The sequence below is a fragment of the Rhinolophus hipposideros genome (assembly GCF_964194185.1).
Source record: "Rhinolophus hipposideros genome assembly, chromosome: 24".
NCBI lineage: Eukaryota > Metazoa > Chordata > Mammalia > Chiroptera > Rhinolophidae > Rhinolophus > Rhinolophus hipposideros.
Genome location: NC_138070.1, coordinates 33852539 through 33924627, shown reverse-complemented (window position 1 = coordinate 33924627; position 72089 = coordinate 33852539). Strand labels below are relative to the sequence as shown.

At 38.3% G+C, this 72089-nt stretch overlaps 1 protein-coding gene across 1 annotated transcript; it reads right to left on the bottom strand.

Moving 5' to 3' along the window:
* Positions 1-15012: 15012 nt before the first annotated feature.
* GLB1L3 (galactosidase beta 1 like 3) lies at positions 15013-66698 on the bottom strand (the record flags this gene model as incomplete). Its single annotated transcript, XM_081037166.1, has 20 exons — positions 15013-15078; positions 15220-15336; positions 23057-23168; positions 23476-23563; positions 24016-24094; positions 24607-24678; positions 24986-25153; positions 25997-26103; positions 26807-26887; positions 27478-27615; positions 29696-29783; positions 44438-44502; positions 45416-45497; positions 47489-47581; positions 54131-54239; positions 55523-55618; positions 56292-56360; positions 65412-65627; positions 65926-66069; positions 66676-66698. The coding sequence occupies 20 exons, from the start codon at positions 66696-66698 to the stop codon at positions 15013-15015; spliced, it is 2013 nt and encodes a 670-aa protein (XP_080893292.1).
* Positions 66699-72089: the final 5391 nt, after the last annotated feature.

Sequence of the window (72089 nt, the reverse complement as noted above, 5' to 3'; positions counted from 1 at the left end):
GAAAAGATTTCTTAGGCCATTACTAGCAGGAAAAAGCCCAGGTCCTAGGCATGTGATCTGAACCACCAGCAGTAGGCTATGTGGATGAAAAAAGAGGCACTATGGAAAATAACCTCACACGGTGATTTGCTTATAAATTCCCAGCTGCAAAGGTCATGGTGGGTAGTCATGCCCCGGTATATAAGTTTTTAGTAAAACATTTATCTTTGACTTAAGAAAGCCCTGTCCATTATTTCTATGCATCTAGGTTAACATACCTTTGAAATAAATCATAACTGCCCTCAAGAGAGCACATCAATCTTAACCATCCTGCAATCTAATCCCCACCTTTCTTTCTTTTACCTCCATGTAAGCGTCCTTATGCCCCCTCTTTAATTTCAAATGCATAGAAGTGCTGTTATTCTCTGGAGCATTTGAGACCTTGCTCCCTGGCATATGTCATCAGTTTAACTCAAATAAACTCTTATAAAAATTCCCTACAGGTTTGGACTTTTTTATGGCAACAGCTAGTTAGAAAAGACAACCATGTCCACGGTCCTGGAGTTGATGGACTATTTTATGGAAACAGTTTTGGGAAAAAGACATAAGTTTTTTTGAAAGAATTTACATTGGCTATACTCGTAGATAAAGGGCATGGGAGAAGATAAAGCAGGGCTAGGTCAGGGATCGACACAGTCCCTAAGGAAGAAATGTCCACTCCTGTGGAATGGCAGAGGGCAATAGATCGGAAAGTTCATATGTAAGCAAGAAGTGTAAGCTTCTGGGGTGCAGTGGTGCCTGGTTATTCTCTTTAGATGATCATGGACACAGTCATCTGGAAATTAATTCAAAGTTCCAACATACACTCAGGAATTCAAACAGTCTTTTGTTGGTTTGGCCCTACAGTTGTTAATTAATTAACCTCTCTATCTCTTTTTTGCACACTTTGGCCTGCTGTAATTTAACTTAGGACACGTCAGAATTTTCTCCTTGTCAGTAGTCAGGCTTCTCACCCCAAACAATGCATCATTGGGACTGGAAGGGGCCTGTGTGCATTGGGAAGGAATGCACTGAATGTCATCGTTGGCCTCAGTTCAAAAATATCACTTTTCAGCCTCAGTCTTTGGAAGGCTGAAAAGTCAAAGATCTAATTCACAACAAATATTTAATGAGCACTGTTTTATACTAAACACTATTTTAAGTGTTTGGATACATCAGTGGACAAAACAAAGATCCCTTCCCTTTAAAACTTATATTCTAGCTGTGCAAGAAAGACAACAAAAATTTGAACAAATGAATGAGTAAATTGTAGAGTGTGTTCAAAGGTAATAAATTTCATAGCAAAAAGAAGGTAGAAAAAGGAAGGAAGTGTGGGCGGAGGGGCGTGCACAGAAGATGTCTTGCTGAGACGTTAATGGAACAAAGATCTGAAAGAGGTGGAAGTTAGCCAGGCATGTTAATACCTGCAGGAAGCTCTCTCCAGGCAGAGAGAACTTCTAGTGCAAAGGCCTTCAGGCAAGAACAAGACACCTTGTTCCAGGAACTGCAAGGAGGTCAGTGTGGGAAGAACTACAGGAGATAAGGTCAGAGAAAAACAGGAGCCTGATCATGTAAGGCCTTTCAGATCAGGGCTTTGACTCTGAATGAGACAGAGAGCTACAGCAGGCTTGTGACGTAACATCAGTTATGCTTTAAAAGACCACTCTGGCTGCTGTGTTGAGAATCACCAGGAGTGGGCAAGAGTAGAAGCAAGTTGACCAATTAGGAGGCTATTGCAGTAATCTATGTGAAACATGATGGCTCAGACAAGAGTGATAACAAGGGAGGTAGTGAGAAGTGTAGTGAGATTTCTGGAAATATTGTGAAATATTGTGAAAGCAGAGACTAGGGGATTGTTGTGATTCCTAGATTATTTGTGAGGTGAGAGAAATAAAGAGGATTGAAGAATGACTCCAACATGTTGGGCCTGAGAAACTGGAAGAACTGGAGTTGCCATCACCTGAGATGGAGAAGGCTGTGCAGGATGGGTTTGTAGGAGAATATCAGAAGCTCAGCATGGGCTTAATGAGTTTGCGGTACCTTTGAGACTTTCAAGTGGAAATATGATGCAATCTGTTAAATATACAAGCCTGAAGTTCAGGAGAGAAGTTTGGCATGGAGATATTAACGTAGGATTTGACAGAGCATTATTATCTAAAAGCATGAACCTGAATGAGGTCACCAATGAAGTATGTGTAGACAGAGAAAGAGGAGAAAGGGTGAGCCCTGAAGAACCTAACATTGAGAAAAGAGGGAGAACCAGCAAAATTGGACTAGAAGGAGCAGCCAGTGAGGCAGGAAGAAAACTTAGAAAGAATAGTGTCCTCGAAACCAAGAATGAAAAGTTACCAAGGAGCAAGGAGTGATTAACTGCATTATATGCTGGTGACAGGTCAAGTTAAAGAATAGACCCATGGATTTAGTCCATGGAAGTTTTTGATATGATGCAGGCAGTTTTGGTGGAGTTGAGAGGTGGGGTTGAGGAAGCTGATTGGAATGGGCTTAGAAAGGGTGAAGTGGAATCCTAGAGTGAATATAGATAACTCATTCAACGATATTTGCTAGAAAGGGGAATAAATAAATTAACTGGTGGCTCATGACTCTGAGTCAAGAGTAGTGTTCTGTTTTTATTCTATTTTAGATGGAAGAACCTACAGCATGCTTGTATGACAACAGTGATCATGATGAAAAGAGTGAAAATCAATAAAATAGGAAGAGAACTTGGAGAATTTCTGGAGCAATGATATCTTGAGTAGGTAAAGTAGATGGGGTCTGGTGAACAAGTGAAGGACAAGCTTTAGGTGTGAGCATCTAGGATCATTTAAAGCATCATTGCTTTCTCGGTGATAGAGCAATCGCTTAGGTTAATTTCAAATACAAACAGCATAACACTATCAGAAATGAGAAGTAGGTTTGTCATTTGAATTTGTTGTTGATATCTAAATATTCAAATGCAGGCATACATTTGAGATGTGACATGAAGTGAAATATTAAGATTTTATTGATAAGTTAAAATAAAGCAATTATTAATGATTATTATGAAAACTATTAATATAATGTACAAAGACAATTTTTGAGAACTTTCAAATATCTAAGCACATAGGGCAATAGATTGACAGCTAACATGAATATTAAGAGAGTGCATTAGCTTTATAACTTCTAAGGAAAAATATGATATAATCTTTGAGCAAACAAATGTATACAAAATAAACAATTTTAAAAAATAAAATGCGGCCGGCCCGGTGGCTAAGGCGGTTAGAGCTCCATGCTCCTAACTCTGAAGGCTGCTGGTTCAATTCCCACATGGGCCAGTGGGCTCTCAACCACAAGGTTGCCGGTTCAGCTCCTTGAGTCCCGCAAGGGATGGTGGGCAGCACCCCCTGCAACTAAGATTGAACACGACACCTTGAGCTGAGCTGCCACTGAGCTGCCACTGAGCTCCCGATGGCTCAGTTGGTTGGAGCGCGTCCTCTCAACCACAAGGTTTCTGGTTCGACTCCAGCACCCTTCACAACTAAGACTGAAAGGACAACACCTTGACTTGGGAAAAAAAAGGCCTGGAAGTACACCCTGTTCCCCAATAAAGTCCTGTTCCCTTTCTCCAATAAAATCTTAAAAACAAAAAACAAAAACAAACAAACAAAAAAATAAATAAAAATAATAAAATGCATTGACATTATATATTTATATAATATATACACTTTTAAATATAAATAATAATTAATGTATGTTGATAAAGATCACAATTTTTATCATTTTAGAATTTTTTGATATATAACATTCATAACATTAAACAACATACCTTTTATAAACCAAATTTAATTTTAATACTTAATTTCATTCCAGCCATGAGTCTTAAAAAAAAGTCCTTCTTCGGGAATTCTTGCCACCTCAAAATTTCATGAGGAGGAAAAGTACCAAAATGATGTGCAGCTACGTCTATGATAAATCATGTTCAGTCCAGATAGAATAAAGAATAAACCACATGTGAAGAATAGATGAAAGTGTTAAAAATTAGGCACATTTTGTTCTCACTGACCTAACTTCAAAAGGACAGACTTATAATAATACTTTAAGAAAACAATTTTGGGGGCAGCCAGATGGCTCAGTTGTTTACAGCACGAGCTCTTAACAACAGGGTTGCCGGTTCAATTCTCACATGGGCCAGTGAGCTGTGCCCTCCACAACTAGATTGAAAACTGGACTTGGAGCTGTATTTAGAAAGTAATTTCAGCACGGTATAAGGTAAGTATTTTCCTCCACAACTAGATTGAAGGACAACGACTTGATCTGGAGCTAATGGGTCCTGGAAAAAACAGACTGTTCCCCAATATTCCCCAATAACAAAAAAAATTTAAAAAAAAGAAAAACAATTTCTCATAGCTTTGAGTTTATGAAGGCTAAATAAAAAGTTTCTCAAAACAATTGCTCTATCTTGCTATTTTCAGTCATTTTTTAAATGTTGAAGGGTTTAAAAAATCTGCGCAAGTTATGACTTGCAAAGTTCCTTCTACAAAACATGTTGCTGGAAACTTTCTCCTGAATTATATTTTGCTGTGTACCAGTTAGTGATATTATGAAATATCCATATTTTGTGTATTAAATATTTGGACATACAAAAACAGATAGAAGTTTCTTAAAGTTCAACAGTCTAATAGATGAATGATGAATTTAACTATGCTTCTTCTTTATTTTGTTGCCATGATTTCTGAGTCTAGTACAGCAAACTAAGACATATTAGGAAAATGAAAAGTTAGGAAATAAAATGCCATATAATTGTCATAGGCAAAGGACAAACATGGCTAAAGATACAAATGATTTAGGAATTACATATATAAACGTTTCGTTCACAACCGTCAGCTCTGTATTTAGAAAGTAATTTCAGCACAGTATAAGGTAAGTATTTTCCAACCAAAAGCAAATTCCATGACATGCAAGGTATTTTGAAACCCTCTTATCCCTTCACTTTATGCACGATGTTCAGAAAGATGGAATAGTAGCTAATACATATTAAAAGAAACTTTTTTTAAGCTTCAGCATAGACAGCCTTAAAGCTACACTTCGCAGAGAATAATAATGACATAGCAGGACATGCAAGCAAAAAATGATGTATAGTAGTACCTCAGTTTTTGAACATCTCTGCTGACAAACACTTTGGTATATGAATGTTGTAAACTGGAAGTAAATGCTTTGGTTTTCAAACATGACTCAGAAGTCGAATATGTCACAGGGCTTCCCCTGAGTGCAAGATCCTGAGGCTGGGTGTCCGCTATTTTTCAATGTTTCAGAGCACGTGGATTACGTTTGAAAACCAAGGTAACACTGTATTTGCTTAAACCTGAGGAGAAAGGAACACGCTGCTGTCCCTTGAGAGGAAAAGTCATCATGATATACTTACTAAGAATACTAGCATCCTGTGAAAATGAAAGCTGAAATGCAGATAAGATTTCAGAGATGATTTTTGTCATTTTAAAGTCCAGTTTTATTAATTACATTAAGAGGACAAATTTTTAGGGGAACGCAAATCAAAACCACAATGTGATAGCATTTCACACCCACTAGGATAGCTAGAATTAAAAACAAAAAAGATTAGAAACAAGTATTGGTGAGGATATGCAGAAATTGCAGCCCTCATACATTGTTGATGGGAATGTAAAGTGGTATAGCCACTTAGGTAAACAGTTTGGTGGTTCCTCAAAAAATTAAACATAGAATTACCATGTCCCAACAATTCCACTCCTGAATATATACCCAAAAGAACTGAAAAGATATGTCCACACAAAAATTTGTGCATGAATGTTCCTAGCAGCAATTATTCACAATAGCCAAAAAATGAAAATAACTCAAACATCCATCAATTGCTGAATGGATAAACAAAATGTGTATTATTCAGGCATAAAAAGGAATGAAGTACTAAAATGTGCTACAGCACTGATGAGTCTTATGTTACACTAAGTGAAAGAAACCAGTCACAAAGGGGAACCTATTGTATGATTCCATTTACATGAAGTATTCAGAATAGGTGAATCCATAGAGATGGGAAGTTGAGTAGTGGTTGCCAGGGGCTGGGGGGAGGGAGGGCATGGGGAGTGACTGTAAATGGGTATAGGGTTTCTTTTTAGAGGACAAAAACATTCTGGATTTCGATGGCGGTGATGGTTACATAACTTTGTGAATATACTATACTAAAAACTACTGAATTGTAAATTTTAAAGTATGTTTTATAGTATATGAATCATATCTCAATTTCATAAACATTTCTCAAATGTAAAGCACTCCTATTTGTCTTTCTAAGTATAGAACAAAACACATTTTGCTTTATATACTTTGAGGCTAAATTTTTAGGAACATACAATTCTAGAATTATTATACCTTTTTCATGAATTGAATCTTTTATCACTATTAGTAATCCTCTATATTTAGTAACACTTTTTCTCATTCAGTATACTTGCCTGATATGGTTACTCCAGGTTTCTTCAGTAAGAATTTGCAATTTGTTAACTTTCAATCATTTTGTGTCCTTATGCGAAAAGTGTGTCTATTATAAAACGTATATTTAGGTATTTTTATTAGGACTTTTTAATTCTTTCTGACAACTTTTGCATTTTAATAAGAGGGTTTAGTCAATTTACAAAATTTGCTGTGGTTGCTGATATCTTTGTGTGTGTTTTCTACTATTTTAATACGTGCTTTCTACTTGTACTTATTTTTCTAATTCTTTATCTTCTACTCTCTTTTACACTTTATTGGTTACAGTTTTTAGTGTTTTTAGTTTTTGTTTTTTTCTTATTTTATGTATACCCCTTTTTTGTAAGTTGCAGCATGATGTACATTCTTCTAACTGTTAACCTAAGTTTATTAACACACATATTCAACAGGCTAAACTTAACATCTGAGCATTACAAAAACCTTGATCACTTTTTTTGCTATCACTTCCCTCTTACCCATATGACATTGGCCCATCTTAAAATTTTATACTGGTTTTACCCTCAAATTAGACATTAGTCTACTTGCATTGAATTAATGTTTACTCATATGTACTCACATATTTGTAAACATCCTTTCTTGGCTCCACATTCTTTTTCTTAAAACTTTTTTATATTTTTTATTTTTATTTTTTATAATTTATTGGGGTGACATTTGTTAGTAAAATTACATAGATTTCAGGTGTACAATTCTGTATTACATCATCTATAAATCCCATTCTGTGTTCACCACCCAAAATGAGTTCTCTTTCCATCACCATATATTTGATTCCCCTTACCCTCATCTCCCACCCCCCACCCCCTTATCCTCTGGTAACCACAAAACTATTGTCTGTGGCTATGAGTTTTTGTTTCTCATTTGTTTGTCTTGTTCTTTTGTTGTTTTTGGTTTATATACCACATATCAGTGAAATCATATGGTTCTCTGCTTTTTCTGTCTGACTTATTTCACTTAGCATTATACTCTCAAGATCCATCCATGTTATCACAAATGTTCCAATATCATCTTTTCTTACCGCCGACTAGTATTCCATTGTGTATATATACCACAACTTCTTTATCCATTCATCTATCAAAGGACATTTTGTTTGTTTCCATGTCTTGACCACCGTAAAAAAAGCTGGAATGAACATTGGAGCACACGTGTCTTTAGGGATAAATGTTTTCAGATTCTTTGGGTAGATACCCAGGAGAGGGATTGCTGGGTCATATGGCAATTCTATTTGTAATTTTTTGAGGAACCTCCACACTGCCTTCCATAGCGGCTCCACCAGTCTGCATTCCCACCAACAGTGTATGAGGGTTCCTTTTTCTCCACAGCCTCTCCAACACTTGTTGCTATTTGTCTTGTTGATGATAGCCATTCTGACTGGGGTGAGGTGATATCTCATTGTGGTTTTTATTTGCATTTCTCTGATGATTAGTGATGTTGAGCATTTTTTCATATGTCTATTTGCCATTAGTATGTCCTCTTTGGAGAAATGTCTCTTCAGGTCCTCTGCCCATTTTTCAATTGGGTTGTTTGTTTTTTTGTTGTTGAGCTTCATGAGTTCCCTGTATATTTTGAATATTAGCCCGTTATAGGAGGCACTGTTTGCAAAAATCTTCTCCCATTCAATCTGTTGCCTCTTTGTTTTGTTGATGGTTTCTTTTGCTGTGCACAAGCTTTAAAGTTCCATATAGTCCCATATGTTTATTTTAGTTTTTACATCCATTGCCTTTGGAGTCAAATTCATAAAATGTTCTTTGAACCTGAAGTCCATAAGTTTAGTACCTATGTTTTCTTCTATGCAGTTTATTGTGTCAGGTCTTCTGCTTAAGTCTTTGATCCATTTGAAATTAATTTTGGTACATGGTGACAGATAGCAGTCCAGTTTCATTGCTTTGCACGTGACTTTCCAATTTTCCCAGCATCATTTATTGAAAAGGCTGTCTTTCCTCCATTGTATGTTTTTAGCTTCTTTGTCAAAAATTACCTCTCCATATTTATGTGGTTTTATTTCTAAGTTCTCAATTCTATTCCATTGGTCTATGTGTCTGTTTTTCTGCGAATACCATGCTGTTTTGATTATTGTGGCCCTGTAGTACAAGCTAAAGTCAGGGAGTGCGATACCTCCAGTATTGTCCTTTTTTCTTAAGATTGCTTTGGCTAATCGGGGTCTTTTGTGGTTCCAAAAAATTCTGATGATTTTTTGTTCTATTTCTTTAAAATTGCCATTGGGATTTTGATGGGGATTGCATTAAATCTGTATATTGCTTTGGGTAATATGGCCATTTTAACTATGTTGATTCTTCCAATCCATGAGCACGGAATGTCTTTTCATTTCTTTGTGTCTTCTTCAATTTCTTTTAAAAATGTCTTATAGATTTCAGCATATAAATTTTTCACATCCTTGGTTAAGTTTATTCCTAGGTATTTTATTCTTTTTGCTGCCATTGCTAAGGGAATTGTTTTTTGTATTTCTTTTTCTGAGATTTCATTGTTAGTATGTAAAAATGCAATGGACTTTTGTTCGTTGATTTTGTAGCCGACAACTTTACTGTACTCGTTGATTGTTTCTAATAGCTTTTTGGTGGAGTCTTTAGGGTTTTCTCTATATAGCATCATGTCATCTGCAAAGAGTGATAGCTTAACTTCTTCATTCTCAGTTTGGATGCCTTTTATTTTTTTCTCTTGTCGAATAGCTCTGGCAAGGACTTCCAACACTATATTGAAAAGCAGAGGTGATAGGGGACAGCCCTGTCGTGTTCCTGAATGTAGAGCAAAGGCTTCAGTTTTTCACCATTAATTATGAGATTAGCTGAGGGCTTATCATATATGGCCTTTATTATGTTAAGGTATTTTCCTTCTATACCTATTTTATTAAGTGTTTTAATCATAAATGGATGTTGTATCTTGTCAAATGCTTTTTCTGCATCAATTGATATAATCATATGATTTTTGTCTTTTATTTTGCTTATGTGATGTATCACATTGATGGATTTGCAGATGTTGAACGATCCTTGTGCCCCGGGGATGAACCCCACTTGGTGGTGATGAATAATCTTTTTAATGCATTGTTGTATTCGATTTGCTAGAATTTTGTTTAGGATTTTTGCATCAGTAATTATCAGAGATATTGGTCTGTAGTTTTCTTTCATTTGTGTTGTCCTTACCAGGTTTTGGTATCAGGGTAATGTTGGCTTCATAAAATGAGTTAGGGAATACTGTCTCCTCATCAATTTTTTGTAAGAGTTTGAGCAGGATGGGTATTAGATCCTCTTTGAAGGTTTGGTAGAATTCACTAGTGAAGCCATCTGGTCCAGGATGTTTGCTTTTCAGAAGGTTTTGGATGACTGATTCAATTTCGTTACTGGTGATTTGTCTTTTTAGATTTTCCAGTTCTTCATGGTTCAGCCTTGGAAGGCTACATGTTTCTAAGAACTTGTCCACTTCTTCTAGGTTAATGAATTTTGTGGCATATAGTCCTTCATAGTATTCTTGCATGATCCTTTGTATATTTGTGGCGTGATAACTTCCCCTTTTTCATTTCTGATTTTGTTAATTAGTGTCTTCTCTCTTTTTATCTTAGTGAGTCTAGCCAAGGGTGTGTCGATTTTGTTAATCTTTTCAAAGAACCAGCTCTTTGTCACATTAATTTTTTCTATTGTCTTTTTGTTCTCTATTTCATTTAGTTCTCCTTTGATTTTTGTTATTTCCTTTCTTCTGCTGACCTTGGGTTTCATTTGTTCTTCTTTTTCTAGTTCTTTAAGGTGTAATGTGAGGTTATTTATATGGGATTTTTTTTGTTTCTTCAGATAGGCCTGTAATGATATAAATTTCCCTCTTAAACCTGCTTTTGCTGCATCCCAAAAATTTTGGTAGGATGTATTTTCATCGTCATTTGTTTCTATGTATCTTTTGATCTCTCCTCTAATTTCTTCTTTGACCCGGTCGTTCTGTAAAAGTATGTTGTTTAATCTCCATGTGTGTGTGTTTTTTCCTGTTTTCTTTTCTCAGTTGATATCCAATTTCAAAGCGTTGTGATCAGAGAATATGCTTGGTATGATTTCAATCCTCTTAAATTTGCTGAGGCTGATTTTACGTCCCAATATGTAGTCTATCCTTGAGAATAATCCGTGTACACTCGAAAAGAATGTATAGTCTTATGTTTTAGGATGAAGTGCTCTATATATGTCAATATGTCCATTTTATTTAATAATTTAATATGTCACTTAGGGCTGCTATTTCGTGATTTATTTTCTGTTTGGATGATCTATCCATAGCTGTCAATGATGTATTTAAGTCCCCTAGTATAATTGTGTTTTGGTCAATTGCTTGGTATATTTTGGTGCTCCCTGATTGGGGACATAAATATTGATGACTGTTATGTCTTCCTGTTGAATAGACCCCTTTACCATTATGAAATGTCCATCTTTGTCTCTTGTTCCCTTTTTCACCCTGAAGTCTGTTTCATCTGATATCATTATGGCTATCATAATTTTCTCTGGCTACCATTTCCTGATGTGTCGATTTCCACCCTTTCATTTTGAGTCTATTCTTGTCCTTGTAGCTGAGATGTGTCTCTTGGAGACAACATGTGGTTGGGTTTAGTTTTTTGATCCAATCTGCTACTCTGTGCCTTTTTATTGGTGAGTTCAGTCCATTTACATTTAGGGTGATTATTGATATGTGAGGATTTCCTGTCATTCTATCTTTAGTTTACTGGTAAGGCTGTGTCTCCACTGTTTCTTTGCCTTTTTGTTGTTGTCTATTATTTCTGTGTGGTAGTATTCTATGATATTTTCCTCTGTTTCTTCTTTTATTACAATATATATTTCAGTTCTGGATTATTTCTGAGTGGTTACCCTTAAGTTTATGTAAAAGAAAGTTTGATATTTAGAGTATTCTATTTTCTTCAGCACGCTTACTTTCTCCATTCCCATATTCTGGTTCAGGCCTTTATTCTCCCCCTTTTTATGTTGCCACAAATTGTCGCTGTTGATGGTGGTCCAATAGCCTCCTTTAGTATTTCTTGTAGTGTAGGTCATGTATTAGAAAATTCCCTCAGCTTCTGTATGTCTGGAAAGGTCTTTATTCCTCCTTCATATCTAAAGGAGATCTTTGCTGGATATATTATTCTTGACTCATAATTTCTCTCTTTCAATAGTTTGAATATTTGGTTCCACTCCCTCCTGGCTTGTAGAGTTTCTGCTGAAAAATCTGATAATAATCTAATGGGCTTTCTTTTGTAAGTTACCGTCTTCTTTTCCCTGGCTGCCCTGAGGATTCTTCTTTGTCATTGATTTTGGACAGCTTCAATAGAATGTGCCTTGGAGAAGACCTGTTGGGATTGCGGTAATTAGGTGTTCTATTTGCTTCTTGGATTCGAGGATCCAGTTCTGTCCACAAGTTTGGTATGTTCTCATCAACAATTTGGTTGAATATATTCTCTGTTCCCTTCTCTCTTTCTTCTCCCCCTGGTATGCCCATTTTTCTTATATTGCTCTTTCTGATAGAGTCAGAAAGTTCTTGTAGAGTTCTTTCATTTCTTTTAAGTCTCAACTCTCTTTCTTCTTCTATCTGTGTAATTTCCAGGTGTCTATCTTTGATGTCACTGATTCTTTCCTCCATCTGGTCAACTCTACCACCTAAGCTGGTTATTTCATTCTTAATTTCTTCTTGAGTTCTTAATCTCCAGAAATTCTCTTTGGTTCTTTTATAAAATTTCAATCTCCTTTGTAAAATGCTCATGTTGTTCTTTGATTGCGTTTCTGAGTTCATTAAATTGACTTTCTGTGTTTACTTGCATCTTGTTAAGTTTTTTTCAGAACTGCAATCTTGAATTCTCTGTCATTTAAGTCACATATTTCCATGTCTTTAAGTTCCTTTTCTGGAGACTTTTCACTTTTTTTGTGAGCTGTCTTGTTGCCTTGGTTATTCATGGCAATTACTGATTTATTATTTCTCTTCCTAGACATCTACAGGAGTAGATGTCATCTAGACATCTAGACATCTGCAGGAGTGGCTTCTGCAAAAGGTGTATAGGAAGAGGTCTTTCTTTTGTTTGCCATAACATATTGGTAGAATGTTTTCTTTTCTCTCCGACTGCAGCCTTTTTTTTCCTCTCACACAGTATTGCTGTTTTCTCTGCACTATTCCAGATTCTCACACAATGGGGTGATTCCCTGGGAAACGGGCTTCTCCTCTGTTAACAGTTCGCCTGGGTCATAGGGCGCCATGTCCCTGTAGGGATGCGAAGAGCTTTTGAAGTTCCAAATCTCTTTCTGCACCAGATTCAGAGCCCGTATGTTTGAGCAGTTCTGTTTACTCCTGCAGGGATCCACCCAGATAGGTGTGGCCAGGGGCGGGGTGAGTTGTGAGAGGTGGCCCAGAGCAATGGCAGTGACCACCACCACAGCCGGTCCCGCTTCCATAGCTCCCTCCCCTTTGCTGGAAGTAGTTGAGCTTCAAATCTGTGACTTCTGTCCACAATTCTCAGAGCAGCAAATATTCTGTTCTTTTGATGTGACACTGCTACTGTTCTACTTCTAGGACCGTGCAGGTGGGGACGTGGCGAGCTCTGGGAGGGTAAGGAGGGGCGGCTAGTCTCAGCGCCTAAGGCTTCCGTTCTCTGCTCAGCAGTGAGGGCTTAAACCACCGTTTTCAGCCTTCTTCCCTCAGTCTTTTCTCCGAGGTCTCTGCTGTGAGCATTGTGTTCAGCCGTGTTATTATGCTGCCCCCTCAGCCCTGTGGGCCATAAGCGGAGCCCTAGCAGTCCAAGTTCTTCCCTCTCCCGCAGCTGCAGTAGTTCCGGGATGCAGCGAGCTCGGAGCACTGAGCTAGGTCTGCGTCGTATGCCCGCGGCTCCTTCTCTGCACTTCTCCTTTCCCTCCTCCCCCGCTCGTGTGATTCTCCCACCTTTAGGTGAATTCAGTAGTGGGCCTCTTCGTCTTGCCTGTCTGCTGTGCAGGGAGTCCTTTGTGAAATTATTGTTGTTCGATTAGTTGTAAATTCCAGGGTAGCTTTTACAGAGGCTCACCTCATGCCGCCATTTTGATGACGTCTAGTATGTGGATCTTTTTGTGATAAAAATCTCTTGGGCTTCTGTTTAAAAGGTCTATATTTTGTTGTGCTTTGTTTTTCTTGAAAGGCAATTTTGCTGGGTAAAGAATTCTAAACTGTGAGCATTTTTCTCTAAGCACGCTGAAAGTATATCTTCTGGATAAAAGGGTTGCATTCATATTTGGGAAAGACTGACATAGGTATGGAGCTGAGGTTTAATAACAAAAGAAGAGGTTTGAATCAGAAAGACATATGTTCAAACACCTCTTTGAACTTTGATTTTCCACCTACAAAATGGGTGTGTATTTGTTGCATGGTTGTTGTTTAATTTAGAAATGATGTATATATTGCATCTGAACTATAATACATTCTCATCCTTATTGCTTCTGTTTTGCTCTCTTAGTCTATAGTTTAGCCATAGAACTCATGAGTTTGAGTCTAGAGTGCCCTAGAATGAAGTTTTATGTAGAAATTGTGTAGGTACATGATAGAATTCTCCTTCATTAAACCACCCATTCAGATTAGTGGGAGAGAAGATAATCTGACTCTTTTGTCCTCATTAGAAACTGGACAGCAGATTATTTGCTAATTTTCTCAAACCTCATTGGTACTATTTCTAGCAAGGTGGTAATATTTTTGTTATAGTGCATTGGTTTGAATTTAGGCTAAGTGCTATATTTTGATTATAAGAATGTAATTAGTTTCCAATGGTGTCATTTGACAAAATTGGTTGGGTTATCCATGCATATATGGCTTATCTCACTCATGTCTGTCTTCTATCAGTAAGAGCTTCAACTATACCCAGGAGCTGAGGAGACACAGAGTGCTCAATGCCAGGCTTTGCTGTCACACACATCAGAACCAGAGAACCAAATTGCTTTTCCTTCTTTCAGTGGACATGATGCACCAGGTAATGCAGGAGACATGCAGGATGTAGAGAAATGCCTGAAGACATTATTTACACTTCCCTGCACTGCCCCCTCCTACACACACACACACACACACAAACACACACACACACACACACATTCACACACACGGGGTGTGTCAGTCAGTATATACAACACTCTGGCAAGGAGAGAGCAGTAATTCTTACTGTGTCACAGACCAGAAACCCTGCACTTCTTCTCAATTGAGGATGGAGAAGCACAAATAAAATTTGTTTCTATTTTATTCATATCTCCGTAAAGGCATATTTAATTAGAGAATAAGAACCTGCTAAGGATTAAGCATTTAGCTAGGTAAATCAATCATTGCAGATTTGAAGACTTTTTAAAGCCTAAAAATAGGCATCATATGGATATACTATAACATACATAACAATTTCTCTATTGGTTTTTTAGGTTTTTGCACATTTTTCTATTGTAAACAACACTGTGTCTGAAGTTCTAGGTGTAGATCTTCCTCCTGAAAGACTGCTTGTAGATGAATTCCAACAATCCACAAAATATGTTATAAGACAGTCTAAAGCACGGGTCCATCTATAGTTTGAATGTATGAACCACTCTTGCTTTTCTCAAACAGGATGATCTAGGGAAAAAAGAAAGGCTGACAGTAAGAAAGGGTAACCTCTTTAATACAGGATGAAAAAGACACTGCAATTTGCATTCTGTGGATGAAGGCAGATCTGAAAGTTTATGAGACAAAAAGGCAGGGGTAGGGGTGACTCACCTCATTGTCTTCTGGATGAAGCCAGGCCCCAGGAAGGTAAAGTGTTTCCTGTGGTCCAATGTACCAATATCGCCCAAGGTTATGTCCATTGATGAACACAAATCCACAATTCCAGTTCTGGAAGAGATGGAGGCTTGAGACATGGGAACAGATTCACACTGGCAAGGTAAAATCAGAGGCACTTGGCGAGTGAGAGCATAACTGAGATGCGGTATGGTACTGAAAATGAAAGTGAGTTTACAATGGGATATGTTCTAGAAGTTTTACCCTGCTGTACCTGGTGTAAGGCATGACAGAGCAGGTCTTCTGCTTCCAGAAATAAGTATTAGGTAACAGAGATGAACACTACTGCTGACAACAATTATAAAAGCTAGACAATTTAAAAAAAAATCTTTTTGCAATACAATGAAGAATTATAGGACCAAGATTTAGGAGAATAAAACTGAGAACACATTGAGGCAAATATTTCACTAGAGGAAACTGCTTACTCAGGAAGAGGTGGCTGAGAAGCTGAGCAGAACTTTTCATAGCTTCACAAGTTTAGGGGAACAAAAGTTCAATACCAGGGAACCTTATTATATAATCTATACTCTAGGTTGGGAACCTGAACGTATACACCTTAGGACAAGAGTGAACTAGAAATAGTCTAGTCATTGGATGGAAGCCTTGATTCAAACCAATTCATTCACTGTAAATTATAGCAAGGTCTAGCGTCCTTAGTCACCTCCAGAGTTGGATATAAATCCCCTGAATCATTTTAGGCCTTGAATTATTTCTAGAATTTTTAACTTTTTTTTTGTTTGGTGATAAAAGTTTACTTTTTAAATACATCATTGACAGCTATGGATAGATCATCCAAACAGAAAATAAATAATGAAACAGCAGCCCTAAATGACACATTAGATGAAACGGACATAACTGACACTTATAGAGTACTTCATCAGACTAAAAAACATCAGACTACGCATTTTTTACTAGTGTACGTGGTGCATTCTCAAGGATAGATCACATATTCAGACATACAACAAGCCTCAGCAAATTTAAGAAGATTGAAATCATACCAAGCATATTCTCTGATCACAACGCTTTGAAATTGGATATCAACTGCGAAAAGAAACCAGGAAAAAACACACACATGGAGATTAAACAACATACTTTTACAGAACGACCGGGTCAAAGAAGAAATTAGAGGAGAGATCAAAAGATACATAGAAGCAAATGACAATGAAAATACATCATACCAAAATTTGGGGGATGCAGCAAAAGCAGTTTTAAGAGGGAAATTTATATCATTACACGCCTATCTCAAGAAACAAGAAAAATCCCAAATAAATAACCTCACGTTACACCTTAAAGAACTAGAAAAAGAAGAACAAATGAAACCCAATGTCAGCAGAAGAAAGGAAATAACAAAAATCAGAGCAGAACTAAGTGAAATAGAGAACAAAAAGACCACAGAAAAAATTTATGTGACAAAGGGCTGGTTCTTTGAAAAGATTAACAGAATTGACGAAACCTTGGCTAGATTCATTAAGATAAAAAGAGAAAGGACACTAATAAACAAAATCAGAAATGAAAGAGGGGAAGTTGTCACGGACACCACAGAAATACAAAGGATCATGCAAGAATACTATGAAGGACTACATGCCACAAAATTCAATAACTTAGAAGAAATGGACAAGTTCTTAGAAACATAGATCCTTCTTAGGCTGAACCATGAAAAACTGGAAAATCTAAATAGACTGATCACCAGTAACGAAATTGAATCAGTCATCCAAAACCTTCCGAAAAGCAAAAGTCTGGGACCAGATGGCTTCACTAGTGAATTCTACCAAACTTTCAAAGAGGATCTAATACCAATCCTGCTCAAACTCTTACAAAAAATTGAAGAAGAGACAGTACTCCCTAAATGATTTTATGAGGCCAACATTACCCTGATACCAAAACCTGACAGGAACAACACAAAAAAAGAAAACTGCCAAACAATATCTCTGATGAATACAGATGGAAAAATTTTAAACAAAATTCTTGCAAATCGAATGCAACAATGCATTAAAAAGATTATTCATCACGACCAAGTGGGGTTCATCCCAGTGGCACAAGGATGGTTCAACATACAAAAATCCATCTATGTTATACATCACATAAACAAAATAAAGGACAAAAATCATATAATTATATCAATTGAGGCAGAAAAAGCATTTGACAAGATATAATATCCATTATGGTAAAACACTTAATAAAATAGGTATAGAAGGAAAATTCCTTAACATGATAAAGGCCATATATGACAAACCCTCAGCTAATCTCATAATTAGCGGTGAAAAACTGAAGCCTTTTGCTCTACATTCAGGAACAAAACAGGGCTGTCCCCTATCACCTCTGCTTTTCAACATAGTGTTGGAAGTCCTTGCCAGAGCCATCAGGCAAGAGAAAGAAATAAAAGGCATCCAAATTGGGAATGAAGAAGTTAAATTGTCACTCTTTGCAGATGACATGATGCTATATATAGAAAACCCTAAAAACTCCACCAAAAAGCTATTAGAAACAATCAACGAATAGAGTAGTTGCCAGGTACAAAACCAATGTACAAAAGCCCATTGCATTCCTATACACTAACAATTTAATATCAGAAAAAGAAGTAAAAAAAAACCAATTCCTTTTGCAATTGCAGCAAAAAGAATAAACTACCTAAGAATAAACTTAACCAAGGATGTGAGAGACCTACATGCTGAAAACTATAAAACATTTTTAAAAGAAATTGAAGAAAACACAAAGAAATGGAAAGACATTCCATGCTCATGGATTGGAAGAATCAATATAGTTAAAACGGCCATATTACCCAAAGCAAAATACAGATTTAATGCAATCCCCATCAAAATCCCAATAACATTTTTTAAAGAAACAGAACAAAAAATCATCAGATTTGTTTGGAACCACAAAAGACCCTGATTAGCCAAAGCAATCCTCAGAAAAAAGAACAATACTGGAGGTACTGACTTTAGCTTGTACTACAGGGCAACAATAATCAAAACAGCACGGTATTGGCAGAAAAACAGACACATAGACCAATGGAATAGAATTGAGAACCCAGAAATAAAACCACATAAATATGGACAGATAATTTTTGACAAAGCAGAAAACATACAATGGAGAAAAGACATCCTCTGCAATAGATGGTGCTGGCAGAATTGGAAAGCCACGTGCAAAACAATGAAACTGGACTGATATCTGTCACCATGTACCAAAATTAATTCAAAATGGATCAAAGACTTAAGCTTAAGAACTGAAACAATAAACTGCATAGAAGAAAACATAGGTGCTAAACTTATGGAGTGGGTTCAAAGAGTGTTTTATGAATCTGACTCCTAAAGCAAGAAGTAAAAGCTAAAACAAATGAATGGGACTATATCAAACTTAAAAGCTTCTGTACAACAAACAAAACCATCAACAAAATAAAGAGACAACCAACTGAATGGGAGACGATTTTTGCAAACAGTGCCTCCAATAAGGTGCTAATATCCAAAATATACAAGGAATTCATGCAACTCAACAACAACAAAACAAACAACCCAAATGAAAAATGGGCAGAGGACATGAAGAGGCATTTTTCTAAAAAGGACATACAGAAGGCAAGCAGACATATGAAAAAATGCTCAACCTCACTAACCATCAGAGAAATGCAAATAAAAAACACAATGAGATACCGCCTCATCCCAGTCAAAATGGCTATCATCAATAAATCAACAAACAATAAGTGCTGACAAGGATGTAGAGAAAAGGGAACCCTTGCACTGTTGGTGGGATTGCAGATTGGTGCAGCAATTGTGGAAAACAGTATGTAGGCATCTCAAAAATCTGAAAATGGAACTACCTTATGATCCAGCAATTCCACTCCTAGGTATCTATCCGGAGAAATCCAAAACTCTAATTCAATAAAATTTATGCATCCCTATGTTTATTGCAGCACTATATACAATAGCCAAGAGATGGAAACAACCTAAATGTCCATCGGTAGACAACTGGATTAAGAAACTGTGGTACATTTATACAATGGAGTATCATGCAGCCATAAAGAAGAAAGAAATCTTACTATTTGCAACAACATGGATGGACCTAGAGAACATTATGTTCAGTGAAATAATTCAGAGAGAGAAAGACAAATGCCATATGATCTCACTTATATGTGGAACCTAAAGAAAAGAATAAATGAACTAATCAGAAACAGTTTCAGAGACATAGAGGAAAAACTGAGGGTTGCTAGATGGGAGGGAGGTGAGGATAAGGGGGAAGGTGAGGAGATTAGAAAGCACAGTCAGTAACCACAAGTTTGCCAAGGGATCATGAAAATTAACTTGGGTAATGTAATCGATAATGTTGTAAAGATATTGTAGGGTATGTGATGGATACTTGTCTCGTTAGGGAGACCACCTCAGGATGATGTAGATGCCTGATCACTGCACTGTACACCTGAAGCTGAAGCTGAACAATAATGAATGTCAACTACAAGTTTATATGTATATATCTATATCTATATCTATCTATCTACATATGTATGTATATACTTACAAGAAGCGGAGTACAGCATTAGGAATAGAGACAGTGGAAATGTAATGGCTGTGTGCGATGTCCGTGGGATAGTGGATGGGGGGAGGGGTGCTGATACAGTGCAAGAGATATAAATGATAAATGTGTAACTATTACATTGTTTTGTGCACTGGAAACTAATAATAAAAAAAGCAACATAAAAGATAAAGCCACAACTACAGAAAAAGAAAAAAAAGAAAAAAACAAAGTTTATAACAAGAGACAAAGAAAGACCCAGGGATCCCACTTCTGGGTATTTATCCGAAGAAACCCAAAACACTTTAAAGGGACATGTGCGTCCATATATTCATTGCAGCATTATTTACAATATCCAAGATATGGAGGTGGCCTGGGTGTCCATCAATGGATGAATGGATAAAGAAGAGGTGGTGCATATATGTAATGGAATGTTACTCAGCCATAAAAAAGAATAAAATCTTGCCATCTGCAGCAACATGGATGGACCTAGGAGGTATAGTCCTGAGTGGAGTAAGTCAGGCAGAGAAAGATAAATGCCATATAATTTCACTTATGTGTGGACTCTAAAGAACAAAACAAATGAACAAACAAAACAGACTCAGTTACAGAGAACATTTTGATGGCTGCCAAATGGGAGGAGGGTTAAGGGGGTGACAAAGGGGAAGGGATTAAGAAGTTTAAATTCATTCTTACACAGTACTTATGGAGATGTAGGGGATAGCATAAGGAATATAGTTAATAATATTGTAATAACCAAGTATGGTTTAAGATGGGTACTAGATTTATCAGGGTGATAGATGGGAGGGGAGTTGGGGGACAGGGTGAAAAAGGTGAAGGGATTAAGAAGTACAAATTAGTAGTAACAAAATATCATGAGGCTGTAAAGTGTAGCACAAGGATTATAGTCAATAATATTGTAATAACTACGTGTATATATGGTGTCAGAAGGGTACTATATTTATCAGGTGAGCACCTCTTAAGTTATATAACTGTCTAATCACTATGTTGTATACCTGAAACTAATATAATATTGTATGTCAACTGTAATTGAAAAATTGAAAAATTATTCAAAATAACAATAATAAATAAAACCACTTTTTAAAAGAAAAACATTTGCTGGACTGGATTTAAATACTTACATGCTACATATAATAAAATAATCTAAAATATAAAGGCATTAAAAAAGAAAAGAATGCAAAAGATATAACAGGTAAACCTTAAGCAAAAAAAAAACCACAGTTGTTATAGATCTATTAATATCAGAAAAATTTGATATTAAGGCAAGAAGCATTACTAAAGATAAATAGGAACATCTCCTGTTGGTAAAATGGAACATCTCTTGTTGACATAGATAAAAAATCTATATTTGATATATGAATGTATATATCAAATATAGACAAGCTAAACGTATAGATTCAAAATATATAAGCAACATTGATGGAATAACAGGAAAAATAAAATTCACAACCACAGTGGAAAATTTTCATACAATACCTCAATAGCTAATAGACAAAGCAAACAGGAATCAAGACATAAGAACATTTGAAACAAGATGATTAGCAAAATTGAACTAATTGGCATGTATAGAATATTGATCTAACACATGCAGCATACACATATTCTTTCAGGCATATTTCAGAATCTTTACAAATTTGACCCTATGATGGACTAACCAAGTGTTGTTAACATATTTTAAAGTTCTCAAGGTCAGTGCAATTAAACAAGAAATTGATTACAAAAAGGTTACCATAAAATATCCTTAATAATTTTTTAAAAACTTATTCATGCAACCAAATCATGCTTAAGTGAAAAGTAATAGCCTAAATTCATACATTAAAAAAATAATGTTCAAAAATCAGTTATCTAAGTATGTATCTAAAGAAATTATAAAAAGAAAGCAGATAACTCCCACTATAAAATGTGGAATAAACAAAATAATAAATATAATGACAAAAATTAAACAGAAAAGAAATACATAATACAGTACGAGTCATAGCCAAACCTTCATTCTTTGAAAGATTAATAAATTAGTAATGTTCTGGTGAGACTTATCAAAAACTAACAATTTAAACACAATGCATTTGTAAATTTAGATGAAATATTTAAAAATCTTAGTAAAATATATTTGATCTAAATTAATTTTTAAAGAAACAGAAACTCTGGAGAGTACTTTAATCTTGAAAGAATTTAATCCACACTTATAAACTTTCCCACGAAGAAAACAGTGGCCCTAGATGGATCCACTAATGAAATCTACCAAACATTTAAAAAATAATACCAATCTTACACAAACTTGATCTCCCAAATCATGTATGAGGTTATTAAACTTTGGTAACAAAACCTGAAAAAGACATCTCAGTCATGAACATAAACAGAAAAGAAGTCTTAATTATTTATAATAGCCAAATGCTGGAAAGAATACAAATGGCTATCAACAGTAGGATGGTTAAATAAAGTATGGTATATTTGTAAAATAGAATCCTATACAACAGTGAAAATTAACTAATCACTGCAATATCATGAAATGGTAGAATCCACAATGTTAAAAAAAAAGAAGATATATATATATACTTCTGAAGGAAACACTGAATTAGAAGAGTATTAGAAGTTTATTGGGGTGACTTTAATTAGAAAAAAAGAGTATTAGAAGTCAAGACAATGGTTATCTTTTAGAAAAAAGGGGAGGCAGTGATTGGGAGGGCTGTTGACAATTTTTGTTGTCTCAAGAGTAATTATTTAGCATTCCACTTTGTGATAATTTATTGAACTGTATATTCATATTATGTGCATCTATGTTATCTATGTGTGTTTATACATAAAAAGATAAAAAAACAATTTACAGAATATAATTTCTGGAATGATCCCATTAGTGCAAAAAATAACTATGTATGTGTTTAAGCAAAATTATGTATGAAATCACACAAACTGTGTGTGTTTAGTTCTGAGAAGTAGAGAAGAATTGGCATGCAGGTGAATTTGAAGGAGAACTTCCACCATTTGCTCTCTACATCTTGTTATTTGAATTTTTCAACAGTGTTTTGATGTATTATTTTTTGAACAATGATAAATTAGGAAGATTGAAAGATGTTGGATGGCTTGGTTGGAAAGATGTTGGATGGCGAGAGAGAGAGAGAGAGAGAGAGAGAGAGAGAGAGAGAGAGAGAGAGAGAGAGAAGTATTCTTGCCAGGAACACTATATCTTTGCTTCAAGATTTTTGAAGAAATAATAGGTGTTTGGGACACCAGAGTAAAAGAGGGCGCGCTCACTTACCAGTAGTCTCAGGAAAGTGTCCTTGGGAGAAGAGCCAGCCTTCAAGGTACCAAGGTAGAAGGCAGGGCCCAAATAGCTATTTGGGACAGACCTCCAAGTGGCAGAGCGGAGTCTGGAAGAAGGGCCAAAGCTTGAGGGAGAGGAATTCCCCTTCACAATTCTAGTCCCAATATTGATTCTAGATTTCCATACGGGAACTAGGATTCAGTTTCAGTGGAACATGTCAGACTAGAAGCATTAAAATTATAACCAGTAGACTTGTTCTAGGGTTCTAGTCCTGATTCCAAAGCACTCTGTAATCCTGAGCAAATCACTTCAGTTCTCTGGATCTTAGGCTCTTCATCTGCACAGTGAAGAGTTTGAAATCTCTGAGTCCCCTGATCCCTCAAAGTGTCCAATGGGAGTAAGTAGAAACATACCTCTCAAAGAAGTTCATTTTCATTTCCAGAGAATAGATAGTGTAACCCTCCAAGGGAATATTATTTATGGTAATAGATCCAATTAATCCTGCAGATGGGAAGTAGAAAAGAAAATATGGTCAGGGATGGATATTCTCAGTGTTTGGAACAAAGAAATGCAGACTGTGTATACCTTGGGCTTAGCTATGAGGGAAAAAACACGTCTGACTTGCTATGATTGAAGGTTTCTTGTATGTTTCCATACTATTGAGGAAGTTCCCCACTTAGTATCAGAGCTTTTCCTGAAATTCCCAAAAGGAGATTGAGCCTGCTCCAGGACAAGACAGCACGTAGCAAAACTACTTCACTTTCCTACACTGGAGAACTGGAGAAGGCAGGACAAGGAAGAGGAAAAGAGTTTGCATCTTTGGTCTTGGGACCTAAGTCTCTCACTGCCTGAGCAGCACATTTATTTCCTCCTAACTCCAAAATAGCACCAGTGTTAGGATCCAAGTAACCATGAAGAGAGATTACAGCCTGATTCTCAGGCCTGGAGCCCACCTTTCCGCTGCTCTTGAATTTTCCATGAAAAATTGACTCGTCCTTGATTCTCCACCAGGACCCTTAGAAGTTGACATTCCTATTTGAGACAGACCAATTCATGGAAACTACATGGTCACTCAGCATTTTGACTCTAGAACCCATTCTTTTCTTTGAGTCCCAGACGAAAAGACAAGCAAGTGGGAGACAAGGAATTTCCAGAGCCCAGCAGTCCTCTCTCTTAAGGACCCTGTGTGTTCTTGTTTCACACTGTCTCCCCTTTCTTCTGCTGTCTTAGGAAAGGCAGAGAGACTCAGCTGGGCTTATGATCAGAGACCTGAACAGTGGCTGATGGTTGGCTCAGGGATTAAGAGGAAATTCCGTTCACACTGAAAGCTTATATAATGCAGCTCTTGATGTATCTGAGCCTGGGAGATGCAATTATGCCTATAGCTAACTTATAGCTAAACAAACACTTCCTGCTGCAACCCTAAGTGAGGAGCAATACCAAAGGGCAGCGGTAGAGAAAGGAGGTGGTCTCTATCAGGAACAGGCTGTGTTTGCATCTGAGTCACAGGTCTGCAGCAGTATCTAGACTTTTGAAATACATACCCTGACTTCAGGAATGTTCAAGTTCTGGTTACCATCACTCAGCATTCCTATACTTGTCTCATTCAAAAAAACCTGCAAAAGAAGAACTGGTGTCTGACTGGTAGGCCTACCTGAAGAAAGGGAGATGGGAGGCTCTGGTTTAGGGAGGAGGTCATTATGAAGGAAGGGACCAGCCTTGGTGCTCACAGATTGCTAGAAGCTAACAGGGAGGCCCCAATAGACCTAGGTTGTAATAAAGCAGAAAGCAAGTCTCTGGTTTGATTTTGTATTCCCATTACCTCACACATAGTAGGTCCTTAAAAACACTATCAAACAGTAAAGTTGACCAGCGACTGACTACCCTCCCCAATAACGGAGTTAGGCTAAATGTTCTGCTTACCTCCATGGAGAAGCTGCTGACCCCTACCTGTGCTGTATCTTGAACATCAGCATGGAGCTCACCTCCAGAGCATATGGGAGTCTCATACAGTATAAATCCATAGGACTGACCATTCCCATTGTTTATGGGAAGATTCTCCATGTTGACTGGTTTATTAGATATGACTGGCTATAAGAGAGACATGGTCAGAAACAGGAGCCAGAGTGATGAGAAGTCAGGATCCTTCTTCCTAAGACACTTGTCATTTTTTTGTTGTTACCTCCTAATGGTCCCCAGGGGTTCTTTGGATAAGAAATACTAAATCAGATGCTATGTGATGATGCTCTTGTGCAGGAAACTCAAGGGACAGTGAGGTCATGGTAGAGGGGACAACTGCTGTAATCAGGAGAATTAACAGAGTGAATAAGTTCTGTTCTAACATAACTAAAGTAAAAAAATATGCATTAAGAGAAACTTTATTTAGCATGCACAATGTGTCAAGCACTAATTTTTATCTAAAACAGTGATAGCACAGGTAAAACAATACGAATTCAAGAGTTGACATTTTTCAAACACTGCCGACCTTTTCTTCAAAATAGGACAGGTATTCTAATTGTAAAGGGAGAGCAGGGACCTGTAGAAGTTCAGTCATTTGGCCTAATTGGTGGTGAAGAAGAGTCAGAAACTCAGTTTCATGGGTTCCTAGCTCAGCAGACTTTCCCGTATGGATCATGCAGTCCCCCACAGCAGCATCTGCCAGATGGGCTCATCTGAGCTGGGAAAAAGAATCCTCTAATATTCTGCTTCTTCCGCAACCCCCATTCATTCTTCAAGTTCAAATCCCTTCACAGTCCACCCAGAAGGAGCTTGTGGGTTTTACCCCATAATTTTAAATTGGGGCAAAATGCAGAAGATTAACTTTCACACTTCCAATAAAAATCCCTTGAAATAACCTCTACTCTGTGACCTAAGGCCTTCTCCCCCATGTCTTAAATGGCCACACCCCCATTCCAGTGCCCAGGCAGTACTCACCTCATTTAAGTACTTTAATACATCCCATAGTGGCAAGTAAAGGGATGGTCTCACAGCAGGATACACAGCCTTGAGAGTGATCTCAGGTAAGGGGGGTAGAGGAAATGCTGCAATAAAAATGGGCCATGGGGCCAGAAGCACCTGCATTAACTACTGCCTTCTCCAAGCCTCCTCATCCCTATCCATGAACTCTCGTACCCCAGAGCCAACAAGAGAAATGGGTCCTACCCTGCCACATGGCTATACTTCTCCAATCATGATGGAAACCTGCCAAGAACTAAGTTGGAGCTGTTTGTATGCACAGACAGCTCATACTAGATACAGACGCAGAAAAGGTAATGTTAGTCATCCAGACTAACATTACAAATGGTGACTTGGGGAGCGAGAATTCTGCCTTATGCCTTTGGCAATGATAGTGCTTACTGACTTTCTATCACACAGTGGATGGTTAATTAACTTTATTTAAATAAACAAAATTAAATAGGATGATTTGAGTTATTGTATATGAGGGTATAAGGTCATACATCATACTAAGAGCTTTATAAATCGTAACTTAATTTTCACAATCATTATAGGAGATGAGTATCATTGTCTTCATGTTTTGGGGAAGAAACTGAGGCTTAAAGGACTTCAAAACACTCATGCAAAACCACACAGCTTTTAAGTGGGGAAAATGAGGATTTGATCTTAAGTTGTACTTGTTTTTAAGCATTTTATTAAGCTTCTGCCCATAGGGGAAATCCTTCCCTTTCCTCACCCTTCCACTTCATGGGTACAGCCAGCCCTCAAGTTAAAATGGTTGCTGAGTACCTAAAATGGATCCAAAGAGTTTTCGGAGCTTGAAATATTTGTCTGTGTAATCGCCGGCCTCTGTCAGCACCGCGTCATAGTCTGCAAGACACCATGGCATAGTCACTGGCCAGGCAATCCTCCACAACAGGGCCTGTTTTAGCACTTCTAGTATGAGATGGACCAGAGCTACCAGAGGGAAACAGAAGACACACCTTCCCCACCCCCTGGCTGGGTCCAACCCAGGCCAGGGTGTGAGGAACTAATGCCAATCAACCCACAACCTTTCCTGGGGACCTGAGGCTGCCATGACATTGGGCTCATCCTGTTTCACTTTCTAATGAACATGCTCTTCTTTCGTCATTCTGGATTGCCCAGCTGTGCCTATCGGTGCCCATATAGCAATCACCATTTGTAATCTGTCTCTCTTGGAAGGTTCAAGTCAAGGGGTCAGTGTACATGATGAGTGAAGCAGAGCTTTAGGTCATAGGCAGCACCATCTACTGCAATGACAGCCGATTGGGAGCATTATGAACTTCACAGAAGAAAGGAAAATAAATAGGAAAATCCTCAATGCTCAGCTTAGAGTATAGGTCAAGAACCTAATGATACCAGAATATGCTTTTGGAGCCTCCTCTGTTAAACTCCAGCACCACCTCTGCTGGGAGGTGACCATATCAGCAAACACTTGCCATAGCTAGTGACAACACTTGTGTGCTTCCCAAAATTCATGGCCCCGTTTATGAAACCAAAGTTGGTTCCACCATGGAACATATATATGTTGAAGGAGATCTCAAATTTGATAAATTCAGACACAGTTTTTTCAACATCTGTAGAGGAGGAAGATCAGAACATAGAGAAAATTAAAAATTAATAGAAGATAGAAGAAGAAGGTAAAATCTTATCATTTCTAACCCCAACCCACAATCAACTTAAATGCTTTGTCCTTCAACCCCTACTAAGATTCTAACCAGAAAATAGGTGGAATTGGCCAGAACTACTCTAAGAAACCACGTCTTGTTTCCCAGACTTTTTAAAAAATTATTTTTCCAGAGTATGGACTGGACATAACTGGATTCTAAACTACATATGTTAAATAATAGCCTAAGAACCCTTATGTCACTTAAATATCTAATGTTTGTCACATTTTTTGAAATGGTTCAAGTAAGTATACCACCATTACTAATATCTCTGGGGACACTGGTTTAGAATTTCTGCAATAGTCTACAAGTGGCTGTCTCAGTCTTTAGCCACAGAAACTCTCATTTGTCACCATGATTTAATAGGTATGATGATAATCTTTCCACTGGCCATAATGAGAAGCAGGATGGTTAAAAGTTGGATGTGGGATTCAGTTCTAGCTGTGCTCTTCACTGTTTGTATGACCTTGGATGGCCTATTTTCTTTCTCAGAGCCTCTTCTTTCTTATCTGTTAAATGAAGGTACTAATTCCTACTACATCATAGGATTGATGAGAGAATATATTAAGAAACATGGCATAGTGCTTGACATACAAGTGATCAGAAAACCGTTTGGTGGTGGTGGTGGTAGCTTGTTTTTTTGTTTTTGTTTTTTCTATTTTTCAAGCCAAAGCAGACTTTTCTCAGTTACTCAGTACTTTTCAATGGTTTTCTTCAGATACAAGTCAGCATGTTTTCATAACAGCAGCAGCAAAACATCTTTAGTAGTAAAATACTTTTATTAACAATATCTACCAGGCACTGTTCAGAATATTGTATTTTGCCATATATAATGCACATATTTTTGCTCAAATTTGTGAGGGAAAAATAAGGAAGCGCATTATACGTGGATAGTACTAATTCCATATCTACATAAACGTTTTTAATTCTTTCATTTATGCTTATGAGTTAAAAGTGTAACTCTAGAAATCAATAATGATATCCGTACATAAAATAATACCCTGGAATATGATAATTGGTTGTGTTGAACTTACGATGAACTTGCAACTGACGAAGAGTTCTTGGTCTTCTATGATAAGTAAATGTTATATATTTGTTACCAGTACATAATTCTTGTATCTTGTATCTGTTCTTGTGTTTCATATTCATTTGTTACATAGAATTTCTTGTACCATGATATGTTAAAAAAATGCTAAAATCCCTTTATAATACAAAAACAAGTACCTAAATGTAAATAAATAAAGAAATGAATTAAAAAATTAAAACGAAAGATTTATTTCCCTCAAAGTTTGAGCCAAAAACGTGGGTGCTCATTATGCACGGCAAAATATAGTGGTTTGCATGAACTGCCACATTTACTCCTCACAACAACCCTATGAGGTAGGTTACATGATAACCCGCATTTTTGGATGAAGACACTCAGAAGTGAAGGAAAGCTGCCCTGAGTAACGCAGCTAGTCCTGCAAAGCTGGGATTGAAATCCTGATCTCTGGCTATGGAATCTACTCTCTCAACTGTCATGGCATGTTGTCTTCTGATAATTACTACCACGCAGTTGACATGTCTGCAGCAATGTCCTATGAATTTTCCAGAGATAAGATTAAGACTTTCGGCAAAGTCTTAAAAGACCCTTCCATGACCACCTTCCATGACCCTTCCATGACCACCATGCCTCCCCTCTGCAGTCTGTCCCTGTCTTTTCTATCGCTGCACCTTTTTTGTTTGCTTCAATGCCTCTGTCAAATGCCGAGCTCTATATTGACTGTTTTATTTCTTAATTATCAGCTCCACTAAAGTACAAACTCCCAGCAGGTAAGAACCAGGTAATTTTTATTAACTAGTGTACTTTCAGGCCTAGCAAGTCCTTATACATAATATGAGTTGAATTAATAGTTGTAATTGAATTATCTGATTAACTAGCAGAGAAATGTGTGAATAACTCACGATTCAGGGCCATCTCTACTTGGGTCAAACACTGCAAAATACTTACTGTTCGCATTTGTAACCTTGTGTTCACTACTCCCCCATGTGTCAAACCAGCCGACCCAGTATTCCATAACCATAATGGGCTTATTTCTCTAGAAAGAAACCAAATAAAATACTAAGTCTGACAAAAAGAAAAATATCAGAAAAACTGAATACAATAGATGAGACTTTGAAGAACCTATGCTTTTCACTTTTTCCCGTTAGTGCTTACCCCACCCCCAACTCTCCCTCACCCACTGCAACTTTGGTTCCTCCTAAACTGCCGTGATCTCCAGACTCCTTCCAGATTTACGTGCCTCCCTGATATAGCTGGATAGCACCGTCTATAATTCCAATCTCGTCATACCGAAAGGTGGTGTTGAAAAAACTGGCTTTGGATACACAAGGACCTGACTGCAATTCCTCACGTAGAAACTGAGGCTCAAAGGTCACATTGCTGGTAAGGTCAGAGCCATAATCCAAATCCAGGTCTGAACCAAACTATCAGCCACTAAGTTACACAGTCTATTAAGTAGATCATTCATTTTCTCTATATCTTTATTTGATTTTATTCTACCTCATCTTTGTTGAAGTGTCCATTGTAATTGTGTTTCTATTCATCTATTTTCTATTTCTAACAGTTCTTCTTCCTTTGTATGTTTTTGTTACTAAACAATTTGGTATATAACAATTCATAAATGTTACCAGGTGTTTATGGATTATATTTTTATTTACATAAAGTAATTATTACCATATTAAAATGAATAATGATTATTGAACTCTTAATATGTGCTGAGCACTGTTTGAAGTACTTTATTTAATTTGTTATTCTGTATAACAACCTAGTAAGGTAGATACTATCAGTCCCTATTTTACGAAGGAAGAAATTGAAATTAGAAATCTTGTCCAAGTTCACTCAGGTAGGAACTGTTAGACCTGGGATTTGAACTCAGCCAGCCTACCTCCAGAATTCACATTCTTAACCATTATATTATATTGCCTCTGGATTGTAAGTGACTTATTTCTTCTAGAACTAGAAGAAAACATACCAAAGCAATTACATTTTCCAACCTTCTGAATTAACTCTTGCCTGAAAATATAGGCATCTCTTTTAAAATTCAAATTATTGGTGGTCTCAACTGTTGGAAGCCATAATCTCTCAGCCTGATGCCTGCATTCACTCTTAGCCTCACTTTTCAAAGCTGCTAAATAATGTAGGTTCTTTTTTTTTAAGTTGACATATTCTCCACAGCAGGACTAGCTGTTGTGCCATTTTATTACAATGGAACATTATGGCTGGGTTTCCATTGGGGAATATGACAGACATTCACACTATGCATTCTCAATTGCAGTCTTGGAATCTTCCAGCATGCTGCTGTAATCAAAAACAGTCACACTGTAAGCCGGAAAACCCATCATCCAAGGAATTTTCCTAGCTGATCCCTGGGGTTGGGTATGATATGTTCTGGATCCCATGTGTTGTTCTATCTTGATTTAATCCCTCATTTACTGCATCCTCCAAACACTTTCATTAAAAAGGTGAATGGAATATAAGTATTCTGAGTCCTTAAATATCTGTAAATATCTTATTTTACCAATACAGTTGTTTAATATTTAGACCAGGTATAAAATTCTAAGTTGAAATTCATTTATCCTCAGAATTTTAAAGGCATGTTGCATTGCTTTCTATCATGCAGTGTCAATATTTTAAAATCCTATACATCTGATTCTTGTTGCTTTATATGTAAGCCTATGGTTTTTCTCTCTATAGGATGTTAATTTTACAATGTGCATCTCTTTTATCATTTATTAAGCTGACAATTTGAGGGGCATTTTCAATCTAGACATACATATCTTTCAGTTGAAGCAAATTTTCTTATGCTAGTTATTTAGTTATTTGTAATTTCTATCCCTCTGTGTTCTTTGCCCTTTCTTTTTGTAACTATTAGTCAGATGTCAGGCCTCCTAAAATGGTCTTATAAGACATTTATGTTGTCTCTTATACTTTATATCTTGTTGACTTGAATTATTTTTAGGAAATTTTCTCGACTTTACCTTCCAATTTTTATATTTAATTTCAAATGTTAGATTTTAATTTTGGTCCTTTGATGATCCCTTTTTCTTCATATATCACACTTGTCTCACACATTAATAATCTTATCCATATCTCTATGCATATTGATGAACATTTTTGATATCATATTCTGTTTCCTGAATTATGTCTATATTCCCTGGTTTCCATTTTCTTTTTTATTTGTAGTTTTTAATTATTTTTTCATTGGCAACTTTAACTAAATGAATACAGATCCTTGATTTTCCACTTGTATTTAAGAGGGAAGACTGACTTCTGGTGTTAAAGTGGTACTGTGTTATTGGTGGATTTAACATTCTTCTCTTAGAAATCCTCAATATCAAAATGAAGAATGAGAAATTAAAACACAAACAACATCTTTCATAAATTTAAGAGACATCTGAAAATTCAAAATACAAATTAGGAGGAAACAGTGCCAAAGAATTTAAAGTCTACCAGGGGTTCAATAAATGCAGTGAAAAGATTCTCTTTGTTGAAGATTTTAGGAAACGGTAGCAAGTAAGAATACCCTATAGTGTAACACCAACAATTTCTGATTTGCCATTACAGAATGGGGTGCACAATCTGGTAAAAGGATTGCACTTTGCATCATGCAGTGTATCAGAAGCTTAGAAGGAAGTAATTATTGAAGAATCACAAATTAAAAATATTTAATATAAGCAAGAAGAAGTCTGCTTGTGAGGCATCTGAGGAAAATCCTGTAATTTCAGATGGCTCCCGGTGACAGCCAGGAAGGGGAAAAAGAGAGGAAGGAAAAGAATTCATCCTTGTATACACCAGTGTGCTATTAAGATATATTATTAGCCTGGAATGCAGTCATGTATTCTTTCTCACAAGAACTTCTCTTAAGCACTTGAGCCAACAAAAACTCAGTTATCTCAATCAAAGATGAGTATACTAATAAAAAAGAACAAGAACAGAATTTTTTTTTTTAATTTACAACAAAAAAGAGGAAAAAAAAACAGGAAAAAAATTACAGGTAAGGGAGGAGGGGGATGGTAGAAAAGGGTAAAGTGAATCAAATATATGATCATGGAAAGAGAACTGACTCTGGGTGGAGAGCACACAATGTGATATATAGGTGAAGTATTATAGAATTGTACAGTTGAAAACTATGTAATTTTACTAACCATTGTCACCCTAATAAATTTAATTTTTAAAAAATGAGAAAAGGGGCCGCCAGTTAGCTAAGCTGGTTAGAGCGAGAGCTCTTAACAACAAGGTTGCTGGTTCAATTCCCACATGGGCCAGTGAGCTGCACCCTCCACAACTAGTAGATGAAAGACAACCACTTGAGCTGAGCTGCCACTGAGCTGCCGATGGACAGCCGAATGGCTCAGTTGGTTAGAGTGTGTGCTCTTAACAACAAAGTTGCAGCATGGGATGGTGGGTTGCGCAACTGAACTTGGAGCTGAGCTGTGCCTTCCACAACTAGATTGAAGGACGACAACTTGACTTGGAACTAATGGGTCCTGGAAGAAACACACTGTTACCAATAAAAAAAAATTTAAAAATAAATTAAAAGGAAGAACACCAAAAAATTGCCATGGCACAGGTCAAAATTGTGGCCCAAAAATTTGGCATAAATTTAAAATGTCAATGTAACAATCACTTCTATAATTTGAGAGCACAAAATAAAACTAAATAGACTCAAGGCAGACATGATAAGAGAACATAAGGAGCTAAAGGATGACCTGTCAGGGTTTTATTTCTGTTTTTATTTTTCCTAAGGTGGCGATAAAATAGAAAACATTACATCAAAATGGCAACGTGATTTCTGGAAATCTCCCCTGGAATTTACAACAAATTGAAAAACTATAACTCCACAAAGGACTCCCTGCACAGCAGAAAGGCAAGATGAAGAGGCTCAGTACTGAATTCACCTAAAGGTGGACAAATTGCCCGAGCAGGGGAGAGGGAAGCTAGAAGTGCGGAGACGGAGACACGCTGGTGCAGGACGCAGACGTAGCTAAGTGCTCAGAGCTCCTTGCATCCGGGAACTACCGCAGCTGCAGGAGAGGGAAGAACTCAGACTGCTAGGGCTCCATTTATGGCCCACATGGCTGAGGGGACCGCATATAACATGGCTGAACCCAATGCTCACGGCAGAGACCTCGGAGTAAAGACTGAGGGAAGAAGACGGAAAATGGTGGTTTAAGCCCTCACTGCCCAACAGAGAACAGAAGCCTTAGACACTGAGACTAGCCGCCCCCTTCCTACCCTCCCAGAGCTCACCCCGCCCCCACCTGCACCGTGCTAGGAGTAGAACAGTAGCAGTGTCACATCAAAAGAACACAATATTTGCAGTTCTGAGAACTGTGGTCCACAAACACAGATTCACAGCCCAACTACTTCTGGTAAAGGGGAGGGAGCTGTGCAAGCAGGACCGGCTGTGGTGGTGGTCGCCGCCATTGCTCTAGACCAATTCTCACAATTCACCCGCCCCTGTCCCCACCTATCTGGCCAGATCCCTGCAGGAGTAAAGAGAACTGCTGAAACCCATGGCCTCTGAATCTGGTGCAAGAAGAGCTTTGGAACTTCAAAAGCTCTCTGCAATGCCACAGGAACACTGCTCCCTATTATCCAGGCGAACTATTAACAGAGGAGAAACCCGCCTTCCAGGGAATTCTCCCATTGTATGAGAAGCTGGAATAGTGCAGAAAAATCATAACAATACAGTGTGAAAGAGAAAAAAAGGCTGCAGTCCGAAGAAAATAAAAAATTCTACAAACACGTACTGGAAAACAAAACAAAGACCTCTTCCTATCAACCTGTTGCAGAACCCACACCTGCAGATATCTAGGAAGAGAAATAATAAATCATTAATTTCCATGAATAACCAAAGCAACAAACCAGCTCAGAAAAAAAGTGAAAAGTCTCCAGAAAATAAACTTAAAGACATAGAAATATGTGACTTAAATGACAGAGAATTCAAGATTGCAGTTCTGAAAAAACTCAACGAGATGCAAGAAAACACAGAAAGGCAGTTTAATGAACTCAGAAACACAATCAAAGAACAATATGAACATTTTACCAAAGAAATTGAAATTTTGAAAAAGAACCAAATGGAATTTCTGGAGATTAAGAACCCAACAGAAGAAATGAAGAATGAAATAGCCAGCTTAGGTAGTAGAGTTCACCAGATGGAGGAAAGAATCAGTGACATCGAAGATAGAAATCTGGAAATGACACGGATGGAAGAAGAAAGAGACTTGAGACTTAAAAGAAATGAAGGAACTCTACAAGAACTTTCTCACTCAATCAGAAAGAGCAATATAAGAATAATGGGCATACCGGAAGGAGAAGAAAGAGAGAAGGGAACAGAGTGTATTCAAACAGTCAATGAGAACTTCCCAAACTTGTGGACAGAACTGGATCCTCGAATCCACAAAGCAAATAGAACACCTAATTACCTCAACCCTAACAGGCCTTCTCCAAGGCATATTGTATTGAAGCTGTCAAAAATCAATGACAAAGAAAGAATCTTCAAGGCAGCCAGGGAAAAGAAGATGGTAACCTATGATCAAATTTCTCATCAGGAACCCTACAAGTCAGGAGGGAGTGGAACCTAATATACAAACTATTGAAAGAGAGAAATAATGAGCCAAGAATAATATACCCAGCAATGTATCCTTCAGATATGAAGGAGAATTAAAGACCTCCAGACATACAGACGCTGAGGGAATTTTCTAATACACAACCTGCACTACAAGAAATACTAAAGAAGGCATTCGACTACCATCACTGGAACAATTTGTGGCAACCAAAACATAAAAAGGGGGAAAGTAAAGGACTCAACCAGAATATGGAAATATAGGTGTGCTGAAGAAAATGGAATACTTTAAATATCAAACTTTCTTTTACATAAACTTAAGGGCAACCACTCAAAAAAAATCCAGAACTGAAATATGTATTGTAATAATAGAAGAAACAGAGAGAAACGTCATAGAATACCACCACACAGAAATAATAGACAACAACAGAAAGGCAATGAAACAATGGAGACACAGTCTTACCAGAAAACTAAAGATAGAATGATAGAAAATCCTCACGTATCAACCGTACCACCATAAAAGTAAATGGACTGAGATCAAATATATGGTGATGGAAGGAGAACTGACTCTGGGTGGTGAACACACAATGGGATTTATAGACGATGTAATACAGAATTGTACACCTGAAATCTATGTAAATTTACTAACAATTGTCACCCCAATAAATTTAATAAAAATAAATAAAAAATGAAGTAAATGGACTGAACTCACCAATGAAATGGCACAGAGTAGCAGATTAAATAAGACAACTAAACCCATCCATATGCTGTCTCCAAGAGACACATCTCAGCTACAAGGACAAGCATAGACTCAAAGTGAAAGGGTGGAAATTGACACTCGAAGCAAATGGTACCCAGAAGAATCAGGTGTAGCCATAATGATATCAGATGAAACAGACTTCAGGTTGAAAAAGATAACAAAAGACAAAGATGGACATTTCATAATGGTAAAGGGGACTATACAACAAGAAGACATAACAGTCGTCAATATTTGTGCCCCCAATCAGGGAGCACCAAAATATACTAAGCAACTACTAACAGAACTAAAGGGAGAAATTGACCAAAACACAATTATACTAGGGGACTTATATACATCATTGACAGCTATGGATAGATCATCAAAACAGAAAATAAATCACGAAATAGCAGCCCTAAATGACATATTAAATGAAATGGACATAATTGACATATATAGAGCACTTCATCCTAAAACATCAGACTATACATTCTTTTCGAGTGTACATGAAACATTCTCAAGGATAGACCATATATTGGGTCATAAAATCAGCCTCAGCAAATTTAAGAAGATTGAAATCATACCAAGCATATTCTTTGATCACAAGGCTTTGAAATTGGATATCAACAGCGAAAAGAAACCAGGAAAAAACACACACACATGGAGATTAAACAACGTACTTTTAAAAAATGACTGTGTCAAAAAGAAATTAGAGGAGAGATCAAAAGATACATAGAAACAAATGACAATGAAAATACATCCTACCAAAATTTTTGGGATGCGGCGAAAACAGTTTTAAGAGGGAAATTTATATCATTACAGGCCTATCTCAAGAAACAAGAAAAATCCCAAATAAATAACCTCATGTTACACCTTAAAGAACTAGAAAAAGAAAACAAGTGAAACCCAAGGTCAGCAGAAGAAAGGTAATAACAAAAATCAGAGCAGAACTAAATGAAATAGAGAACAAACAGACAATAGAAAAAAATTAATGTGACAAAGAGCTGGTTCTTTGAAAAGATTAACAAAATCGACAAACCCTTGGCTAGACTCACTAAGATAAAAAGAGAGAAGACACTAATTAACAAAATCAGAAATGAAAAAGGGGAAGCTATCACAGACACCACAGAAATACAAAGGATCATGCAAGAATACTATGAAGGATTATATGCCACCAAATTCAATAACCTAGAGGAAATGGACAACTTCGTAGAAACATATAGCCTTCCAAGGCTGAACCATGAAGAACTGGAAAATCTAAACAGACCGTTCACCAGTAACGAAATTGAATCAGTGATCCAAAACCTTCCCAAAAGCAAAAGTCCGGGACCAGACGGCTTCACTAATGAATTCTACCAAACCTTCAAAGAGGATCTAATACCAATCCTGCTCAAACTCTTCCAAATAAATTGAAGAAGAGACAGTACTCCCTAACTCATTTCATGAGGCCAACATTACCCCGATACCAAAACCTGGTAAGGACAACAACAAAAAAGAGAATTACACACCAATATCTCTGATGAATACTGATGCGAAAACACTAAACAAAATTCTAGCAAGTCGAATACAATAATGCATTAAAAAGATTATTCATCACGACCAAGTGGGGTTCATCCCCAGGACACAAGGATGGTTCAACATATACAAATCCATCAATGTGATACATCACATAAACAAAATAAAGGACAAAAATCATATGATTATATCAATTCATACAGAAAAAGCATTTGACAAGATACAACATCCATTTATGATTAAAACACTTAATAAATAGGTATAGAAGGAAAATACCTTAACATAATGAAGGTCATATATGACAAGCCCTCAGCTAATCTCATAATTAATGGTGTAAAACTGAAGCCCTTTGCTTTACGTTCAGGAACACGACAGGGCTGTCCCTGGCCCTGATAGCAGGGCTATCACCTCTGCTTTTCAACATAGTATTGGAAGTCCTTGCCAGAGCCATCAGGCAAGAGAAAGAAATAAAAGGCATCCAAATTGGGAATGAAGAAGTTAAATTATCACTCTTTGCAGATGACATGATGCTATATAGAGAAAACCCTAAAGACTCCACCAAAAAGCTATTAGAAACAATCAACGAAACAGTAAAGTTGCTGGCTACAAAATCAACATACAAAAGTCCATTGTATTTCTATATACTAACAATGAAATCTCAGAAAAAGAAATACAAAAAACAATTCCCTTAGCAATGGCAGCAAAAAGAATAAAATACCTAGGAATAAACTTAACCAAGGATGTGAAGGACCTATATGCTGAAAACTATAAGACATTTTTGAAAGAAATTGAAGAAGACACGAAGAAATGGAAAGACATTCCGTGCTCATGGATTGGAAGAATCAACATAGTTAAAATCGCCATATTACCCAAAGCAATATACAGATTTAATGCCATTCCATCAGAATCCCAATATTATTTTTTAAAGAAATAGAACAAAAAATCATCAGATTTGTTTGGAACCACAAAAGACTCCAAATAGCCAAAGCAATCTTAAGAAAAAAGAACAATATGAGAGGTATCGCACTCCCTGACTTTAGCTTGTACTACAGTGCTACAATAATCAAAACAGCATGGTATTGGCAGAAAAAACAGACACATAGACCAATGGAATAGAATTGGGAACCCAGAAATAAAATCACATAAATATGGACAAATAACTTTTGACAAAGAAGCTAAAAACATGCAATGGAGGAAAGACAGCCTCTTCAATAAATGGTGCTGGGAGAATTGGATAGCCATGTGCAAAAGAATGAAACTGGACTGCTATCTGTCACCATGTACCAAAATTAATTCAAAATGGATCAAAGACGTAAGCATAAGACCTGACACAATAAACTGCATAGAAGAAAACGTAGGTACTAAACTTATGGACCTCAGGTTCAAAGAGCATTTTATAAATTTGACTCCAAAGGCAATGGAAGCAAAAGCTAAAATAAACGAATGGGACTATATGAAACTTAAAAGCTTCTGCACAGCAAAAGAAACCATCGACAAAATAAAGAGGCAACCGACTGAATGGGAGAAGATTTTTGCAAACAGTGCCTCCGATAAGGGGCTAATATCCAAAATATACAAGGAACTCATGAAACTCAACAACAAAAAAAAACAAACAACCCAATTGAAAAATGGGCAGAGGACCTGAAGAGACATTTCTCCAAAGAGGATATACAAATGGCAAATAGACATATGAAAAAATGCTCAACATCACTAATCATCAGAGAAATGCAAATAAAAACCACAATGAGATATCACCTCACCCCAGTCAGAATGGCTATCATCAACAAGACAAATAGCAACAAGTGTTGGAGAGGCTGTGGAGAAAAAGGAACCCTCATACACTGTTGGTGGGAATGCAGACTGGTGTAGCCGCTATGGAAGGCAGTGTGGAGGTTCCTCAAAAAATTATGAATAGAATCACAATATGACCCAGCAATCTCTCTCCTGGGTATCTACCAAAAAATGTGAAAACATTTATACATAAAGACCCGTGTGCTCCAATGTTCATTGCAGCTTTTTTTACGGTGGCCAAGACATAGAAACAACCAAAATGTCCTTCGATAGATGAATGGATAAAGAAGTTGTGGTATATATACACAATGGAATACTATTCAGCGGTAAGAAAAGATGAAATAGGACCATTTGTGACAACATGGATGGATCTTGAGAGTATAATGCTAAGTGAAATAAGTAAGACAGAAAAAGCAGAGAGCCATATGATTTCACTGATATGTGGTATATAAACCAAAGACAACAAAAGAACAAGACAAACAAATGAGAAACAAAAACTTATAGACACAGACAATAGTTTAGTGGTTACCAGAAGGTAAAGGGGGTGGGGGGAGGGAGATGAGGGTAAGTGGATCAAATATATGGTGATGGAAGGAGAACTGACTCTTGGTTGTGAACACACAATGGGATTTATAGTTGATGTAATACAGAATTGTACACCTGAGATCTATGTAATTTCACTAACAATTGTCATCCCAAAACATTTTAAAAAAAGAAACAAATAGAGTTAGAAAATATAAAAAAGAACCAGTCAGAAATAAAGAATATAATACTGGAAATGAAGAATACAATACAGGGAATCAACAGTAGATCAGACAAATCAGAGGATCAAACCAGTGATGTAGAAGATAAGGTAGCAGAAAACACGCAACCAGAACAGCAAAAAGAAAATAGAATCCAAAAAATTGAGGAGAGGTTTAAGGGGCCTCTGGGGCAACATCAAACATACCAACATTCACATTACAGGGTTACCAGAAGAAGAGAGAGAGCAAGAAATTGAAAACCTATCTGAAGAAATAATGACAGATGGTTAAACAAACTGTGGTTCATCCATACCACAGAATTCTACTCAGCAATAAAGAGGAATGAACTATTGATACAGGTAATAACATGGGTGAATCTTCTAGGGCATGATGGTGAGTGAAAAAAAGACAATCTCAAAAAGTTACATACTATATAATTTCAGAAAGCCACATTTGTGTACAGAAAAAAAAAAGAAAGAAACAATGACAGAAAATTTCCTTAACTTGGTGAAGAAAATAGATATACAAGCCCAGGAAGCACATAGAGTCCCAAACAAGATGAATCCAAAGAAGACAACACCAAGACACATCATTATTAAAATGTGAAAGTTTAAAGACAAAGAGAGAATCTTAAAAACACAAGAAAAAAGCAGTTGGTTACCTACAAGGGAGCTCCCATGAGACTATCAGTTGATTTCTCAATAGAAACTCTGCAGGTCAGAAGGGATTGGCAGTAAATATACAAAGTGATGGAAAACAAGGACCAACTACCAAGATTATTCTACCCAGCAAAGCTGTTATTTAGAATTAAAGGACAGATAAAGAGCTTCCCAGACAAGAATAAGCTAAAGGAGTTCATCATCACCAAACCAGTATTACAAGAAATTTTAGAGGGACTTCTTTAAGATGAAAAAATTATATATATAATATGAATAATAAAATGGCAATAACTACATAGCTATCAACAATTACTTTCAATCTAAATGTATTAAATGCTTCAATCAAATATAAGGGGGCTGAGTGGATAAGAAAACGAGACCTTTGCATATGCTGCCTACAAGAGACTTTCTTCAGATTAAAAGACACACACAGACTGAAAGTAAAGGGATGGAAAAAGATATTTCATGAAAATGGAAACAAACAAATAGCTGGGGTAACAATAGTTATACCAGACAAAATAGACTTTAAAACAAAGACCATAACCTTTATGGTTAAAGAAGTTTAAAGAAGGACCGACTAATTCCATTTCTAGGTATTTATCCAAACAAACTCAAAACACTACTTTAAGGGCACGTGCCCATCCACATGTTCATTGCAGCATTATTTACAATAGTCAAGATATGAAAGCAATCTGGGTGTCCCTGAATGGATGAGTGGATAAAGAAGAGGTGGTACATACATACAATGAAATATTACTCAGCTATAAAACAAGAAAGAATTATGGCCATCTGCAACAACATAGATGGACCTAAAGTGTATTGTGCTGAGTGTAGTAAGTCAGACAATGAAAGACAAATGTCATACGATTTCACTTATAAGTAGAATCTAAAGAACAAAATAAACAAACAAAACAGAAACAAACTCATAGATACAGAGAACATTTTGATGGCTGCCAGATGAGAGGGGACTGGGGATGAGTGAAAAGGGGAAGGGATTAATAAATACAAACAAATTGGTCGTTACACAGTAGTCATGGGGATGACTACTTCCTAGAGCATAAGGAATATAGTCAACAATATTGTAGTAACTATGTATGGTGTCAGATGGGTACTAGATCTATCGGGGTGATTAATAGGAGGGTGCTGGGAGCATGGTGAAAAAGGTGAAGAAATTAAGAGGTACAAATTGGTAGTTACAAAATAGTCATGGGGATGTAAAGTATAGGGAACATAATCAATAATATGGTAATAACTATGTATAGTGCCAGGTGGGTACTAGTCAGGGGGATCACTTCTTAAATTATATAAATGTCTAACACTGTGCTATGCAGCTGAATCTAATATAATATAATATTGAATGTCAACTCCAATTGAAAAATTTAAAAAGGAGAGAAAAGATAAAGAAGAATAAGAGGTTCAAAGTTCCAGATATAAAACAAATAAGTCTTGGTGATGTAATATACTACTGGAGAAATAGAGTCAATAATATTGTGATAGCAGGCTGTGTCAGATGATTGTTGGACTTATGGTGATCACTTCTTTAGCATAGGGAATATAATCAATAATATTGGTAGTATCTCTGTATAGTGCCAGATGGGTACTTTTAAACAACTATGATGTACACTTGAAACTAACATAATATTGTATGCTAGCCATATTTTAATAAAAACTTTTTTAAAAGACTGGGTCAATATTCAAAAATCATATTAATCATATTAGCATATAAAACAAAAAGGACTTATGAGAAAAGCTGCATGACCTTTGGGTTTGGCTGTAACTGTAGAGATATGACAACAAAAGCATGATCCTCTCAGCTATCAGAAGGAATAAAGTACTGACTCATGCTACAGTAAGAATGGATCTCAAGACCATCAAGCTGCCTGAAACTAGCCAGATAGATGCAAAAAAGTAAATATTCTATGATTCTTTTTATATGAAATGTCTAGAAAATGCAAGTTGATAGAGAGCAAATCAGTGGTTGCCTAGGGCTGGACATGGGAGCAGGGGATTAACTACAAATGAGCATACGGAAATTTTAGATTGTGGGGATGGTTCTAAAATTCTCTATATTGAATTGTATTCTTACAATGGGTGAATTTAATGGTGCATGAATAAAGCTGTTTTAAAAAGTAGCAAGAGAAAAAAAAGAAACAAGGGCAGTCGGGTAGCTCAGTTGGATAGAGTGCGAGCTCTGGGCAATGGGGCTGCCAGTTGGATTCATTCCTACATGGGCCAGCGAGCTGCACCCTCCACAGTTAGAATGAAGTCAATGAGCTGCCGCTCAGCTCCCGGGTGGCCAGATGGCTCAACTGGTTGGAGCATGGGCTTTCAAACACAGATTGTTGATTCGACTCCTTGACTCCCACAAGGGATGGTGGGCTGCGCCTCCCACAACTAAGATTGAACATGGCACCTTGAGCTGAGCTGCCGCTGAGCTCCTGGATGGCTCAGTTGGTTGGAGTGCCGGCTCTCACCATAAGGTTGCTAGTTCGACTCCTCGACTCCCGCAAGGGATGGTGAGCTGCACCCCCTGCAACTAACAACAGGAGCTGGACCCGGAGCTCAGCTGCGCCCTCCACAACTAAAATTCAAAGGACAACAACCTGACTTGGAAAAGTCCCAGAAGTACACACTGTTCCCCAACAAAAGTCCTGTTCCCCTTCCCTAATAAAATAAAATAAAAAGTTGACTTAAAAAAAAAAAGAAAAGAAAAAAGAAACAACAAAAGAGACTTATTAAATGCACTGAAAACTAGAGAGAACCATGGATCTACCCCCAGCAGAATCCCTTCTTTTTACTATTAATAGGTCAGAAACTGAAGAAATTAGTGAGAAAAGAAAGTAAGAATGGATTAGTTCTTTAATTAAAACTTGTGGAGAAGGGTGTAAGGCTGAGGAGAGGGCACTGGGGAGGCTCTAGCCAAGCGAGAGTGCCACACTTTGCAGGAATTACAGAAGGCCTTCATGGATGAGGGAGAAGACCAGTGAGGGCTGAAGTTGGAAATGAAGACTGTCAGGCACACAGGCCATGGACCGAGTTTTAGATATTATCCTAGGCACAAAGGAAACCCAGGAAAGTGTATTAAGCAGAGGAAACCATAATTATATTTGGTCTGTCAGAGCTCAACCCTGTTCTGTGGAGAGAGGATATAATCCCTGACATTATCCATCTTTGTAACGATCAAGGGGGTCACCCACTGAGAGGAAACTAAGAGCTACTCAATCCATGTTTGTTAAATAAATTCATGTGCAATACAGTTACTTATTCCCATAATTTGCACAGCTACGTTAAAAAAGGCTGACCCCACCAAAGCTAGGCATGATTCCTCTGTCAACAATACACATGGCCCATTTCTGAGCTCTGTCCTCTCAGAGTACAGAAAACATCATCTCCCTCTTGTTTACCTCACATAACCCCCTCACCTTTCATCTGGTCATCTCCACGAGGTGCTCCACTAACACAGGTGACAGAAGCAGAATTTCCTCCTCATTCCCCATGACAAAAGACATAAATTCCCCCAATTGCTTTGGGACCCAGCTGAGACTCCAGGGGAAAAGCTGCAGTCTTTCTGTCAAGCCTCCTCTCCTCATTGAACACCAGTTGCACAGGCTGGGGTGAGGGGGCGGGATTCATGACAGGTGAAGAGACTAAGACTCTTCATCACTAAGGTGTCCTTACCTGCATCTTATAAAGGGAGTTGATAGCATTTTCCTGAAATGTGTTCATATTGATGGTGGCCAGTACTGTAGAGAAAAGGGAGAGGTACTGCATGAGGCATCGTGACAAGTGCCAACAGGGACGGGATAGAGGCCCACAATTTGCTCACAGAAGGAGGCTGTGTTGAGTAGTAAGGATAATGAGATAGCACTTGTATTCCACACTGCAATGTACAAAGGACTGTCATATGTCTCCTCACAGCATTGGATACTGTTCCAGAGAAATGGAACAGCCCAAGGTCACACAACTTGATTAGACCTAGGAAGTAAATGACTATTTCCTGACCCCAAGTCCAGCACACTTTCTATTATACCATAACAATGTGGGGAAGAAGCACCAAAAAGCTTTAAGGAGAGAACAGCAGTCTACAGAAGAAGCTAGTCTTAAGCTAAGAACTACTTGACAGATATTCCCCTGGGCCCATCTGGCTGCTCAGTAACATCAGCTTATAACTTTGTTCTGAATTATTCAGCTACTTTATTCTCTAAGACCTTCTCAGAGTCCACAGTGCACCTCAGGTTGCAGGATCCCAGGACTGGGACTCTGCTGAGGCTGGCTGCCTGACACAACACCTATCTTCTTCTTCTTCTCCCTAGAATTCTCAGTGTTGGTGGAGAAGGCCTTCATTCTAAGCCTACCCAGCACCAATCCAGGTTCTCAGCCACAGAAAAATTATGAAAGATGGAAAGGTGTACTGGGGACAGAGGAACTCAATTATGGCTTTGTTGATGAAGGACAACAGGAAAAAGGAAAAGTGATGAAGTTGCCAAATGAACTCTTTTCACTTTGACCTTGAGTCCTCATCTGTTGTAATATCAAATCTCTATGGTCCACTTCAATGTACATGGGAAAGACAGGTATCAGAAATATTCTTGGTTCTTTCTGATGCTTGTTCAAGATTCAAACTGGTTCTCCCTTAAAATAAGTCTAAATGTGTACCTCCTTTTATGGAGCCTCTTAGCACTTCTTTCTCAGAATCTGAGGTCAAGAGCAGCTCCACAATCCCTCTTTTCAGCAGGGCCTGTTGAGAAAAGTGGACAAAATGAACCCACTTCCCTTGCCCCCTTGGGAAGGAGGAGATTAGGAAATAAATACAATTGGGCTCAGATGGGCAGCGTGTGAGCTGGAAAAAATGTTTTAATTGAGAGTCTGACCATCTGAAACTCAGTAAATTGAGGGAAATTGCAGTCTCTGTCCCAGTGCGGTGTTTTTCCCAGGAAAGACCACAAAAGCAGCTAAATATGGGCTCTGATACCCCATAACCTCAAGAGGGAAAGCACAAGGCTAAGTTTATAAGGAAATGCCCTGAGGGGAGATCTAAATCTGAGAGAAAGAGAGAAAGAAGACTTGGGAAACTCTTTGTGCTTGAAGGGGAGAAGCTGAGGCTATAGGGCCCCAAGGATAATCAAAGAGAAACTTAACAAAATTTGGATTCTACCTGGACACTCAAAGGAAGCAAGGAAGCCTGCCACAGTGTTGGGAAATGGGGAAACTAATTTGAAAATCATATTTACTAATGGCATAGGAAGCAGACAGATGGCCAAGGGTGAGAAGACCCTCTCTGTGTGTCTTATACGTTCACTGAACCATATCTGGGCCTGGGAGTCACATGATAAATTTTAAAAATCAAGGAAAAATAATGCTAGCTGAATGAGATTGATTTGAGGGCGTCTGATGTGATGCCCTGAGAAATGTTAGGGAGGGGAATTTCTCATGGGCCTCGTCCAGCTCTGGAAACCACAGCTATAGGGCAGGAGCCAGGACATCTGTGGAGCCCAGCACTCACTCCTCCCTCTCTCGTCACCTGCTCTCTCTTCCCTGTCCAGCTGGCAACTCCTCCCACTGCTCTCTAGGCCATTCCACCCATAGGTCTCTGTGTGGACAGAGCTAACATGGGCCCCTGACTCCTGCTTAGCAGCTTGGGGAAGAGTCCAGTTTAGACTAGAACTCCTCAGATTCCTGAATGTGGGAAGTCAGTGACGGAGGAGCCAACAAAGACACCAGGAAGGACTGAATTATTCCTTGGTCTGAAATATCCCCCACATGAAGGAGCAAAGGCAACAGAAGAAAGAATGTTAGTACTATCGGTAAGAAAGCTGCTGGATGATAGCCATCATCCTTAAGTTCATGAAGTATTATTTATTTACTATGGATGTAAATTCACCAACCCCGGCGTTCATGAGAATCATGGGTCATAGAGATAGCAACAGAAAGGAATAATCTTTTCACATCATATTTTATTTCATCATAAAGTTATTTAAGTGCATCTTGATCACCCTGACCATATTGTAGATTCACAGAGAAATTGAACTTGATCGTCTATATGAGGTCTGTCAATTAAATTTGCGAACTCATCCTAGAAAAAGTGCTACATACCTCATTGTTGAATATCACTACGGTCACCTTCGAAGTACTCCTTTTGGGAAGCTATGCACCCATGCCAATACCTAGTTCACGCTTCAAAGCAATTTTGGAACCCTTTCTGAAATGGCCATCAGAGCTGTCACTGTATTACACTTGATGTCCTGAATGTCCTCAAAATGCCTCCTTTCAATATTTCCTTTATCTTCAGGTGAAGAAAGAAGTCACTTGGGGCCAGATCAGGTGAGTAGGGAGAGTGTTCCAATACAGTTATTTGTTTACTGGCTAAAAACTCCCTCACAGACAGTGCCGTGTGAGCTGGTGCATTGTCGTGATGCAAGAGCCATGGATTGTTGGCAAAAAGTTCAGCTTGTCTAACTTTTTCATGCAGCCTTTTCAGCACTTCCAAATAGTGAATTTGGTTAACTGTTTGTCCAGTTGGTACAAATTCATAATGAATAAACCCTCTGATATCAAAAAAGTTAGCAACATTGTTGCAACAAGTTTGTGAACTTAATTGTCTGATCTCGTATTCGATAACTCACAGTGCCTAACATAAAATCATACAGCAAAGTCAGAAATACATCCTGTAAAAGAGACATATTGAGGAAGGACGCATGAAAGTATGGAGACAAATCAAATGTTTCTTACCTTTTGGAGATATAGCATGTAATCTTTATCCTTATTAAACGAACCATATTCATTCTCCACCTGCACTGCAATAATGGGGCCTCCCTGGTGATACTGAAATAAGCAGAGTAAGGGGGCGAGTGAGGCTAAGCGTGGGAAAGCCTGGAGTCTGTAGTCTGCTACTAAAGATAGCACACCTGGTGCGGGACACTTTGATTCTAGTTGTTTTCTTACCTTAAGGCACTCTCTCTTTTACCCCGGATCCTATAATCATTACCTCCAGGTACTTTAGCTTCTGCCAGGAGTCCTACCTTCACAATTGTTGTAGCGACTGCCACAGTTTTCCCTCCATTTCTCATATTAATTAGCTTCTTAAATATGAGAGCTCAAACCTACAAACTCACCTGCTTCCACTCCCACTCTATCCACTTTCCCACCTGACAAAGAATGAGGTGTCCCTCCTCTCTCCTCCTGTCTTAGGGCAATGCCACCCCTCGTGCGAGCAGTCCCTGCCTCCTACTACCTTCTCAAGAGCTGGTTCTGTGCACTGTTCCCTCTCCACTCTGTACTTTCAAGCCTTTCCTTCCAAACTGACTGATTTCCACCACCCTGGAAACTCATTCTGAAACTTCACATCAGAAACAGACAGAACAGCCCAGGATTGTTCCCGTCAATAACCATTCTCTTGCTCTCTCCTCCTTTGTTTTTTGGGTTTTTTTTATTTTGTTTTGGTTTGGTTTGTTTTTAGATTTTTATGGCTATTTTATTTTAATTTTTTTATTTTTCAATTACAGTTGACATTCAATATTATTTTGGTTTTAGGTGTGCTCTCTCTTCTTTAAGATACATACTTCTTGAAAGAGTCCCTAGTTGTCTACTCTCACTTTTATCAACTTCTCAAACCATTGTGGTAAAGCTTCCACCCCATCATACCACATAAGCTGTCAACATTGACCTAGTTCTGCTGAAATTATAACACTTTTCAATGTTGAGTTTAATCTTTTCACTCCAGTCTTTCTACACTCAAGTCAATTCTCTGCTTCTTGAAGCCTCTCCACACTGAAAGCAGATAAACTCTCAACAGTGAACAACAGATCATTTCACTCCCCACATGGGTCCTACTGCCTCTGAGTAAATGCCTGTTTTAGAGTGAGGTATTCTCTTTTAGACAATGGGACAGGAATTCCTGAGTTGGAACAAAGGAGAATGACCATGTTCAGTGGGTTTTCCTGAACCCTCACATTTTGCCTCTTTTCCAGCTCACATGCTATTCTCCAGACTGACTGGACTTCTTTTACTTTTTCAAACTCCTCATTCTATCTTCAGAAGAAACAGGTAGCAATGTCAGATTAAAGAACAAAATATCTACAATTCTGAGAACTGTATTGACAGTCCTGTGAACTCCAGCAACAGGGAAAGAGCTGGGGGAGGGGGACAAGACAGCTCTGGGCTGATCAGAGCCACAAACTCCAGCCACCTTTCCAGATCCCACCCCATCCCCACCTTTCTGGACAGATCCCTGTGGGGTAATCAGAGCAGTGAAGACACACAGGCTCAGCATTGGGCTGCAAGGGAAGCTTTGGGATTTCAGAAGACTTGGCCATGGTATTCCCAGTGCATTTTCACAAGCTGGGGCAGAAACTGCACTGAATTGGTAGAAAGAACTGACCACACCCCATAGCACACTGGAATCCTGCCCCACTCACCTAGAGATGTATTGCCAGGGGCATTCTGGGTGCCTGGATGACTAACTCCGCCCCCAAAAACTGTCAAGGAGCTTTTTTACAGCAGCAATCTGAAAAGGCCTAGGGAGACTTGGGTGGTGAAGAGTGACCCAAAAACTGCACCACAACCACTTGGGAGCAGCTCTCAGGAATTTGCAAGCCTGAAGTAGAGGCTGGTAGCAGTGTCCTCGGGGCACAATACAAGGTGGTCAAAGGCCAGGTACAGGCATAAGATCTGAATCTGTATTAACATTGTAAAAACAAATGGTCACATTTCATAACTCACTTCAACTCCATGCCACCCAGCTAGTGCCGTATCACCAAGGGCACTCTCAACACCAGGTCAACCAGCCAGCCACAGGCTCCTAAGGAGGCTCTTTCAACAGTTGGGCCTTATAGGCAACTGACAGATGGCAACAGGCATGGGGGGACTCTGAGCCTACTGCTAAGCTGCCTCAGGCCCAATTGGTGGCAGTCAGCCGCAGTTCACAGAGAGGCCACCCACACATGCATGCAAGTCCAGCATGGGCAGCAGCCAACTGCATACAGCTTTGAGGCACCTACCAGGTAGCCACAGGCTCATAACAGGAAGGGTGAAACTGCCCTGCATGGGAGCCCCATCCAAGAGACACCACAAATAATATACCCAGAAGCCAGCTTCAAACCAAACCAGAGCACTACCTGGTTTGACCTACAGGCAGCACACCCAAAGGGAATTCTCAACAGGCACAAGAGCTTGCAGGAGCCTCCGTTGAGGGGGATCAGCCCTCACACAGCAGCCAATCCTCATAGCTAGTCAGCCTGGGAGTCAATCCCACACATTGATACAACAAAAGCAATCAAGGCTCAACTACAACAGGAGAACACTCACAACACAAGGGACACCTCTGGAACACTTACACAGGAGATTAGGGAGACTGAGCAATTCGACTACAAAGGACACATACTACATAAGGTCAGGCATCAACGACTGAGAGATATAGGTAATCTACATAATACATAGAAGCAAACACAGAGCAACAGCCAGAATGAGGAAACAAAGAAACATGTCCCAAATAAAAGAATAAAAGAGACTTCCAGAAATGGAGCTAAATGAAACAGAGGCAGTCAACCTACCAGATACAGAGTTTAAAATGCTGATGATAAGAATGATGAGGAACTTAGTGAAAATTTCAACAAAGTGATAGCAAGAGTAAAGAATGATATAGAAATCATAAAAAATAACCAATCAGAAATAAAGAATATAATAACTGAAGTGAAGGATACACTAGAAGGAATCACCCGCAGATTAGATGAAGCAGAGGATCAAATCAGTGATTTAGAAGACAAAGTAGTAGAATTCACCCAATTAAAACAGCAAAAATTTTAAAAAAAATAAAAAACAATGAAAATAGTTTACGAGACATATAGGACAGCATTAAGCACAACAACATTTGCATCATAGCAATACCAGAAAGAAGAGAGAGCACAAAAGATTGAGAACATATTTGAAGAAATAATGACCAAAAACTTCCCTAACCTGGTGAAGGAAAATAACATACAAGCCCAGGAAGCCCAAGAATGTTAAAAGGGCTTCTTTAAGCAAAAGAAAGGTGAAAGCAAACTAACTAACGAAGACCAGAAACACAAATAATAAAATTGCAATAACTATGTACCTGTCAATAATCACTTAAATGTAAATGAATTAAATGCTCCAATCAAAAGACATAATGTAGCTGAGTGGATAAAAAAACATGACCCATTCATACGCTGTTTACAAGAGACCCATCTCAGATCAAAAGACACACACAGACTGAAAGTAAAGGGATGGAATAAGATATTTCACACAAGTGGAAATGAGAAAGAAGCTGGGGAAGCAATACTTCTATCAAACAAAATAGATTTTAAAATGAAGACTATAATAAAAGACAAAGAAGGGCACTACATGATAGTAAAGTGATCGATACAACAAGAAGACATAACCCTAGTAAACATCTATGCACCCAACATAGGAGCACCTAAATATATAAAACAGGTACTGACTGACATAAAGGCAGAGATCAACAGTAACATGATCATAGTAGGGGACCTCAACACCGACTGACCTATGGACAGATCCTACAGACAGAAAATCAATATAGAAACAGTGGCCTTAAATGACAAATAAGGCCAGTTGGATTCAATCGATATTTTTAGAGCATTTCACCCTTAAACAGCAGAATATACATTCTTCTCAATAGCACATGGAACATTTTCCAAGATAGACCACACGCTAGGCCACAAAACAAGTTGTAATAAATTTAAGAAGATTGAAATCATACCAAGCATCTTCCCTGATCACAGTGCTATGAAACTAGAAATCAATTATAAGAACAAAACCAGAAATCACACAAACACATGAGGCTGAATAACATGTAACTAAATAATGAATGGGTCAACAATGAAATCAAGGAACAAATAAAAAGATACCTTGAGACAAACAAAAAATGAAAACAAAAGAACCCAAAACCTATGAGATGCAGTGAAGGCAGTTCTTAGAGGGAAATTCATAGCAATGCAGGCTTACCTAAAGAAACAAGAAAAATCTCAAATCAATAGTCTATCTTTACACCTAAGGGAACTGGGAAAAGAACAGCAAAATAAGCCCAAAGGGACTACAAGAATGGAAATAAGAAAGATCAGAGTGGAAATAAATGAAATAGAGACAAAAAAAAATACAGAAGATCAATGTACCAAGAGCTGGTTCTTTGAAAAGATAAACAAAATTGACAAACCTTTAACCAGACTCAGCAAGAAAAAGAGATGACCCAAATTAATAATATCAGAAATGAAAGAGGAGAAGTGACAACAAACACCACAGAAATACAGAAAATTTTAAGAAAACACTGCAAGCAACTGTATGCCAACAAATTAGACAATCTGGAATAAATGGATAAATTTCTAGAAGCATACAATCTTCCAAAGCTAAATCAAGAAGAAACAGAAAATCTAAAGAGACTGATTACTACCAACAAAATTGAATCAGTAATCAACAAGCTCTGAACTAACAAAAGCCCTGGCCCATATGGCTTCACAGGTGAATTTTACCAAACATTCCAAAAAGAATTATCACCTATTCTTCTCAAACTATTCCAAAAAATCCAAAAGGAGGAAAGTCTCCCAAGTTCATATTATGAGGCTATTATCACCCTGATCCCAAAATCAGACAAAGACATTACAAAAACAAACAAACAACAACAACAACAAAACACTATAAACCAATATCCATAATGAACATAGATGCAAAAATCCTCAACCAAATATTAGCAAACATAATTCAGCAATACATTAAAAAGATTATACATCATGACCAAGTGGGATTCATTCTTGGTATGCAAGGTTGGTTCAATATATGCAAATCAATAAATGTGATACACCACACTAACAAAATGAAAAATAAAAATCATATGGTCATAGTAATAGATGATTTGACAAAATCCAGCAGCCATTTATGATAAAAACTCTGAGCAAAATAGGAATAGAGGGATCATATCTCAAAATAATATAGGCCATATATGATTAAACCCACAGCTAATATCATACTCAATGGGGGAAAGCTAAAACCATTCCCCTTAAGATCAGGAAGATAAGTGGCCACTTTCACCACTTTTATTCAACATAGTTCTGGAAGGGAATATAGTCAATGGAAGTGTAACAGCTATATTCGATGTCAGAGGGGTAGTAGATTATGGGTGTTATTACTGTGTGAGGGGTGTAAATGTCTAACTATTACATTGTTTTGTACACCTGAAACTAAATAAAATAATAATAATAAAAAGAATTATTTAGAAAGGGCTGGATCTGCATAATTTTGCCTCCAAAAAAAGAGTCAAAGATAATAAGTCTAATTCTGATTTTTATTCCATCTCAAGCTATACCAAGAGGTATGTTCTTAAAATAACATTAATTTTTAAATAATCACCATATGCCTCCTCTTGTTTGGAAGACAGTTATGTTTTTTAAATCAAACACAATGATCAAACAATTACTGTCTTGCAGACTGCAAGACATAATGTTCTTTTTCTGTCACAGACTGGTCTATGTGCTATAGGCTGACATTATGAAAATAAAGGCATTTTTTATCAAGTACATAAGGTCTGGGCACTCCAATGAAGAAAGGAAAGAGCGTGGCATCTGTGCTCTTTGCATTTACGTAAACAAAATGACTGGAATGTAAGTAATAGCAAATATGTTCACACAGGTACAAAATGACACACACGAACCAAGTTATTCATTATAAACTTGAAAAATCAAATGTCCATGACAAGGGCACAAGTTTAATTTTTATATATTCATGTCCATATTATGAAATATTTTGTAGTCATTAAAAACAATGGCATGTTTGAAAAACATATTTTCGAGTGACCAAAGAAAAATGCTCAGTGGAAATAGTATATTTTTATATTTAAAAATGTACATACACATGTGTAAGTGTTTGTATAGATAATTTGCTTCCATGTGTGTAGAGAATCTCTGGAAAGACACAAAATTCTGATAAAGTTGGTTGTCTCCTAAAAAGTAACTGAATGGCTTTGGACAGGGTAAGAGGGGAGACTTTTCTTTCTCCATAAACTCTTTGGAACTCTTTTGAGATTTTTCACCAATTGTGTATATTAACTGTTTAAAACAGCAAAGATTTTTTAAGAGTAATAATAAGGAATATCAGAGCAGTGAGTCTAGTGAACATCAAGTACATTCAAAACGACCATCACGCACCCATGCTTTCTGTCAGTCCTGTCTAGTGTGCTGTATGTTTTCCAGAAGCCCTGGAGCAAAAGCTGTAGTAAGATGAGAGTCTAGAATTCAAAATTGCAAGAATATAAGCTTCAGCTCTCGTAGAGACTTATTCTCTGAATAAGCCGGGAAAAGTTATTTTTCTAAAGCAAATATAAGAAAGAAGGTAAAGATACTTTGGCTTTACCTGGAGAGGAACCACTCTGGCCATAAGATGATCAAAATATTGATCAACTGCTTGAACAAAGCCGTTGTCGGTTGTTCTCAGTCTCAAGTTGGGGTCCTGCAGCAACCAACTGAGGGTGAAAGGAGACAAGCTGAGTGAGATGGAAAGACAGGAGGAAATATGAGTTGGGGCTGGGACCTACCTGACAGCTAGCTCCTCCCCAGGGCTCCCTTCTGCACAGTTTTACATAGTTTGATCTCATGCCCACAGTTGTGCAGCACTCAAGAGTCCTGAAAGGATGCTTTCTAGACCGTTCTTACAAACTTGTGAAATTTAGAAGGAAAGTGTCAAGACACTTTACAACTTAGCAATTCCATCATGGCTCATACACCCACATCTTAATAAAAGGTTTCTCAATCTTTCATTCTATTTCAGTTCATTAAAAACTTTCCCTTGAGCAAAGTGTATGTCCCTTAGGCACAGTGTCAAACCTCTAAGACCTAAGACTTCGAGCACAAGTAGGAGTTTCAAGCCAGCAAGCACAGCCCCAAGTCACTTTTAAGGTGCTGAGCAGAGCCACAGCTGACCTGTACAGGGAATCACAGCTTTGCTAAAACACCCACTACCCTCAAGGTCAGGCTTTTTCTGCCCCTGAGCTGGCATGGGAGAAGGAGCTCATCTTGGAGAAAACAAAGCCTTTACCTGACCGAGGAGAGGAGAAGTGCTCACCAGGATGTGGAGCCATGCATTAAACAGGGAGCTTGTAGAGTTAACAGAAGAGGAGTCTTAGATTCTCACCCTGAACCTTACTTGTCTGGACTGAGGGGCAGCATCACAGATGAGAGAAAAGGGCAAAGAAAAATGAGAAGGAAGTGGGGGGAGATGAGAGTTCTCAGCTCACTGGAGAAAATGGTCTTCCATTTACAAAATAAGAAAAAAGTCAGAAGTCCCCAGAACAAATCCAGAAGTTATCAGAACCTTCCGTCCCACTCTCTAAAGCTTCACTTCCCATTCCTCCTACCACAGGAGAACAGAGATGGGCACAGCTCCTTCCCATGAAGAAAGCAGACTGTGATCATACTGATGCTTCCTCCTGCCCTCCACCCCCACCCTCACCCTGCAGACACACACACACACACACACACACACACACACACACACACACACACTTGGCCCTATGCCCACATCACCAGGACCAACCTCACAAGTCCCTTCTCTGCAACACAGGCCTACAGTGGTACCCACATCTCACTATGTTACTGCAAGCAACCCCTAGGACGCTGTGTGAAAAGTACATGACAGTGCCAAAAACAGCCTATCTGCTCAGTGCTGTCAGATTCAAGTTTCATTTTTAGTAAAGCAGACTGCTTTTCCACAACCACAACCCTACCTTGAACTCACAGCCCCGCTCACCTGGGCAAGCCCCCAAGGTCAATCTCACTGCAGATGTAGGGGCCTGGACGCAGAATCACCCACAGCCCGATCTCCGCAGCCATCAGGACAAAGGCCCTAGAAAGGTCAATGTCAGCAACTCTCAGGACATTTGAGAGGAGGGTGGGGATGAGCCCAGCATGCATCGCAGGGTGGCAGAGCTCCCTGGCTCCTCTCCTCGCCTGCCTTCCTCTCGCAACCAAAGACTGGGGTGAGTGAAGGGAAGGCCGAGCCCTTACCCCCACCAGAGCAGGGAATCCTACACCAGGTCATAGGCCAGAGGCCCTGGGAACTGGGTTATCACTGGTTCCCAACCTAGGACTGTCGGCACAGCCCCACTGGGTCATGAGGAAGAAGGGCATCAGACAGGGGTCAAGGTCCCTAACAGTAAACCTGACTCCAATGACCTTGCTACCCTCCAGGGGTAACCCCTGTCCCAGCCTGGATGGCTGGACCCCACTGCAGAGCAGGGCCAACACTGGGGATGAGGCATCTCTGAGCTGCAGTGAGGAAGGCTGGGCTCAGAGGAGGCAGGCCCTGATGCCTAGGAGTAATGGGTTTACTGCTGGAGAGCATCTGGGTCCTGCGTGCAGAAATTGTCAGTGTGCTGAGAACAAGGCTCTGGACCCCAGTCTGCCTCTGGTTCTCCAAGCAGAGCCAAGATGCCACTATGGTCCCCAATCATCCCCAGCCAGCCCCCTTCCTCCTTCCCTGGCCTGGGCCACGTCATAGAAGCAGCAACAGCACCTACTCCAGGTCCAGGTTCCCAGAGAAGTCAAATTTGCCTCTTTGTGGCTCATGGAGGTTCCACGGAACATAGCTGTAGTAGGGAAGAGGGAAATACAATAAACATCTTCTTATTTCTTTCCTATAAATTCCTAGGTTAGCCCCAAATCGAAGCCAAAACCTAGGATAGCTTTATTTTGGAATAAGTTGAAGTTTCCAATGACAATTGGAAAACCTATATTACAGGAACAATGATTATTTTCAATAGTTTCTTCTCTATTACCCGGTTGTGGTCCAAGCTGCCAATAATCCTGATTCTAGATTCCTTAAATTTATACATAATTTATCCCACTCACCATCCCATTCTTTGTAACACTCATTAAAAATATTTTAAAAAGTGAAAAAATACAAATGTCTACATATGCCCAATAAATTATTGCTAAGAATTAATCAGAATCAGAATAAAGGAGGTGTTTCTATGAAAACAATGGAAACATAATAAAAGAATGTGCTACTTTTAGACCTAGTAAGAAGAACCCTGCCAGCGACCTTGGCTATAGGTCTGAGTCTGTAGGGGGCCAAAGGAACATGCACAAAATTTTATTAGGTGCTGTTTTTATTAGGTGACTATATTTTGTGTGTGTAATGCAGGGTCTGAGCTCCCGCTCCCCACACAGGAATGCAGGATATGGTGAGGCCAAAAAGGAACAACAAGGGAGCCATAGATAGGGGAGTTGTATCACTATATTCTCAATGGTGGCTGGTGGAGACACAAAAGCAAACATACGCCAGTACCCCAACGAGGGGTCTTCCTGCACCCCAGTCTCGCTGGCGGCAGGGAGAGACAAAGGAAGTAGGATCCACACAATCCGCAATCCGCCATCTGCGCTTACCAACCGCACTCGCCAGCCACAATCTGCACCTGCTAACCACGCTTGCTAATCATGTCATCCATAATCCGCCCTCCGCTTCTCTGGCAACCAACCAACCCCGCAGCGTACCTATGGAAGTTATATCAGTGGCTAATGGCTAACTGATAAGAGCTGGTGGCCAGCTAGTCACAGCTGATGGCCATCTACTACCCGAGCCAGCACCTTTCCACGTGAGGCCGAGAGCCTGGAAACTGCTCTCTGGGACTCTGTCCCCACAGTGCGTTTCACCAACAAAGTTTTTGAATATTGTGCCCAACATCATGAACCTTGTGGTTCTTATTACACAATTTTGCACAGCATAGGGATTTTTAAGAATCCACATGTTGCATTATGGCAGTATTGCCAGTATAACTGACTGTACTGCAAAATCTTTTGTAAGGAGGAATGAAAAGTTGGTTTGCGAAAGACTTTAAATATGCATGGTAAAGCTTATAGCCAAACATTGACAGAATAGAATGAAAAAATTTTGCTAAATGGTACTTACAAGTGACTTACTCTAAAGAAAATTGCTGGGGCGGGGGGCTGGGCGGAGGCTGGGGGAGGGGCTACTGGTAAACTCAGTTGAAAAAAAAGAAATTTATCAAATTCATTTTGGGTATCAATTTGTTCATGTGGTTTTATACTTTGATATAGTAATGAGAAAAAATTATATGAATATATTCCCTAATGTTGAATTATCTTTGCTAAATTCTATTGGCTGATTTGAAAAAGAAAGAGAAAAAGAAAGAAAGAAAGAAAGAAAGGAAGGAAGGAAGGAAGGAAGGAAGGAAGGAAGGAAGGAAGGAAGGAAGGAAGGAAGGAAGGAAGGAAGGAAGGAAGGAAGGAAGGAAGGAAGGGAAAGAAAAAAAGAAAGAAAGAAAGAAAGAAAGAAAGAAAGAAAGAAAGAAAGAAAGAAAGAAAGAAAGAAAGAAAGAAAGAAAGAAAAAGAAAATTGCTGAAAAAAGTCAAAAACAAAAAGATGGAAAAAGAATAGATGAAGCAAAATTAATTCAGCAATTTTAAATAGCAGGCAAAACAGATTTCAAGGCAAAAAAAAAAAAACAACCCTCACAAATAGATGCTAAGAGAGGTATCAAATAATAACAAAAGGAGTGATTCATCAAGGAGATATAATAATCATGGCCTTCTGTGCTCTTTTTTCCTTTTTTTTAATTAAAGTTTATTGGGGTGACAATTGTTAGTAAAGTGCTCTTAATATCAAAGCTTCAAGTAAAGGAGAAGCTTAACGAATCAGAGAGGAAATGGATAAATCCACAGTCATAGTGGGAAAATTTAACATGTTTCTCTAAGAAACAAAAACAATAATAGCAAAAAACTGGAAGCATATAGATTTGAACGATACGATGACAAGGCTGGATCTAACAAATACATAGAGAACTCAGTAACCAACAGGTGGAGCATACACATTCTTTAAAAACACACAGGACACTTGTAAAACACAAAATAAACCTCAACAAATTCCAAAAATCTTCATCACCTAGTTCGTGATCCTAAGACAAGTGCAACTAAATTAGAAAATTATACTTTAAAATATGAAAAAGTAAAATAAAAAGATAAATAAAACAGAAAGTATAGTCCAAATAACTGAAGCGTTTGAAACCAAATGACTTTCAAAGTACAAAATTTGTGGGATATATAACCGCGTAGCAAAATTTGTGGGATATGTAACCAAAGCAATACTTAAAGATATACGCATAGCCCTGAATAAATATATTAGAGAACAAAAAATCCTGGAAATAAAATTAGGTAAATTTTCAACTCAGGAGACAAGAGAAGGAGAAGGAGGGGGAGGGGTGGAGGAAGAAGGTACTAAATCAAATAAAGTAGAAGAAAGGAAAATACACTTAACTCAGAAATTGTGAAGTAGAAAACAAAATGATACAGAGATTAACAAAGCTGCAAACTAGTTCCTTGAAAAGACTAAAAACTTAGGCAAGATTAAGTAGGAAAAAAAGCCCAAATTTACAAAATGATATATAATTTCCAAGAAAGAAATGAGATTTTTTGTTTAAGTTCCAGAAAAGAAAAAAGATCTACAGAATAAAAATAGCATATACTCTAGAAGAAATAAAGTTATATTGTCCCCAAAATCATCACCTCACAACCACACAATATAGATTTACAGGTGAATTTTAGGAAACATTCAGGGTGAAAATTCATTTGCACAATATTTCAGTAAATATAAAAAGGAAATATAATCACTTGATGAATTATTATAAAAACTAAACAAGACACTAACATAAATATAATTTTAAATCAATTTCAGTTATATATATATATGAAATAAAACACTAACAAATCAGGTCTAGCAATCTCTGTGTGTGTGCGCTCATGCGCACACGCACACACACATGCACATGTTCATGTTTTCTAAGAAACATAAGAATTCATCGCAGAGCTGTGGATTGGTTGGATATCAGAAAAATTGTCTATATAATTTACTTCTTTATTAAAGTGAAAAAAAACCATATGGTCCCTCAACAGATGCAAAAAAAGGCTCTCTGTAAAACTCAACAGTTATTTATGATTAAAATATTTGCATGTTAGATGAGCCAGTTATCAATCTATTGCCTCTTGGCTTCAAATTTACTCTTTGGAATCAGCTCTGCAGTAACGGTTGGGGCCCTTTAAGCATTTTCCCCCTTGCAATGAGAACATTGTTTATCTTTGCCACAAGAAGGCGGTGGAGGGACATTCAAGAAAAAAAGGGGCTTTTTTTTTTCTTTTTCTTTTTTTTAAATTCTTTTTTTATTAGTTTCAGGTGTACAAAACAATGTAATAATTAGACGTTTAAGACATTTATCATTTATGTCCTTCACACAGTGATAACCCCCCTCCCCCCATCCACTACCCCTCTGACATCGCATACTGCCATTACATTTCCACTGTCTCTATTCCTAATGCTGTACTCCACTTCTTGTAAGTATATATATATATATACTTACTTACATATATATATATATATATATATATATATATATATATATATACACACACACACATATATATAAAATTGTAGTCAGACAAATACAAATACCATATGATCTCACTGATATGTGGAATCTAAAGAAAAGAAGAAATGAATGAACTAATCAGAAACAGTCAAAAGACATAGAGGAAAAACTGAGGGTTGCTAGATGGGAGGGGGGATGGGGATAAGGGGGAAGGTGAGGGGGTTAGAAAGCATAGTCAGTAACCACAAGATTGCCACAAGGTTACGAAAGTCAATTTGGGGAATGTAATCAATAATGTAAAGATTTTATAGGGTATCCGATGGACACTTGTCTCAGGGATGATGTAGATGCCTGATCACTGCACTGTACACCTGAAGCTAAACTGAACAATAATGAACAATAATGAATGTCAACTATAAGGAAAGGGGCTTCTGATTGCGGTGCAGTTTTTATATTTCTGTGGTCTTGCTGGTCAATGGTGTAGGTGTCTGAGGATACCTGGTGGTTATTTCTTTTTTTAAAATTCAGTACATCATAAATATAATCCATAACAACAAATGTAAAATTAACCCAAAATAGTGAGGAAACAAATATTTTGGAATTAATATAATTAACACAGTTACACATATAAAACATTATGTTACATGCCCCATCGTGTTTTGCTGCCACTTTTCAGTTCTTCCCTTTCTATAGTGTAAGTCTGAGCTTCTCAGGACTGCCTTTACTTTTTCCTGATGTTAACTAATAAAATCCCACAGCCTGACCATGAAAACAACAAACCTTTATAATTGCTGGTGATAAACATCTCATCAAGAAACAGAAAGGATAGTTTAAGAGACCTCTGGGACAACATCAAGCATAACAACTTTCACATTATAGAAGTACCAGAAGGAGGAGAGAGCGAGCGAGGAATTGAAAACCTATTTGAAGAAATAATGACTGAAAACTCCCTAACCTAGTGAGGAAAATAGACATACAAGCCCAGGAAGTGCAGAGAATCCCAAACAAGATGAACCCAAAACACATCATAATAAAATGGCAAAGGTGAAAGACAAAGAGAGAATCCAAAAAGCAGCAAGAGAATTTATATATATATATATATATATATATATATATATATATATATATATATATATATATACATGTGAATTATATATATGAATAATAAAATAGCAATAACTACATATCTATCAACAATTACTTTCAATGTAAATGGATTAAATGCTTCAATTAAAAGACAGGGTGGACAAAAAAAGAGACCCTTAACACATGCTGCCTATAAGACACTCACTTCATATTGAAAGACATACACAGACTGAAAGTAAAGGGATGGAAAAAATTATAGCATGCAAATGGAAATGAGAAAAAGTAATCTGGAGTAGCAATACTTATACCAGACAAAACAGACTCTAAAACAAAGGCTATAACAAGAGACAAAGGACCCAGTAATCCCACTGCTGGGTATTTATTTGAAGTAACCCAACACGCTACTTCAAGGGGACATGTGCATCCATATGTCATTGCAGCTCTGTTTACAGTGGCCAAGATGTGGGGCAGCCTGGGTGTCTGTCAATGGATGAAAGGATAAAGAGGAAATGCCATATATATATATATATATATATATATATATATATATATATATATATATATATGTATGTATATGTATGTATATAATGGAATATTGCTCGGCCATGGAAGGGAATGGGTTCTTGCCATCTGTGGCAGCATGGATGGACCTGGAGGGTATTATGCTGAGTGGAGTATATCAGATAGACAAAGACAAATACAATGTGATTTCACTTATGTGTGGAATCTAAAGAACAAAACAAATAAACAGACAAACCAGAAACAAACTCATAGATACAGAGAACATTTTGATGGTTGCCAGATGGGAGGAATATTGGGGGGGGGTAGCTAAAAAGGGGGAAGGGATTAAGAAGTACAAATTGGTTATTACAAAGTAGCCAAGGGGATATAGTGTATAACATAAGAAATATAGTCAATAGTATTATAATAACTATATATGGTGTCAGATGGGTACTACATTTATTGGGGTGATAGATGGGAGAGGGTTTGGGACAGGATAAAAAAGAAGAAGGGATTAAGAAGTACAAATTGGTAGTGACAAAATAGTCATGGGAATGTAAAGTAAAGCATAGGAAATATAGTCAAGGATACGGTAATGTGCCAGGTGGATACTAGATTAGTCTAGATTGGGGGGGTCACCTCTTAAATTATATGAGGTGTGATCAAACAATACGGTGAATGTTTAAATTTTTAAAAATTTATTACAGTGAAAGACACATTGACATTAACCCCTCAAAATATTCCCCCTCACTTCAGACACACTTATCCCATAGTTCTTGCCACTTTCTGAAGCAGTTCCGGAAGTCCTCTATCGTGATCTTCTTTAGTTGCGCTGTCATGGCTGCCTCTATGTCCTGAATCATTTTGACTTTAGGAAGGAGCCAGAAGTCACACGGTGCCAGACCTGGTAAATAAGGTGGATAAGGACACACCGTAATGTATTTATTTGACAGAAATTGCCATACCAGAAGCGATATGTGACAGAGATGGAGGATGATTTACAGCACACTTTAAAACACACCTTCTCTCAACCGTAGTTCACACACAGCTAACTGCACCAAACAAGTTGAAACTTGTCACACACTGTTACTGAGGTTTGATGCACTACTTCCCATATTGAAGATCCCTGTCATTCCATTGGATGGCACTCCGCAGCATCGTTCACCGTATTTTGTGATCACAATGGAAAGGCTCCATGTTACAGAATGCTTCTGGTATGGGAATTTCTGTCAAATAAAAACATTACGGCATGTCCTCATCTACCTTATTCACCGGATCTGTCACCGTGCAACTTTTGGCTCTTCCCTAAAGTCAAAATGACCATGAAAGGTCAATGTTTTGAATCAATTCAGGACACTGAGGCAACCAGAACAGCTCAACTAAAGATACTCATGAAAGAGGATTTCCAGAACTGCTTCAGAAAGTGGCAAGAGCAATGGGATAAGTGTGTTCAAAGAAAGGGGGAGTATTCTGAGGGGAGTTAATTGCAATGTGTCTTTTACTGTAATAATTTTTTAAATTTAAACATTCACCTATTTTCTGATCACACCTCTTGTAAATGTCTAACCACTATTCTGTATACCTGAAATTAATATAAAATAATACTGAATGTCAACTGTTATTGAAAAATGTAAAAAGGGAGGAGGTTCAAATTTTCAGGTAGAAAACAAATAAGTCATGGGGATGTAACGTACATTATAGAGAGTGTAGTTAATAATATTGTGATAGTGTGGTCAGATGGTTGCTGGACTTATCATGGTGATCACTTCTTTAGCTATATAAATGTTGACTAACTATGGTGTATACCTGAAACTGATATAATGTTGTACGTTAGCTATAGTTTTTAATAAAAATATTTTTAAAAATAAATGGTAATTATGAGACAAGTAAGAAAACAGAAAAATATGTTCTGCAACAAAGAAATGATAAAATACACTGAAAGGGCACTTAGACTTTATAGGACTTGACAATGAGAGTTGCAAAGTGCTGTGAACATAATCCTCAGTCTCTAATCAAAGTCCACAATTGTGAAAGGTGCTGAATTGTTTAGCAGCTGGGCCCTGGAGCCTGACTGAATTCAAAGCAGAGCTCCATTATTACTATACGTGACTTTGGGGAAAGGTCTTAACCTCTGTTTGTCTGAGTTTTCTCAGTGGTAATAACAGTACACACCACATAGAATTGCTTTATAGATGAAGTGAATTAATATTAATATTTTCATTAATGTTTCATTAATATTAAACATTTCATTAATGTTTAAATCATAGCCTGGCTGTGTACAAATACTATATATATGTTCATTGAATAACTAAAATTGGTACTCTTTATAATAGTAGATATGTTTAAATTAGCATTTGTGTTCTGGCAATGGCAGGATCATTGTACTCAGGGTCGGTTTCCCTGCCTTTCCTCTAACCTGAGGAACACCCTTCCCCTGATGTTAACCACCCACCCTTTTGCATGCAGCTGCCACAATGCAGCCTTCCACAGAATTTTTTTCTTTGGGCTCACCCTTCAACTCAGTTTACTGACTCCCAATTTTTTGAGTTTCAAGACTTTTCTGGAAATAGGCCTGCTATGAAGGGAACTCCACCATTCCTAATTCAAGTATGATTTTTGCTTTGAGTATAGTTTTTATTTGACTGGTCATCTGTGCACAGGCAGGAGCCTTTGCTCCATGTGTGCCTTGGGTGGCGTCCTCATTCACAATTGTGTGGTCACACCTCATAGAGATACTGGGAGGAGACAGTCCTCCTGAGCAAGCTAGCCTTCTGTGCTTCCATTTCTTCCCCTGCACAATGGGAATGATACTATCCAGCTCACAGGACAGTTGTGAGGATTAAGCAATTTTGAGAAAATACTTAGAAAACACCTAGCCATCTGTAAACCCTAAATACTTGTTACCCTTTGTCACTATATGTGTAACCATGTTAAATACCATGTTAAATTTATATTTAAATTCTTCTAATGGACTAAACTGGGCTTGTATTTCTTTTTGCCACCATAATTGAGTACATGTATGTGCCAGGCATTGTGATAGGCATTTTTCATATAAATAATAGAAAGATTTTATCTTATTTCATCATCAACGCAACCTTGCAAGGTGATTACTACTCTGCCCATTTACAGAGGAACACACCAGGGCCCTGCAATGCGCTGGTTAGAGGCAGAGCTGGAACTGAAGAGCAGGTCTGTCTGATCGTTTAACTACCGCATTCATTCCCTTTACAACGTTTAACTTCACTTTAGTGATTCTAGTATTTCTTTACATGTTCATTTTGATACTACTAGTCCTTTATATGTCCATCTCGAAATACATAAATAAGAATTGTTTTAAAAACACCATGTATTCATTCACCATGTATACTGTAAACATAAGTAATTAAACTGAGTGTTCCTAAGGAGCCCAATGTCTCTTCCACTAGAGAGATTCCTGAAGAAATCACTTACTCCTTTTATATTTCTACCATTAACCATTATTCAAGGCTTCCACCTCATCAAACTAAGTATGAAATGTAAGTGACCCTTAAGCATAAAAAGCGCATGCTGAACATGAATATTCAGAAGGTGAGCCCTCAGGTCAGGCTCCCCAAACCAGCTCTGAGCCTGGGTGCAGACGTTATGAGTCCCTGTAGAGAAGCAAGGTTGTGGAGGACTGGGGACAGCACTCACGTGGTGACAGTGTTGAAGCCACAGGCCTTCAGCTTCAGGAGACGGTCCCTCCAATACGCCCTGGGCACCCGGAAATAGTGGATGGAGCCCCCAAAGATCAGGAACTTGTGCCCCCCCAGTGTGAAGTATGGGTTACTCCCAGCTATGCTTTCAGTCTGAAGTCCCATAGATCGGTTTTTCAGCTCAATAGGAGTCAGATGAGACCAATTAAACCTGCTGAGAGAAAGAGAAACTGAGAGAGGGAGGGAGAGAGGAAAGGAGGGGGGGAGAGAGGAAGGGAGGGGGGGAGAGAGAGAGTGAGGGAGAGAGAGAGAGAGAGAAAGAGAGAGAGAGGGAGGGAGGGAGGGAGGGAGGGTGAGGGAGGGAGGGAGGGAGAGAGAGAGAGAGAGAGAGAGAGAGAGAAAGCCCTTGGGGAAAAAGAAGCTCTTGTTAGCAGAACATGCTCTGCGCATGCTTCTGATATTATTCTCCAAGAAAGGAGAGAAAGCTCCCGGCTCTCCCCGCTAAGGCAAACCTGTACTGTGGCAGCTGACGTCGCGCTTCTCCAGATGTATCTCCAGATATAAAATACTCTTTGTATTTTATCGAAGGAACAAGACCTGATAAGATAAATGGCAGGAAAAAGATGCACACGATTCTTTTCCAGGAAGGACACGGGCTGAAAAGAGAAAGAAATAATAACAAGGGGGGTTGGGGGGGAGGACGGTCAACATTGGCCTGATTCAACTCTACAGACCAGAAAGCTGCCCTAGAGGCAGGTTACAGGCGAGAGGCACAGAGGTGGCTCCCATCACAGGCAGGTCACCTAGGTTAGCCTAATGCATAGGAAGGCTGAGGCTTTGCCTGGGTCCACCGAGGTCCCCACAAAGCCAGGGCGGTCCCACAGTCCCTCTCAGTCAGGACAGAAAGCTGGGGACACACTTTCAGTGCTAGAAGCCTGGGCACTGGGGGATGGGGTCCCGTGGGAAGGGGAAGGGGCTCAATGACAGGGAGCATTTCATCCACCACGTTCAGGAAGGACGCAATCTCTGGCAACTGGAGCCCCTTGTCAGCATCCACACCCTGATTTCCTTCCATCTGGAGCAATGGACAGACCCTCCGCAGGGCGGACACAACTAAGGTAGGGGAACAAGAAAGCTGGAGGAGAGACAGCTTGTTGGGGAAGCTGGTAAGAGTCGTCTCGGCGACTTGACGTCCAGGAGGGCGTCCCAGAGCAGCCAGGTCTTTTTGCCCCACGTAAGTCGGCTTAGGCAGCGGCCGTCACCTGAAGCGTGGGGAGGAACCCATCCCCAGGCCGGGCGCAGCGGGCCCGCTCTGCTCGCCGCCTCCCTGCAGGGGGCCAGCCACGCTCCCGACCGCCGCGCGCCCGTGGCCCGGGACCTACGAGCGTGGCCGCAGCCCCGCACGGAGTCCGGGAGCCTCCCGGCACGGGTGCAGCAGCGGTCTGGGCATCTCGGCGGCGAGCAGGGCACAGCCCCGCATCCCACGCAAGGCGCCAAACCGCTGGAGCGCAGAAGGCTTTCAGCCAGGGAAGTAAGGAGGCGGTGTCCCGGGTTAGCGCCCTGACCTTGAGTTTCCTTAAACTGCGTGTCACCAGCCAATAGGGACAGAAAGGCGAATATGAGTGGGAGGAGAGGAGAACAACTTAGCCCCCGCCGTGTATCAGGGAGCAGGCAAGTTTTTGTTCGGTAGGTTCAGCAACTTGAGCAAGGGCCCTTTGGTTCCAGACAGCGCTTCAGGCTAACAAATGGGTCGTCCGCACAGTGAAATCGTTTCAATAGGACGTGTAAATGCCGAAATAAAGATTCCACAGGGTGCTAAGGACGGCCAGGCGAGGGGCACAGGCTACCCTGGAACAGTATAGTTTTCTCAAACTGAATCTTGGTAAGTGAGTGAGAATTATCAGAGCAAAGAAAAGTGGGAATGCTATTCCTATCAGCAGGAATAGCTTCAAGTGTTTCTTTACACACTATGTGGAAGAACTGCAGTTTGGAATTCTTTAGTTACACGGTAGCAGGAGATGAAGCTGAAGAGATCAGATTGGGAGAAGGTGAATCAGGAAGCATTGTGGATCTCCGGCTAAGCATCTCCGTCTCTTTTCAGAGATTTCAAGCAGAAACTAAGTCACAACTTCGCCTTGTGGAGATTACTTGGCTGCAAGGTGGAGGCTAAATGGAAAATAGACGAGTCACCTCAATAGACCTGGTGATGCAAGAATGAGGGCTTGAGTAGTTCTGGTAGTAATACTACACAAGAGCGAGTGGATTCAAGAAAAAAATTGAGGTAAAATTGGTAGCTCTTGAAAATTGATTGGATGAGTCAGGTGATACAAAGAGAGGAGTCTAGGACGACCACCATATTTCAGGCTTAAATGACTTGGGTAGACAGTGGTGACATTTATTGAAATCAGAAACACAGGAAGTGATAGAGGTTCCAATAGAGGTAGAAGAGTGATGAACCCAGTTTTGACATGCTCGATTTGAAGTTCCTGTGATGAAAGAGAAGTCTTCTGATCTTTTCTCTTTGAAACCTTTGCTTTCCTTCCCGCTTGAAAGAACAAGCCTGTGACATGAGGTTGAAATCAGTGCTATAGCTTTCAGAGAAGTGAGTGTGTGTGTGTGTGTGTGTGTGTGTGTGTGTGTTTTCTCTTATCTTACTCATTACAGGCGTGCTTTCCTCCTTGAAACCTCAGTTCCTGAAATTTTTATAATGAATGAAAATTTTCTCACTCTTAAGTGGAAAGCAATGCATTCTTGTGACTTTCTGCATCTTACACAGAAGCATAATATTTTTCTTTGAATATACCTTGTTTAATAAATTTGGATTTACAGCCACAAAACTTTATTCTTCTATGCCAAGATTTTTAAAACTGTTATAGTGTCTGTGCCTTTTCATATAAAATGAACTTGTCTACTTCTACGAAAAGCCATGCTAACGTTTTCATAGGAATTGCATTAGATCTATAGATCCAATTGAGGGGAATAGACATCTTCACTGTGTTGAGTCTTCAAATCCATGAACATGCTACGTCTCTTCATTTATTTAAGTCTTCTTTCATTTTTTCATCAAAACTTTGTTAGTTTTCAACATACAGATCCTATGCATGTTTTGTCAGAGTTATATCACAGTATTTCATTTTCTTTTGAGCAATTTTAAATGGTATTATATTTTTAAGTTCAGTTTCAGCATGTTCACTGTTAGCATACAGAAATGGAACTGGATTTCTTGTATTCATTTGCATTCTGTGAACTTGTTAAACATACATTAATTCTGAGAAGTTGTTTTAGGAATTGAAAATCCAATTCTTTGGAATTTTCTACATAGGCAATCATGTCATCTGCAAATACAGATAGTTTTTTTTTCTTCCCAACCTCTATGTCTTTTATTTCTTTTTTAAAAAATCTTATTGTAATAGCTAGAATTTCTAGTACTATATTAATAAGAGTGGAGAGAGCTGTTATCCTTACCTTATTCCCAGTCGTAGGTGAAAAAACATTCAGTCTCTTGCCATTAAGTATAATATTAGCTGTGCGGTTTGTGTATATGTTGTTTCTCAAGTTGAAGTAGTTCCCTTCTATTCCTAATTCGCTGAGATTTTTTTTATTCTGAACGGTGTTGGATTATGTCAAATACTTGAACCCTCTCTTCATTTTCTATAACATGACTATCTTACTTCTTTACCTGAAAGATACTTTTGGCAGATAAAGAATTTGCAGTTGTGCAATAATATGATATAACAAGAAATACATATTTAATCTTCATTCCCAGTTTCTGGCACAGAACTCCTAAAACCCTTGGAATTTCCTGTGTGACAGGGATGAGAAGATCTTTTAACCATGACAAATCTTTTTCAACCACACCTGAGTGAGTTTTTATTAATGAAATAACTTTTGGAAAGCTCCTAAGAATTAGGGGCTGGTTGCTAGGGGACACAACCATGTGACGAGAGGGTTGGAATTTTCAATCCCCCAACCTGAGGGAGACGGACTGGAAGTTGAGTTAATTACCAATGGTCAGTGGTTTGGTCAATCATGCCTAAATGATGAAGCCTCCATACAAACCTTAACTGAAAGGGTTCAGGGAGCTTCCAGGTTGGTAAACACATTGAGGTGCTGGAGGGTGGTGAGCCCAGTGAGGGCATGGAAGCTTCATGCCTTTTCCCCATCCCGGGCCCTATGCATCTCTTACAGCTAGTTGTTCTGAGTTGTATCCTTTATAATAAACCAGTAAACCTACGTTTACTTTATATTACTTTATAATAAACCAGTAATCCTAAATTTCCCAGAGTTCTGTGAGCAGTTCTAATAGATTATCAAACATGAAGTCATGGGACTCTGATTTGTAGCCAGTAATCCAAAAGTGCAGGTGACAACCTGGAACTGGCCTCTGAAATAGAGGGGGGGGGGGGCATGTGGGACTGGGCCTCTAACCTGTGGGTCTGTGCTAACTCTGGGCAGTTAGTACCAGAGCTGAGTTAAATTGTAGAACACCCAGTTGGTATGTACTTAGAGTTGGAGAAATGCTTGGTGTGGAAAAACTTACATATCTGGTATTAGAAGTGTTATATGACTAAAGGGAAACAAGTTTTCCTTGAACTTGGAAATTTTTTTCTTTTAGCACATGAAAAATATTGTGCTACTTCCTCTGGCCTCCATAAAATGGGGTTCTATTTCATGTCTCATTAATTGGCTGTAAGTAAGGTTCCCCTTTAGTTTATCAATCAGTTCTCTCCGGCTGCTTTCAAGGTTTTACCTTTATTCTTAGTTTTCTTTACCATCTGACACCATGCATAGGAATTACAATACAATTAACTATATTCCCTATACTGTACTTTGCATCTCATTACTATGTATATATGTTATAGTTGACATTCAATATTATTTTATATTAGTTTCAGGTGTACAGCACAGTGGTAAGGCATTTGTATAAGAAGTGATTCCCCCTGATAAGTGTAGTACCAACCTGATACCATATATAGTATTACCCATAATGTATTTCACATCCCCGTGACTATTTTGTGACTTCCTAATTTGTACTTCCTAATCCCTTCACCTTTCTCACCCATCTTCCCAAACCCCCTCCCATCTAGCAACCATCAGTTTATTCTCTGTATGTATGAATCTATTTCTGTTTTGATTGTTGTTTATTCTGTTCTTTAGATTCCACATATAAGTGAGATCATATGATATTTGTCTTTCTTAGTCTGACTTATTTCACTTAGCATAATACCCTCTAAGCCCATCCATGTTGTTGCAAACGGTAAGATTTCATTCTTTTTTTATGCAGAGTAAGACTCCATTGTATAAATGTACCACAATTTCTTTATCCAATTGTCTATTGATAGGCATTTCGGTTGTTGCCATATCTTGACTATTTTGAATAGTGCTGTAGTGAACATAGAGGTGCATATTTTTTTTTGAATTAGTGTTTTGGAATGGAACTGCTGGGTCATAGGTCACTGTATTTTTTATTGTTCAAGGAACCTCCATACTGTTTTCCATAGTGTCTGCACCAATTTGCAATCCCTCCAACAGTGCACAAGGCTTCCCTTTGCTACACATTGTTGTTTGTGGATTTATTGATGATAGCCATTCTGACAGGAGTGAGGTGACATCTCATTGTAGTTTTTATTTATATTTCTCTGATGACTGATGACGTTGAGCATCTTTTCATATGTATATTGGCCATCTGTAAGTCCCCTTTGGAGAAATATCTATTCAGATCCTCTGTCCATTTGTTAATCGAATTGTTGGTTTTTTCCTCGTGTTGAGTTGTATGAGTTTTATAGATTTTGGATATTATCCCCTTATCAGATGTATCATTGGCAAATATCTTCTATTTAAGATGTCTTTTCAATTTGTTGATGGTTTCCTTTGCTGTGCAAAAACATTTTAGTTTGATGCTATCCTACAAGTTTATTTTTTCTTTTTTTTCCCTTACCCTAGGAGGTATATCGATAAAAATATTACTAAGAGTAATGTCTGAGAATATGCTTTCTGTATTTTCTTCTGGGAGTTTTATGGTTTCAGGTCTTACATCTAAGTATTTAATCCATTTGGAGTTTATTCTTGTATATTGCATAAGAAGGTGGTCTAGTTTCTTTTTTTTTTCCATATACCTATCCAGTTTTCCCAGCACCATTTATTGAATAGACTGTCTTTATCCCAGTGTAAATTGTTGTTTTCTTTGTTGTTTTCATAGATTGAATGAACATATAGGAATGGATTTATTTCTGGGCTCTCTATTCTGTTCCACTGATCTATGTATCTGTTTTTATGCCAATACCATGCTGTTTGGATGACTATAGCCTTGTAGTATAGTTTGCTATCAGGTAAAATGATTCCTCCAACTTTGTTCTTCTTTCTCAGCATTGCCATAACTATTCAGTGTCTTTTATGGTTCTATACAAATTTTAGGATTATTTGTTCTAGTTCTGTGTAAAATACCATTGGTATTTTGATAGGAATTGCATTGAATCTATAGATTGCTTTGGGTAGTATGGACATTTTAATGAAGCTAATCCTTCCTATCCATGAGGATGGCTTATGCTCCCATTTATTTGTAGCTTCTTTAAATTCTCTCTTCAATGTCTTATAATTTTTCTAAGTACAGGTCTTTTACTTCCTTGGTTAAATTTATTTCTAAGTATTTTTTGATGCACTTGTAAATAGGATTGTT